The 72,089-nt window shown below is 38.0% G+C and overlaps 6 protein-coding genes and 1 long non-coding RNA gene across 12 annotated transcripts in view; 3 read left to right on the top strand and 4 right to left on the bottom strand.

The window, feature by feature from the left end:
- Positions 1 to 937: 937 nt before the first annotated feature.
- LOC148801119 (uncharacterized) lies at positions 938 to 6,711 on the bottom strand. The gene is made up of 3 exons (XR_016084345.1): positions 6,473 to 6,711; positions 5,712 to 5,792; positions 938 to 4,473 (listed from the first exon to the last, which is right to left on the bottom strand). It is a non-coding gene; the product is annotated as an uncharacterized LOC148801119 (long non-coding RNA).
- A 3,090-nt stretch (positions 6,712 to 9,801) lies between these two features.
- TTG1 (Transducin/WD40 repeat-like superfamily protein) lies at positions 9,802 to 29,509 on the top strand. The gene is made up of 2 exons (XM_010253082.3): positions 9,802 to 11,189; positions 29,100 to 29,509. Exon 1 carries the CDS (start codon positions 10,169 to 10,171, stop codon positions 11,186 to 11,188), a length of 1,020 nt encoding a protein of 339 aa, XP_010251384.1. The 5' UTR covers positions 9,802 to 10,168; the 3' UTR covers position 11,189; positions 29,100 to 29,509.
- Positions 29,510 to 42,103: 12,594 nt separating this feature from the next.
- Positions 42,104 to 42,691, top strand: LOC104593333 (E3 ubiquitin-protein ligase ATL15-like). Its single transcript, XM_010253092.2, has one exon. The coding sequence runs from the start codon at positions 42,104 to 42,106 to the stop codon at positions 42,689 to 42,691; it is 588 nt and encodes a 195-aa protein (XP_010251394.2).
- A 5,384-nt stretch (positions 42,692 to 48,075) lies between these two features.
- Positions 48,076 to 53,835, top strand: LOC104593342 (RING-H2 zinc finger protein). Of its 3 annotated transcripts, none has more exons than XM_088899730.1 (2): positions 48,076 to 49,191; positions 53,689 to 53,835. In XM_088899730.1, the coding sequence occupies exon 1, from the start codon at positions 48,281 to 48,283 to the stop codon at positions 49,175 to 49,177; it is 897 nt and encodes a 298-aa protein (XP_088755856.1). In that variant the 5' UTR covers positions 48,076 to 48,280; the 3' UTR covers positions 49,178 to 49,191; positions 53,689 to 53,835. The 3 variants fall into 3 exon arrangements, with proteins under 3 accessions (XP_088755856.1, XP_010251405.1, XP_088755857.1); XM_010253103.3 differs by lacking the exon at positions 53,689 to 53,835 and adding an exon at positions 53,376 to 53,636; XM_088899731.1 differs by lacking the exon at positions 53,689 to 53,835 and adding an exon at positions 52,679 to 53,328.
- Positions 53,836 to 55,986: 2,151 nt separating this feature from the next.
- Positions 55,987 to 57,088, bottom strand: LOC104593351 (Late embryogenesis abundant (LEA) hydroxyproline-rich glycoprotein family). The gene has a single exon (XM_010253114.3). It carries the CDS (start codon positions 56,932 to 56,934, stop codon positions 56,158 to 56,160), a length of 777 nt encoding a protein of 258 aa, XP_010251416.1. The 5' UTR covers positions 56,935 to 57,088; the 3' UTR covers positions 55,987 to 56,157.
- Positions 57,089 to 65,490: 8,402 nt separating this feature from the next.
- LOC104593359 (Late embryogenesis abundant (LEA) hydroxyproline-rich glycoprotein family) lies at positions 65,491 to 66,684 on the bottom strand. Its single transcript, XM_010253128.3, has one exon. It carries the CDS (start codon positions 66,385 to 66,387, stop codon positions 65,764 to 65,766), a length of 624 nt encoding a protein of 207 aa, XP_010251430.1. The 5' UTR covers positions 66,388 to 66,684; the 3' UTR covers positions 65,491 to 65,763.
- A 2,364-nt stretch (positions 66,685 to 69,048) lies between these two features.
- Positions 69,049 to 72,089, bottom strand: part of PRR5 (two-component response regulator-like protein) — a 13,422-nt gene continuing 10,381 nt past the window's right edge. For all 4 annotated transcript variants that reach the window (XM_010253138.3, XM_088900933.1, XM_088900935.1 and 1 more), the window contains one exon: positions 69,049 to 69,614. In XM_010253138.3, coding sequence (XP_010251440.1) covers positions 69,519 to 69,614 — 96 coding nt within the window. In that variant the 3' untranslated portion in view covers positions 69,049 to 69,518. The remainder of the gene's footprint in view (positions 69,615 to 72,089) is intronic.

Below are 72,089 nucleotides of genomic sequence, written 5' to 3' on the forward strand. Positions count from 1 at the left end.
AATTAATTGGATTTAGATTTATCATGTTATTTGAGACAAGAGTATTCACTAAAGTTTTAAACATTTTGAAGGAACTCTAATTATCAAAATACATGATACGCATAAAGGTTATGCATATTTTATTGAAGGATAGTGTCTGCATTTTGATAATATGTAGATGAAGCCTTACAATAGTTTTCAAGGTGCCAAGGTGAGTCTAGGGGTAGAGGGGTCTTGTCACCTAGTTGCCTAGGCGATTTTTTTGAAGTAAAAACATATATCCTAGGGTAACTCCCTAGGTTCCATAACCATATTTCCTTAATAATTATCTATAATTTTTATAATAAAACTATGATCTCCATGTTAAAACATGGAAAACACAACAAGAAAAATCAGTTTTAGCAACAAACAAAACTGTTGTTAAAGGATATAATAATGGTTTTAACCGTTGCTAATAAAAAAATTTATTGCAACGGATTTATTTTGTACCATTGTTACAAATTGCTATAGCAACAATTTTATCTGTGGCTATGAAATATGGGCTATTGATGAATAAGTAGCAATAGCAATGGTTTCAAGTAAAATCGTTGTTAAAAGTATTAACCATTTGTTTATATTACCACAGTTTTTTACATTAACGGTTGCTATAAAATTTTTATAGCAACGGTTTTAGCAAACCGTTGTTGAAAGTTCATTTCTCATTCAATTTTTTGATAAGTGCCATTACAAAAAATAAATAAATAAATAATTTCACCTGTTCTTGTATGACAAAACCTGTACAAATTTATACAAAATATTCATAGTAGTCTTTTTTCAATACACTTCTAATATTTTTTTTCATCACCAAAAAAGAAAAGAGATTTAACAAAATTATCCTCGTTGCATCTGAACAGTTGATTATATGCACGTGCATCATACTCAAACCTTTGCTTTGGATCGTAAATTTCGGTCTGTCATGTTCAACAAAAATGAATAAATAAGGATTGATGTCAATAATTAGATAAGCATAATTGTTCACTCAAATATGAATCATTAAATGAAATGTAATTAAACTATGATTAGAGGAATCAAATTCAGAACTGAAGCAAATCTTAGCCCAGATCAATGTAATTAAACTATGACAAAGAGAAAATGTATTTAAGTGTAAAAAATATATATAGAGGGTGAACAACCCTCAAGCATGCAGAAAAAGTGTGTCTATATACATGCACAACACATTTAGCTGGAACTCCCATAAACACCCTTGAGGTGTTGGCTCTGCTATGTAACTAATTATGTAAACAAAACCAATTCATGTAAGGTATTTTACCAGAGTTCCCTTAAGAAAAGATAGCGAGGGAGGACTAGAAACAACATTTTATCTTGAAAAGATAGCGAAATGAAGCAACTTATTGAAGTTAAACAAACAAATTAAAGATTTCAAAACACACTAACAGCAGATGCTTTACCATTAAAGCATATTGGGAAGGAAGCCATCCTTTCACACAACTGACCTACTGTTTTACTTATTCAACACATAAGGCAATATCAGTCACCAAAGGAGTTTTCAAGAGACCAAACTTCAGCAACTTAGAAGGGTCCAAGGAGGCTACTTCCTATCCAGGTCTAAATTGATATGACTGTTTTTTATTTAGTACCCAACTCCCTTTTCCCTTCATTTTGCCCAAACTAAAAGCCAACATCTAAGAGTAAGGATCCACACTATTTCAGACCCAAAGAGTATTTATTTCAAACAGGGGAATTCAAAGTTTTACCATTACAATAAAGAAACCAGGACTGAAATTAAATATAGAGACCTAGCTAAGGCAATCCAGTCCCGAACCTAAATCTCTTTAGCCGTTAACTGTGCAGGTATTTTATCAATTAAACCTACGGCTGTCTCAATCTGAGAGGGGAATGAAGGGAGACTAGAATGGTGGTCCCAAATTCAAAGTTTCGGTCCTGTGACTTTACAGAGACTGCACAATAATGTCCAGAACTTGAGGTAACCTGGTATCAGCCTTCCTGAATGACTTCCAAATCCATAAACGCCCATCTTGTTTAGTATTCCCTAAGCCTAGTTCCTAGGATGAAGGCAACTGACTTCTGAGGAATAGGACAAGTGATAAACATAAAACAATGGTGAATCTACCCTTGGGATTATATTCACATCCAACCTAGACAAACCCAATCTGAAATCAACTTATAGACAAGGCTGAAACCGGACTTAAGAATGCCAGATATTTCTTTTCATCATGCCCCAAGTCTAAGTTTCCGATAGATATGCCTGATTTGTGTGCCAATTCTGAAGTCCAGCAATAGTGATTCCCTCAAATCAAGAAATGATTCAGGAAAACAATAACATGGACAGGTATGGTAGTTGGAAAAGTTGACAGGTATGGTAGTTGGAAAAGTTGCTAACACAGCTCTTGGAACACAGTTATCACAGTAAATTATCAACTTAGAATGTCAACAAGCTTGTGCAAACCTAAGGATACTGAGACAAGCCATTAGCAGGAAATTATTCCCCTAAGACCCAAAACTTATTCAAAACCTCAGAAATAAACTGACTAAAGGAACCTCTTACCGAAATCTTCCTTACTGATTTACATTAAGCAAGCCATTAACACAATAAACAACAAAACTACTCATCTAGATATCATTGTTCTCCTCAAGGAAACTCCATTATATATATATATATATATTCCAGCTGCAGAAAGAAGAGAAAAACAGGTCAAAGATTCCAAGAGACCTCAAATCTCAGCTACCTAAAAACAGAATTTACAAACTGCCATTGGGAACTTAGAGGAAACAAACAGAACTGCTTTGTACTTTACTCCTTTTTTTTTGCAGAACACAATAAAAAGAAGCCACTAAGGGCTTAAAACTTACAAATACCAGAATGTTGTTTAAGTCAACACCGATTGGCCAAAAGGGGAACCGGCGTGAGAAATGGTATTCACACTATTCTCAGAACTCCCCAGTGGAGTTCTATGTTATAAAAATATGTTTTACAATACTAATACTGTGAATTGCACCTTGGGCTGTAAATGTTGCACTCAACTTACAAATAGCACAGCATTATCACTTGTAAACACAGGGGTGGAACATTACAAGGTTGTGACTTGTGAGTGAAAAAGTTACAGCCCAAGGTTCATTTCATGGTACTCGTGATATCATAAAGCATAATCTTGTATTATAGAATTGAATGTTTTGCTTTGTTTTGTTTTTGTTTCCCCATTTTTCGTACAAAGCATAAAATTGCATTTAACGCTAGAATTTTAATTACTAGGGCTCCACAGTCCTCACAGAGTGTGCCATGGCATGTGATTTAATCTATGTGCATAGCTATTTCAATAGTCATGCCTCTTCTCTTTTGCTAATCAAGAATAAATTTGACTTGGGGTAGATTGCCTTTTACAATGAAGACAACTATGTGATGCTTTGCTTGGTAATAAACAGGAGAGCTGAGTTTGCAATAACTTTTTAGTTGCCTCCTCTGAAACTCTGCAACATGTATCAGTGCAGTGATCCCATAAATAGGTTCTGGCCTCTCAAAGGTAGATTAGAAACCTTCTATTAAGGGAGAGGGAGTATCATGGGTTTAGGATCATGTGACCTTTGAAACAGTCTCAGCCATGACTGGTTCAGAGCCATGGCCTAAAGGGTACTACTACCCAACTCAACTCAACAAAGCTTGTTGCAATTATATGAGGTCGGCCAACTGTATCCTGTTCTGTCATTTCATTTCACTCTTTTAAGTTCATAATAGATAGTTAAAATGAAAAAGAAATATCAGTTACTGAACAAGCTGCTGAACTAAATGCATTCAAAGCAGATTAATGGAGGATCTTGTCCTCTTGATTTGATATATCAGGGAGCATGCTTTTCAAATGGGTAAGCATCATCCCATAAGGATTGTCATGTTTCTAGGCTTCAATTTTTAGGTTTTGGACCCTCCACCACATGCCTGGACATGTGGATGTTGTTAAGGGAGCAACTGCCTTAAAGACATTAGGGACACCATACATGTCCCGGGACCCCAGAATTATGGAAGTGACTTAAGAGAAAGGGTCAAACAGTACAAATTTGTGCCTGCCTTAAAGACATTAGTCCAGCCCTGAAGGCAGCTGCATCAATTGGGTCCGGTCCCCTGCATCTGATCAGTACAAATTTGTGCCTAAAGATTGCTGCACTGCCACACCCATTGGGTGCAGGTTTTTGGACGTTTAACAACTGGCCCCAAGTCACACACCACTCTGTCAAAATAGTTGTTGTCTCATGGCAACTTTGTTCTGCCAACTTGGCAACAGTACTGTTCTCTTTCACTTATCCTGATCAGCAGAGATTAGCTAATTAAGGCCACCCACTTAATTAGCTAGAACAACAGTTGGCATGGATGACACGCTGGTAGAAGTTGCAGGTTGATTCTCATGGCCACTGCTGCTTGGCCTCATGCCACCTTCATTCCCTGATCTCCCATTTTCCCTTTCTCGATACCTCTCCCTAGGCCAGCTACACATGGAAACACCACAGATGTTAACATGTTTCTGTAAAATCACTAAAATGCAGCAAAGACTATGTGGTTCGTGGCCACCAAAACATTCTTTACAATAGACAAAGCAAATTCATAGGAACATGACTTTTTGGTCCAAAGAAAGCTCACAAATCAATTAACCATAATGTATTGGTTAGATAAATTAAATTCTCAATTTGGTATTTTGGGAGTTCAGTCTGAAAATCTTCAGCTGAAGCAAGCTGACAGTGAAATGTTGGGGAATTAGGATTCTCCAATTTGTATGACTTTTGGGCTATTATGACACAGTAAAGGGGTGGCCCATCATATCAAGACAACTCTCCTCTATGCCAGATTGTCAGCCTTGCATGAATGTGTGGTCCAAAGGACAAATCTTATAATAACAGGAAGAACAGATGTTATCATTGACAAACTTTTGGGATATTGAGCAATTTGTCTCAAGTTGCTTCAGCCTTTTAAGGATTACCATTGACAATGACAATCCAAAATGATCAGAGGACAATACCTCTCTAATGGTGTCATTTTCTCTATCATGACACTAACATTTACTTCACACTCCTATCGTACTTCAGTTACTTGTCCCACAAATTCTTAACAATCTCCATGCATGAATATATGCTGTAGCAGGCAGAGTACTAGTTGCATTATATTACACTGGCTGATGTAAATATTGTATAAAGATTATCAGCTTGCAAGGGAAACTCTATGTAAAACATATATTTACCAATATTGGACAAGATACTTGTATATACACCAACATCCATGGAGAGTCTTAAGGAACACACATACAGACTCATGGAAAATGATCCACAAATTTTCGGCATTAACCGGATGCTAAATAATGTGGTTGTCACTCATCAGGTCATTCTTCTAAAAGGTTGCCACATTAATTGAGTTGCCTGGGTCCATAAACCACCTAGATGGTATGTTATGATGGAAAGCTAAGCCCTTAGCAAGCATCCAGTATGACTCCTTAGTAAGGCATGTCCTATTCAGTCTGATGTGAGAGCCCTCATTGAAAGACCATTGTAGAAATAATTCAGAGTAGCTTAAGAGAATTTCTTACTAGGATTTAGTATGAGATAAATAAATTCGTTTTTTGATGAAATGTTGATAATTTCCAATATGAAGTAGTCACGAACAATTGCTTGTCTGGCCTACATGCTCTGGATCAAAAAATGTTGACCCATCTCAGAGGAAAGCATATGTAACATACCTACTGGTTGTGGAGGAAGAAAATTCCCGCCTTGAAGGTCGAATCCCAGACTGTCTGCTCTAGTTCTCGCTGAAGCTCTCTCTACAAGCAAATAGATTTAATTATTTTTGCAATTTTTTTCCATGAGTTCAATAACCAACATAATATAAAGCTAGTATGAGAAGTCCATTGAATTAACAAAACTACGCATGGTTACATGAATTTAGGAATATCAAACTATACAAAATATAAACAAAATACATCTAAGATTTTGACATCAACTATGGATCAAGGGTCACTTGTTTCATCAAGGATAATAACAATGTGCCGAACAACAAAATAGCTTGCATGGCTCTTGGTAAAGGCCATTACACAATGTTGGTCACTGCTACCTAGGTTCATGGGGAGGGTAGGCTGGATACAAACCTAACCTCGAGGTTTTAGCACCGGGTAACCATTCTTAGGCTCAAAGGTAACTGAGATAAGCCCCTTCCATCCAAAAAACCTAAGCCTGGAGTTCGCTTTAAAACTGCCGAATGCAGAGTTCTAATCTGGTCAAAGGAGCATAAAAAATGAATAGGACACAGAGAGAGAAAGAGAGAGAGAGGAGTACGACAGAGAGAGAGAGAGAAAGAGAGAGGAAGAAGAAGAAGAAGAGGGATAGAGTTCGCTTTAACACTGCTGAATGCAGAGTTCTAATCTGGTCAAAGTGAGCATAAAAAATGAATACGAGAGAGAGAGAGAGAGAGAGAGAGAAGAAGAAGAGGGATAGAGAAACTCACCATTGCTTGAAGAGAGATGCACCAGTAAAAGCCTGAGGGTTTTCGACTCACCGTCGCTTCACTCCTTGAACACCGATAACCTGAGAAGCACGAACAGAGGGAAAGAGTGTAGCAGAGAGAGATGGAAAGAATGAAGCAGGCACGGAGAGAGTGAAGTAGAGAGAGAGAGAGGGATAGAGAAAGACAAGCAAGAAGAAGGTATGCGCGGGCAATGCTTATTTTCAGATGATGAAAATTTGAGGAAAAACCCGCGCAAACATGCAGCTACGGTTTCATGAAAAGTAGAATACGTATTACAACGGTTAATTTTATAACCGTCTCAAAACTAAAGCATGTATTGCAACGGTTCATGAAACCGTGGCCAAGTTAAATACGAAATTGAACATATAGACACGGATAAAATAAACCATTGCCATATGTGATTTTTAGCAACCGTTTTTTTGTCCGTTGCTGGAAAAACCGTTGTTAAAGATCAGTTTTCTTGTAATGAAATCAATATATTCTTGAGAAGAAAAATAAGAAAAAAAAATTAAACAAAATATACGTGTTGAACCCCTTTTTTCGTTATAGGAAAAGAAGAAAATAAAAGGTAGAAGAAGAAGTATTGATTAGACCAAATTCTAAATTCTTCCTTACTTATTGGTTAAGGTTCTTAGGTCTTTGAGGGTGCAATACAGCGTTTAGTAATGTTTGTGTTGATTAAACCCTAACAAATAAAAAACTAGTAAAAATTTAGTATATAAGCACATAAAATGAATATTTTAATTTAATAAATCTATTTTATAACTATAATGTCAAAAAATTAAGAATATAGAATTATAGGCACCTCACTAGGTGTCACCTTGACAACTATGAGCTTTACATGATAATAAGCATGTGGTGTTGTCTTGTGCCTAACCTTGGTTAGGGGCATGATGGGGGATCCTTGAATTTCCTCCACACTACCCTTGGCATTTATAGCCATGGTTTCATTCATTCGTTTTGGATTGGCTTTCAACTACTTTTTTGATAAGTTGCCATATTTGAAACTTGACCAAGTTGTTTTTTAATTTTTATAAATTCTTCTAAAAATCCTAATATTATCTTTAAGTCTTAAACAATACGTGGTGATTTGGTTTGTCAAATAACTTTTGATATATCAATTTAATTGAGGCGGGTTTAGGGCTGGGCTTAGGGCAAGGTGGGCAAATACCACCCCACCTTGTCCCGATCACCTAAGTTTTGGGTTTCCTTGAAAACTTGCTCCAACCTTGATCAACAATTGGAAAAACCACCCCAACTAGGTCACTAATGAATTGGTTAATTCTAGACCAGATAAGATTGGACCAAAGTTGGCCAATTGAAACCCCTACTTACAGACCATTCATTATATAGGGGAGGATTTGAATTGAACATCTGGTTACTCAAGCTCAGCTCACCTAAAAACTATGAGGCTTGAGCTTGATCTCTATACAAGCTAGAGACTTGAACTCAAATTCAGCTCGATTTAAAAGTTCGTAAGTTTGATCTTGGCTTTGCTCGAGCTCGATTGTGAGCCAAACTTCCTATAAAAATAAAAAATTATACATATTATTTTTTTTTATTTTATATGTAAAAATTAAGAATTATAAAAATAGTAATTATTATGCATATAAAAAATAAAAATATTATATATGTATAATATTTTTATTATGTATATATTATTTGTTATATAAAATATTATATATATTATATGTATATAATATATACATGTATATATTATATAATTTTTTATATAAAGTCCCCTTGAATTTTGCTAAATAGCCACTTGATTGATTACCACTACTTGTGAATTGTGATATTGATTGGTTAAATTAAGATGATTAGGTGATTGCCTAACTTAAGTCCAAAGTATGTGGGGCAAACTTGGCTTGGACCGACCAAAGTTAGGATCACTCCAACCAACAACCCTTATGGCCCTATGCGAGTCCTTTTTTTTTGACAGAAACAAAAAAAGGGAAATTGTCTAAAACTCACTATGAGTTTTCAGCATTTCTCTTAAACTCACCACAACTTTTCAAAATGTCTAAAACTCACCATGTCACTAACTTGACATTAAACAGACTAATGGGTCTTAATAATATATTACCATTTTAATCGTAATGGGAAAATATACAATATATACAAAATAAATTAACGGGTGTTAATATTTAGACATGAAAAAAGGAAAAAGTTTAAAAAATATTTTCAAATATAAATTACATAAAAAACAAGAAAATTAAAAACTGAAAAAGACTATTTTTCCTCTAGCTCACCAATTCAAGGGTAATTTTGTCATGAAAATTGTTATTTATGCTGGCATAGACACCTCTGTTAAGAAGCATTAATGGTGCTCTAGCGAAAGGTGAATTTTGAAAAATAAAACTTACTGACATGATAAGTTTTAGACATTTTAAAAAGTTATGATGAATTTAAGAGAAATATCAAAAGCTCGTGATGAATTTTAGACAATTTCCAAAAACAAAAGTATTACAATTTGCCTCTGAATCGGAAGAATGCAATTGTGCAAAGAAGAGTTCTCAATTAATTCGGAGGGTCATTAATTGTTGATCTCCTACTTCCTACTTCTGATCGTTTATGCTTTTAATCAGTCCTATTATTAGCTACTTCATGGGCTGCACTATATTTTTTTCTAGAGAGTGGAGACAAATAAACGCAACTTGTAAGGTCTCGGACTTCTTCAAACATGCCCCGCTTATTCCACTTCACATAACATTTTCTTGACTCTAAGACCTGTACTATTATATGGCATGCTAAGCATTTGTACAAATTTGAACTTTCTTCAGGCCTAGTTCTTGAGCAAGATCAAGAACAAAAATTAGCTCATGGGTTGTCCGTCCGTCTAGGTCTTGCCCCACATTCATTGCATCATACTGCTGTCACAAATTCATATTAATACTAGATACAACAGTGAAGCCTGATGTAGTATGTTGTATAATATCGTGGTTGATCCAGAACCATTGATCGATGATATAATTTTGTTTCCTTTGATTTATCAAGAGTGTTCAAGTATGGTAATTGGCTTCACTGCTGCACACCTCTTGGTTTTTATATTATTTTGTGTGTATTTGTATAGTATATATTTGTATTTACATTCTTTCTAATCTGAAGTATAAATTTGTATTGATTTTATATTTTATATATAATATAAATATATACAAAATATAAGATTTTATACGTATTTATACGGAACCTAAACAAAGCTCAGCCGAATATCCATCGTATCGTAAGTGAGTCAATTCCATATTCCACGGCTATTATCGAACTTCCAGGAAAAAAGCATAAAGGTGAGTGCAGATCTGCTGATCAGTGATCACTGAAATTGCTGGTCACGTTCCAGCCGCACGTGTAAAATATTGGGGAAATTAAGAACAAGAGATGTTCCAACGTGCGGCTGGATGAAACGTTACCAGCAATGTGCTGTGAACTCATTCCCGTAGTCCCGTAGCCGTCGTTGTTTAATCTTCAACGGTCAAACTCTCTGTTCGCATTATTTTCTTCCGGTTTCAATACCCTTTTCGGTATCATAGAAATTGTCCCCACGCTTAATGGTCTTCCTCTTCCCCATTTCCAGGTGAATCCTTGGTAGTTTCTCTGTTTAAAACCCTAGTTTTATTTTAGTCAGCAGAGCCGTCACGATATTAGCGAAGAAGAAGAAAAAGAAGAAGAGATAAAGAAATGGATAATTCCACCCAAGAATCTCATCTGAGATCCGAGAATTTCTTTACTCATGACTCTCCATACCCAATTTACGCCATGGCGTTCAGTTCCTCTTCCGACCGAATCCACCGTATCGCTGTCGGTAGCTTCTTGGAGGAGTACAATAACAAGGTAGATATCATCTCTTTCGATGAGGAAACCCTGACTTTCAAAACCGATCCCAATCTCTCCTTCGATCACCCTTATCCACCAACCAAGCTTATGTTCCATCCCAACGGCGCCAAATCCCTTCGCAAATCCTCCAATCTCCTCGCCTCCTCCGGTGACTATCTCCGTCTCTGGGAGGTTCGCGAGAACTCCATCGAGCCCAGAGCGCTTCTCAACAACAGTAAGACCAGCGAGTTCTGCGCCCCCCTTACGTCCTTCGATTGGAACGATGCGGAGCCTCGGCGAATTGGTACTTCTAGCATCGATACAACCTGCACGATTTGGGACGTCGAGAGAGGGGTTGTGGATACGCAGCTCATTGCTCACGATAAGGAGGTTTACGACATTGCCTGGGGTGAGGTTGGTGTGTTTGCTTCTGTATCGGCTGATGGATCGGTTCGGATTTTTGATTTGAGAGATAAGGAGCACTCCACCATTGTATACGAGAGCCCGCAGCCTGACACCCCCTTGCTTAGGTTGTCTTGGAACAAGCAGGACTTGAGGTACATGGCAACCATTCTGATGGATAGCAATAAAGTTGTTATTTTGGATATTAGATCACCGGGTTTGCCAGTCGCGGAGCTGGAGAGACATCGGGCGTGCATCAATGCCATTGCATGGGCCCCACAGAGTTGCCGCCATATCTGTTCAGCAGGAGATGATGCGCAGGCCTTGATTTGGGAGTTGCCCACGGTCGCAGGTCCAAACGGGATCGATCCCATTCTGGCATACACGGCAGGGTCGGAAATTAATCAGCTGCAGTGGTCAGCTCTTCAGCCTGACTGGATTGCGATTGCATTTGCCAACAAAATGCAGCTTCTGAAGGTTTGAGGTGTGTGGAGATTGATCTTTTTTAAACTATTTTATATATCTCTTTATTGAATTTTTGTACACTTTGAGCAAGTTGTTACCAATTCCATGCCTGCTATACATAAATTGGTTAGTTTCAGTAAGAACAACTGCATTAATCAGTTATCTCATCAGAGTTCAATTTCTACAATGTGTGGGCAGATACTCCTTATATTTATATTTATGCAAATCATGGCTGCGTGGGTTGCTAATTTTAAATGAATTTTACCTACACAATTTAGCTAGTGATTCGGGTAGCTCTTGTGGTAATGAAATCTATTGTTGCAGTCGAGGGGGGTATAGACATGTTAGAAATAGTCCTTATTTTGAAACTAGGGGCAATCATTTCTAGCCAGACCCGGGCCTGGCCTGACCCATGATCACTCGTATTTTGAAACCATGGAAGAACGTGACCACATAACCAGCCACAACACTACCATGGAGGGGTGGGGGAAGTGACTTCTGAGCCACTCATACTATTTCAACCAAATGCATCTCGGATTAGTAGATATTGGTTATAAGCCTGTCATAATTCCCAGATATAGATACCAATATGGGCATACCACTTTCCATTTCCCAAGATCCTGGATACATATATGGGTGCAACCCCATTTAATATTCTTATATCATGATTTTATATCCAGCAATATATACATTTTTTATAGTATGATTTGTTAATATATACCGGTTTATATTTTGAAAATATTGAGTATTGACACTATAAAGTACAAATCCTGCAGTATTTGAGTATTGAAACTATAAAATACACATCAGTCATTGGTATTCTTAGCTGTACCAATGACTATACGTGGACTTAAAGAGTGGAGCTTTGATAGGAAACAGTGAGGCACTTGCAAATCAATGCAGCTCCAAAATGTTCCCACCTTCTTGCTTCCATGTACCCTTGGCCACAAAGAGATTTCATCTTGATTATAAAGACGAGAAACCAATCAAAAAATTATTAGGATGAGAAACCTGCAATGTAGAATTACTCTTACCTCAGCTATGATATAAAGATAAAATTGAAGAAATACAAGTCTGAAAGTACTAAAAAGACCAAGAGGCAGCCTATTCACTGTCTGTCAGGGAACAATTGCCAGGATGAGAAACCTGCAATGTAGAATTACTCTTACCTCAGCTATGATATAAAGATAAAATTGAAGAAATACAAGTCTGAAAGCACTAAAAAGACCAAGAGGCAGCCTATTCACTGTCTGTCAGGGAACAATTGCCAAGCCAAAGAACCAGCTGCATGACTCCATGGCTCCAATGGAGCAGCATTGAGGCTTTGCTTCTCTGTTCATGCTAAAAAAGCAGCATTAACTCCAGTACTGATAGCTGCTGTAATGTGGCAACGTGCCAACTGACAACATTGCCTCAGTATTTGCGGATGCTGTACTGCAGCATGGCATGTGTGTCCAAGGAATAAAGTTGCTTCTGATCCCAACATTGAGAACCTAGAAATGAGAGGAGAAAGAAAGAACTTACATTACCTTTTCTCAGCCTGTTTGAAAGTTTTTCCCATTTCTCTTTCCCAAACTCTGCAACTTCATAGTGATAAAAAAGGAACTCTGCAACATCACCACATTGAGAGTTTCTTTGAAATTTCCTTCCAGATTCTTTTTTTGTTTTTTTTTTTTATCAATAGTTGTGAAAATCATTAATAAAAATGTAAACAATGGCAAGGTGCCAACCAGCTGGTTGGTAAGGTCTGGCTGGTCGTAGTGGAGACTTGGGATCGAGTCTCGCCTGCACCTGGGTTAGGGGGGTTATGGGCTGGGGGATGGGCTACCCCCATTGTGTAGCCCTTCCAAAAGAAATAAAAAAGAATAAAAAAATGTAAATAATGAATATAATATAAAAATTCAGTCAGTGGGAGGTAAACCCTCTTATCTGTCCCCAAAGAACTTTTCCTTGTTTTTACAATTGTGCCCAAAAAAGCTGATCCCTTCCCACTCCTTGTTTAGATAGAGCATTGGCTAGGGAGTTAGCACTTCATTTAACCCGTCGTAGCCTCACTTCCATTTTTTGTGTCAGTCATTTTGAATTTCTTCCTTTCATTGTTGTAGCTTCACAATTTTGCCTCCTCAATTTGCAACCAACCCACAACCAACTTTGAGTTTCATTCAATGGTTAGTTTCCTAATATTCTGATTCTTTGCCCTCTGTACTCCTTTAAGCATTGCCATAACCTTAGCCCTTAGAGAATCCCCTAAACCAATAACGCCTGAATATAAGGCACTTATTTTTGCCCTCTTCATCCTCAAGTACCCCTTTGATTCTTGGGATTCCTGGATTTCCAAGGTTGCTTCCATCAAAGTTTAGTTTAATGAACCCACTTTCCGGTGGAGACCAAAGTGATTGATGACATTCTTTTTAAGTCAACCACTTCTTTCCAACTGACAACATTGCCTCAGTATTTGCGGATGCTGTACTGCAGCATGGCATGTGTGTCCAAGGAATAAAGTTGCTTCTGATCCCAACATTGAGAACCTAGAAATGAGAGGAGAAAGAAAGAACTTACATTACCTTTTCTCAGCCTGTTTGAAAGTTTTTCCCATTTCTCTTTCCCAAACTCTGCAACTTCATAGTGATAAAAAAGGAACTCTGCAACATCACCACATTGAGAGTTTCTTTGAAATTTCCTTCCAGATTCTTTTTTTGTTTTTTTTTTTTTATCAATAGTTGTGAAAATCATTAATAAAAATGTAAACAATGGCAAGGTGCCAACCAGCTGGTTGGTAAGGTCTGGCTGGTCGTAGTGGAGACTTGGGATCGAGTCTCGCCTGCACCTGGGTTAGGGGGGTTATGGGCTGGGGGATGGGCTACCCCCATTGTGTAGCCCTTCCAAAAGAAATAAAAAAGAATAAAAAAATGTAAATAATGAATATAATATAAAAATTCAGTCAGTGGGAGGTAAACCCTCTTATCTGTCCCCAAAGAACTTTTCCTTGTTTTTACAATTGTGCCCAAAAAAGCTGATCCCTTCCCACTCCTTGTTTAGATAGAGCATTGGCTAGGGAGTTAGCACTTCATTTAACCCGTCGTAGCCTCACTTCCATTTTTTGTGTCAGTCATTTTGAATTTCTTCCTTTCATTGTTGTAGCTTCACAATTTTGCCTCCTCAATTTGCAACCAACCCACAACCAACTTTGAGTTTCATTCAATGGTTAGTTTCCTAATATTCTGATTCTTTGCCCTCTGTACTCCTTTAAGCATTGCCATAACCTTAGCCCTTAGAGAATCCCCTAAACCAATAACGCCTGAATATAAGGCACTTATTTTTGCCCTCTTCATCCTCAAGTACCCCTTTGATTCTTGGGATTCCTGGATTTCCAAGGTTGCTTCCATCAAAGTTTAGTTTAATGAACCCACTTTCCGGTGGAGACCAAAGTGATTGATGACATTCTTTTTAAGTCAACCACTTCTTTCCAATTTCTAAGGATGCCATCTACTATAATGTCATAGAAGGTTTCCAAAGATTTCAACCAATGAGCCACTCTAATCATAATATTTTCAAGAATAGCTTATTTTCTTCTCTCCTTTTCTAAGAAATTTCCTTAGTTTCTTTGTTCTTATATAGCCTAGCTTATTGCAGCCCTTTGTACATCTCCACATGATTCTTCCCTTTTTCTTTGGCTAAATGAAAATTATTAGTCATTCATAAAAAAAATGAAAATTATTAGTCTTTGCACATCTGTTGGGGGATTCGATCTACACCCAAACAAAGAGAAAAACCTTTTCCAAATACATACAACAAAAGGATAAGAGATTAATAAGTGATAGCAAGTCACACCATTGGCTTTACATAGGACACACCATTGAGGGGATAAGCACCACTTAGGTCTTTTTCTTTGGAGTAGGTCACAAGTATTAATTCTTTCATAGAAAACTTCCTAACAAAAAGCTCCAACCTAGGAAAAGATTGCAAAGAGCTGAAAGTAGGTTGAGTTAAAAGCCTTGAAAAAGGAAGCACAAGAGAAGGAGCTAGAAGGAGAGAGGTGTAAAGTGCGCCGTAATCTTTCATGTGCAAGTAGAGGTGTAAAGTGGGCCATGGAGGGCTGGCACGGCACGCCCTGCGAGCAGTCTGTGCAAAGTGCGGGCCGTGCCACCCTCCTCGGTGAAAAATTTAGGGGTCGGCCCGACACGGCCCACGGCCTAGGCCCGTATGGGCTTGTTCCGGGCTGTAGGCTGGGCCATGGGCTTCGGCCGTGCCAAGCTGGGCCACAGGGTGGGCCTTGGGCCTGGGTCGAACTGGGCTAGACTGATTTTTTGACTTTTGTTGTTTTTTTATTTTGAAAATTTTGATTTCTTTTCTAAGTAAAGGTGTAAAACTAAAATATTTAACTTTCCTTTGAGCTTTGGGAACTATTTGAAAAATTAAGAAATGAGAAATGAGAAATCTAACACATAAATGAAACAAATACTTAACAAAATAAGAATGATGGAATAACAAATTGGAAGAAAAATAGGAATTTTATTTCATTTAAATTTGAATGATACAAATTACAAAACATACAATGGTTGGATACTTGGATGGATGAAATATGAAAGTGGAATAAATCATAGTTGTCAAACGCCATATGTTTTGCGCACTAGGCGCCCGCCTAGAGACTTAGGCGGGCGCCTAGGCGCTTGGACGAACGCCTACATACAAGGAGGGCGCCTAATGTATCTAAAATAATTATTTTTTTAAATTTATTAGTTTGATATTTCATTGGTTGTTGTATTCCTTTAAAATAAACCTGTTACACTGTATCAGTTTAGTATTAAGACAACTATAGAATAGTGTATACAACTAAACTAAGACAAGGGTATACAACTAAACTAGCCTCGCCAAGGCGCCTTGAAAACTATGGAATAAATTAATAAAATATAAAAAATACAATATAATTACAAATTGAAAATACAAAATTATTCAAAAATAGCAAATAAGTTAAATAAAATTAAAACAAAATTTACAATAATTTGAAAAAAAATAAAAAATTCTATTCATCTATTCAACTTTTGTTCATGAATCATGACTTTCATCATCTGCTTCAGGTGAAATATCTTGTGTAGTGTCATGCCCTCATTTGTCTTGTAATCTATCTTCTACATCTAGCCAATCCTTAAAGTAGATGCATATTTCTATACTTTCATCGTTCATGCAATTTCTTTTGTCGTCCAACACCTTGGTAGCTGCACTAAAACAAGACTCCGATGGAACTGTAGACACCGGAGGGGTTAGTAGATCACGTGCCATTGCGGCGAGAATTGGATAATTTTTTGAATGTTCACTCCACTAGGATAAAATATCAAAATTATTTGTTCCCTCACCTAAACTAGAAAAATTTGCTTGTAAATAAAAATTAAGTTCAGTAAATGAACTTGTTGTAGAAGTAGCAAATTTCTGCCTTCTATTTATTAAATAAAAAAGTTTTTCTCTTCTACTATTGGGCTCAAGATTAGAAGTAGAAGATGCTTATAAGTTGTAGGATTATTTCCTACTGCTTCAAATTTATATAAACTGTATATTTCAAATAATAAATTATTAATTTCTTTTTTTTTATTTCTAATTTCAACATTCATATTTTCATATCATGTTTTAAGTAAAATATCTAAACCATCTTTCCTAATCCTAGGATCTAATATTGTAGCTAAGCAATAAAGGGGAGACCGGAGAAATGTTCTCCCAATATTTTTTAAATTTATTTTCCACTATTTCAACAATACATTTAAACTGTGGATTATTTCTATATTTTGCAAAACAATCACTAATTACTATTAATTGATAAGGTAAACTACAACTAGTTGGATAATAAATACCTGATAATTCATTTGTTGCATCATAAAAATGTTTAAAAAAATCTCTTATACAAACTGCAATTTTCTAGTCTTCCTCAAATATAATATCAATAGGCTTTTTTGCATTATAAAAATCAGTAAAAATTTGTTTATGAGAAATACAATTTTCTAACATAGTATAGGTAGAATTCCATCTATGTTTAACACCTAATATAAAATGTTTATATTTTAAATCATAATTTTGATATAAATATTTAAATTCTTGTTTTCTTGCCCTTGAACTTTTAATATATTTAATACAATTTTAATTTTAGAAATATGAGTAGAAATTATTAACAGTTGAACAAAGGAGAAGAGAGGTAGGAGAAGAGAAGAGAGGAGAGAAGAGAAGAGGAAGAGAGGAGAGAAGAGAAGAGAAGAGGAAGAGAGGAGAGAAGAGAAGAGAGAGATTTGGAGTCTGCTATAGTGTTGTTATAGTACTGGCGGCGCCAGCTTATATATATATATACCATAATTAGAAGAGAAAGGACCCTTGTGCCCCTACTTAAGTTACAACATAAAAAACAAAAGAAAAAACTGTTTTAATTTGTCCAAACGGATCCTAACACAACAGAATACAAACATAATAAATAAAGTTAACATTCCAACACTCCCCCTCAAGTTGGGACATGGATGTCAATCATGCCCATGTCACACAAATTATTATGCCGCACGTGTTGAAGGCCCTTGGTGAAGATGTTCCTCTGGACTAACATAAGGAGTGCACACTTCTTCGCTCACAAGTTTTTCTCTAATAAAATGCTTGTCTACTTCAATATGTTTTGTTTTATCATGGAGGACTGGGTTAGCAGCAATGTTGATGGCAGCCTTGTTGTCATAGTAGAGTGACATAGGTTTGTTAACTGCAAAACCCAACTCTCCTAACAAATTTTTTATCCACATCATTTCAGCAACTCTATGAGACATGGCTCTGCATTCTGTCTCAGCACTGGATTTAGCCACCACACTTTGCTTCTTACTTTTCCAGGTGACTAGGTTTCCTCTCACAAAGGTACAATACCCACTGGTAGATTTTCTATCAAATGCCCATGTTTCTGGAAAAGCAAACCAACTCCTGGGAACTTCTTGAGGTATCTAAGGATTCTTTCTACAGCTTCAAAGCGAGTTGTTTTAGGATTATGCATGAACTGAATAAGAACACCCACTGCATAGGCAATATCAGGTCTGGTCATAGACAAATATCAGAGTCTCCCTACAAGTCTTTGGAACTTCTTTACATCTTTCAAACACTCCCCCTGACTGTCTCCTAGCTGATGGTTGGGTTCAATGGGTGAATCAATTGGTTTCACTCCCAACTTGCCTGTATCCTCTAATAGATCTAATACATATTTTCTTTGGGAAATAAAGATGCCCCTTTTTGAGCGAGCAACTTCAATTCCAAGGAAATAACATAAGGGGCCTAGATCTTTCACCTCAAATTGAGTGGCTAAGAATTTCTTCAGCTTTTGTATTTCAGTCTTCCAGTCTCATGTGATTACTATGTTATCAACATAGACAATCAAAGTTGCAATTTTCCCTTCACATTTTTTCACAAATAAAGTATAATCTGACTGGCATTGTTTGAATCCCATCTGTTGCACTGCTAAATAAAACCTACTAAACTAGGCCCGAGGTGATTGTTTCAATCCATATAAAGATTTTTTTTTTTTTTAATTTGCACACATTCTGCTCACTACCTTTGGCACAAAAACCTAGAGGTTGAGTCATGTAAACCTCTTCCTCTAGGTCACCATTCAAGAATGCATTCTTGATATTTAACTGATGAAGTTCCCAATCAAGGTTAGCTGCCAGTGAGAGGAGGATTCTGATTGAATTCATCTTGGCTATTGGAGCAAAGGTCTCTGCATAGTCTACTCCATACACTTGTGTAAACCCTTTGTCCACCAATCTAGCTTTGTATTTTTCTGCTGAACCATCAACTCTATGCTTTACTGTGAATACCCACTTTCAACCCACTAGTTCCTTCCCTTCAGGAAGATCCCCTAACTCCCAGGTGCCATTTTTGTGTAAGGCATTGATTTCTTCCTTCATTGCATCTATCCATTCAAGTTTGGATAAAGCTTCTACCACATTCTTAGGAACAGAGACACTGCCAATAGAGAAAACGAATGCGCAGCATGAAGGTGAAATATGATCATAGGACACAAAGTGAGAGATAGGATGATTAGTAGTACAAGACCTAACACATTTTCTCTTAGCAATAGGAACATCAAGATCATTAACAACAGGAGGATCAATGTTAAGAGATTTAGGCATATCAATGGGAACAAGTGTACCTGGCTGATGAGGTGGATCTACCTTTGGAGAGTCTGATGATATTGGTTGCATAGTTTCAGGTTCCACTGCTCTTGAACTCTGCTGGCTCTTATGGCGGCGAAGAAAGACCCAAAATGGAGAAGGGTCGGGAAGAGGAGGTAGTTGAACCTGAGTGTGTTTCTCCTCAACCCTATTCTCCCCCTGAGGAGAAACCGAGAAGAAGGGTTGACTCTCAAAGAATGATACATCCATGGAGACATAGTACTTGCATGAAGCAGGATCATAGTAGCGGTAACCTTTTTGAGATAACGAATAACCAAGAAAAACACAAGGAGTGGCACAGAATCGAGTTTACTTGCGAGTAGGAGACAAGTCATGAACAAAGCAATGACACCCAAAGACACGCATTGGAATGGGGGACAACGGAGCTATAGGAAACAAGAGTTGATGTGGGGCTTTATACTCTAGTAACCGAGATGGCATTCAATTGATGATATATGCAGCACACATAACAACATCCATCCAAAAATGTTTCGAAACATTCATATGAAGTAATAAACTACGAGCTACCTCAAGTAGATGATGATTTTTCCTTTCAGCAACACCGTTTTGTTGAGGTGTCCTGGCACAAGAGCTTCGATGAAGAGATCCACACGAAGCAAAGAACTCCGTGAGATTATTATGGAAGTACTCTTTTGCATTCTCTGATTGGAAAATGTGAATTTTAGTTTGAAATTGAGTGAAAACCATTCGTTGAAAGTTTTTCACAATCTTTGGCACTTCATCTCTAGATCGCATAGGATACACCCAAGTATATCTAGAGTAGTCATCGATCAAAGTAATGAAATATTTATATCTAATCTCAGTAGGTAGAGAAATAGGGCCCCAAACATCAGAATAGACAATATGAAAAGGAAATTCAGATCTTTTATTTCTTAAAGGAAAGGAATTTCTACAATGTTTGCTCAATTGGCATGTATGACACTGCAATTTACTAACTAACAAAGACAAACAACTCAAGAAACATAAGTTTTAAAGATTCAAACGAAAGGTGACCAAGCGATTATGCCACAAGTAGGCATGACTCTCACTAGAAGAACTTAAAGACTCTGTAGCCACAAGACCAACTTTATTCTCCAACACGTAGAGGCCATCCACCATACTTCCTCTACCAATTGTCTTCTTCGAGGTTAAATCTTGAAATACACACGAAAAAGGAAAAAAGGTCACTGAACAATTCAATGAATGAGTAATACTGCTAATGGAAAGTAAATTGATAGGTAATTTAGGAACATGCAACACATTAGAGAGGGTAAGACCAAGAGGAAGGGAAATGGTTCCTTGACTGGCTATGGTGGAATAAGACCCATAAGCTAGTCTCACCTTATCTCTCACAGAGAGGAGGTTATATGCTTGAAATAAATTTGACTTATCAGTCATGTGGTTTGAGGCTCCAGAGTCAATTATCCAAGGGGAATCAGATGTATGAGATGACACATGGAAGGCAGTTGTAGTGTTACCTAATGTAGACGCAAAGGAGGTAGAAGGAGTAGGGCCAGAATCCATCTGGCGAAATGTCCTACCATATAATTCCAAGTGGTCACGAAAGGAGTTGATGATCTCTTCCATGGGGTCAGAACCAGAGTGCCGTTCTTGGGGTACCATGGGACTAGTCTCTTGAGATACCACATTTGCTGAGTTATTTCTTCTAACTGTGTTGGGTTGGCTTATTACTCGGATCAGGCTTCTTACTCAATTTCTGAGCCCATTTTGGCTTGCCATGAAGATCCCAACATGTGTCTCTAGCGTGCCTGGACTTTTGACAGTGAGTGCACCAAAGTTTGTCTTTGTCATCCACTCTCTTCTGTGAATCTCCCTTTTTAAAAGAACCTCCAACATTTGAACTTATACCCCCTCAGACAGCTAGTGCAATCAGTTCCCCTTCTGTACAATTCATCACACTTCTTCTGCTCTCTTCAGACTAAACTAGGGCATAAACTTCTTCGATTGAAGGTAGGTTCTTACTTCCTAAGATTTGTACTCTCATGGATTCATATGTAGGATTCAACCCCAAAAGAAAGGCAAATACCCAACATCCTCATCGCACTTCCAATTCACATTTTGATAATGATCCAATTCCTCCCAAATTGATGTCAAGTCTGAATAGTACACCGAGATACTCCTCTCCCCTTGCTTGCAAATGGAGGATTCTGCTTGTAATTGATATATCTTTGCATAGTGTCTGTTCTGAATAGGTAGATTTTGCTTGTTCCCATATTTCACAAGCTGTTTCAGCCCACATAAAGGTCTTCCTTGTGGCAGCATGGAAACCAAGAGTCATGACATCACCATGCTATTTTCTTGGTCCCATCTATCATGTTCAATACTACCAATCTTTGGTTCTTTGATTTTACCATTAATATACCCAAATTTTCCTCTAGCAGTAATGTAAAGTTTAATTCCCCTAGACCATTCAAGATAGTTCAGTCCATCTAAGGGGATTACAGCCATGGGGAAACTCATATCCATCCCCCCACTCATTCCATTTTGACCTCTTGAAATTCCTAAAGTTGCAGAATTCTCAGAGGACATGATTCAAACACCTTTCAGACCTTACACACACCTTATAATCCCTCTTATCACCAAACAAACAATCCTAGAAACACCAAGGATGAAGCCCACATGCACACACTGCAATCTGGACACAATTTGACCACAAACCAGCCTAGATTGTCCAAAAAAGGCAAGATTTTAGGGTGATCTCAGAGCTGATCTGACCTAGCAGTCACTCCACCAACTTCCAGACACCCCAAACACATTGACTGCTAGGAGGGGTCATAAACCAGTATGGTTACATCACAAGGGTAAAAGATTAGGTCATCCACGACCTACAGATCTGAATTCTCAGACATGGGATTTCGAACCTCACAGCTTCTCAGAAAACATTCAGCAGTCTGGAGTCATATAGTTTCTTCTTGGTACACGACCAAGGAAAAGGAAAAAAACACTAAAAAAAATCTGTACCAGTCGTAGGTCTACACTTTTTTTATCTCAGTTGAAGAAGGCAATAGGTTGAAGCTTGTTCGATCTGCTCACAAGCCTAGCAGAACTGCTTTGATACCATATTAACAGCCGAACAAAGGAGAAGAGAGGTGGGAGATGATAAGAGGAAGAAAGGAGAGAAGATAGAAGAGAGGAGAGAAGAGAAGAGAGAGATTTGGAGTCTGCTACAGTGCCGCTACAGTGCTGGCGGCGCCAGTTTATATTAATATATATAGGGTGACCATAATTAGAAGGGAAAGGACCCTTATGCCCCTGCTTAAGTTATAGCATAAAAAACAAAAGAAAAAACTGCTTTAATTTGTCCAAACGGACCCTAACTCAGCAGAATACAAACATAATAAATAAAGTTAACACTCCAATAGAAATAATATTTAAAGAATCTTGAATACATAAATTCAAGATGTGACATGCACATCTGATATGAAATAATTTACCATTTAAACATGGTTTTAATTGAGATTTTAAAATACTTACTGTAGAATCGTTATTGCTGGCATTATCAAAACTAATAGAAAATTATTTATTCTTAATTCCATAAGCATGTAAAGTATTTAAAATGCTTGCAGCAATAGCTGGGCCAATATGTGGCCATTCAAGCCTAGTAAAACTTAAAGTTCTTTTATTTAGAAGCCAATTTTCATCAATAAAATGGCTGGTAACACAAATATAACTTATGTTAAATTTAGAAGTCCAAACATCAGATGTAATTGCAACTTTAGAATTAAGATTTGATAACAAATAAATTAAATTTTGTTTATATGAATAAAAAGTTTTTTAAGCATATGATTTAATAGTATTCCTAGAAACTTTTTTATATTGTGGATTTACAAAATTACGTAACCATTTTTCAAGTTTAGTATCTTTAGCTAACAAAAATGGTTGTTCTGCATGTACAATGTATTTTGCTAATTCTTCTCATTTTTCTTGTGAATATTTAAATATACCAAAACACCCCCTCCTAATTTTTGTTTGTGTTGTTTCTCTCTCTCTCTTCTTCTTCTTCTTCTTCTTCTTCTTCTTCTTCTTCCTTCTCATGTGTGAGCAAATGTCTGCTCAAAAGGCCAGCACCACCGTTGCTACAATAGCTAAAGTCTTTTCTACATTTTTGGCAAACTGCTCTTTTTCCCTTCCCCTCAACATCTTCTACTTTAAATATTTTCCAAACCGGGCTACTCAACTTAGAGGCCCTCTTTCTTTCCCCTAATATTAGTACCAGGGGTGAAAGTTCCGCTTCCATCAATATCAATAGCATCAGTGCTAACACTATCATGATGCGACTAAATATCGTCAACAGTGAACATGTTGGAGAATTGGTTTTGGGAAGAGCCAACCATTTTTTTAATTCTAAAAAAATAAAAATTAATTTAATTGGACTTACCCGGATTTCCGGTTCAGAATCCCAACTTGATTTCAACGGTTAAAGCCTTTAAACGTCCAAGCCTCCCAAATTGCTAACTTGAGATACTTAAGTTGGTTGAGCAAGCATTCTTCTTGTCGAAACTTTAATAAAATTGAGAATTGGAGAATTAGACAATCAGGCAATCAGACTATCAGAGTTCACTCAGATTGTAGAGAATGTATGAGAGAGAGAGAAGAGATTAAGAGAATTGTTGAACTGGTGTGATGAGAATGGTGGAGGATAGGGCTATTTATAGGAATTGAAAATAATTGAATTGCCCAAAATACCCTAAAAACTAGTTGTTTTTTAGTTGTTGGGAGGGGTATTTTGGTCATTGTAAAGTTATTTATCTTTACCCAAAAAACCCCCTAAACTAGTTGTTATATAGCTGGTGGGGGGATTTGTGTCATTTTTTCTCCCCCATAAGCAAAATACATAAATACCCCCCTATATTGTTAGGGGGTACTTATGTAAAAAAAACCCAAAAAAGCTGAAACTAGCCGTTGGGGTGGGGGTCCCCAATGGCTGGTTTTCGGACGGGCCGAGCGTAGCTCACTATGGGCCTTGCGGGCCGTGCTGCGGGCTGGACCGTGCCGGCTTGTGGATTACGAACCCTTGGCCCAGCATGGCACGGACCATCGTGCCGGGCCTGGCACAGCCCGCGGGCTGTATCGCTGCTGTCTTCTGAAAGTGTTTGTCAAAGTGGGTGAACTGAGTTGTCTGTACTTTCCTTCTACAAAAAGTATTTCGGTATTGGAAACCTTATTTGTATCCCTTTCCACTTTCTGTTCTCCCTCGATACTGGCAATATTAGAGGCTTCATCATTTGAATCAGTTTCATCTCCATATGAAAGTGCTATAGCTCTTGTCTTTGCCTTGGAATCCACTATGGAGACACTTGCACCTCTCTGGATGCCCTTGGGGATGATGATAGATGGTTTCTATTATCCCTAGTTGAGGCCTTTGACCCTCAACTTACATAATTTCAAGATGCATATTTTGTGAAACTTTATAAATTTTAAGTACTAAAATTAATTATTCTATTATTAATATTTTTATTTGTATAAATTTCTTGAGAGTAAAAATCTTTTTTAATATATAAATGTGGATTTGATAGGTTATTTATTCCATTAATGTTTATAAAATACTAATTTTGAATATTATTCTTTTTAATTTTCAGTTGGAATTGTTGAACGTGAACATTTGGTATTTGTTTGGATTGCATGTCGATATAAAAGTTAATAGAAGTTATTTTATTTCATTTATTATTACAAGTTGTAAGATGGCTTAGTGGCTTAAGGTTGTGTTTAAGAAAAGACGCCAAGCAACCATCAGATCTGGGTTCAAATCATGCAAACTACAATGTTTTAAGAGAAGGCACGTACCGGCTTTTATATCATATCAGTGCTCATCAGTGCATATTGGCCAATACAACGCCGTGTGACTCGATAGTCGATACAAAGGCGTGTGATGTATCATGTTGCATGACTCAGTGGATGCATTGTAAGCCATAGCGTATCCTGTATCGGTGTGGCCTGATATCAATACGATATGCCTCATATTGGGCATATTGAGTCGATATTTAAATCCTTGCCTCCACGTGCTACCCAACTTGCTGCCTCACATCGTCACTTCCACTTTTGACGCTACCCACACCTTACTCATCTGAGAGAAGATCAATGGTTTAGGAAATAGCTTCTGGCCTTGCTCCTGATGTCCTCAATCTTGCAGCATGCAAATCAAGGGCGTTAAAAGCTTCAAGAACACCTCCTATGGCTACTGCAACCCTGTTGAATATCTGTTCCTCCCATAGATTGAATGGCAGTTCCAGTTACTTTATTGTGAAGCTTCCTTCACTCGCCTTCTTCATGTTGCAAAATGTTTACCATCATTCTAATATTTCCAAACCTACTTGAGTTTCAACTGTAACAAACTCTACATTCTCCTCTACCTCATCAAGAATAGCTTTCCTAGAATCAAAAGGCATAAGAATAGCTATAATTTTGATTCTAAGTTTCTCTGTTACAGCATGTAGAATTTCTCTCCAGTTTGTCACATCTTCCTTGGTTGTTAACACCACTCTCTGCTCCCAATTCCCTTTTTCTTATTCAACACCATTGTCTGCATTGTGGATGAGCAGGCCAGTGAAATACTTGGTTGTTCCTCTTTTTTACTCTCTTCCTTCACCTCCTGTATGGGGGTTGGGTTTAACATAGTTCCTCTTTACATCCAAAAATTCTTTTTCATTTCTGTTCTCTCTCTGCTGTTTCAATCCATTCCCTTCAGACTTAAAGATGAATTCCTGTATTTTTTTCTGAGAACATTACCCACCTACTTCTCTGTATCCTCTGGTATATACACCATCTGCTTCTTGCTGTTTTTGAAATGCTCTATTAGTGATAGAAACTGACCTTTCACATTTCTTCTCATCTCTACCACATATCTTAACAGAATTTTCCGCACCATCCATGAATCCTTTAAGCCAATGTATTGAATCTCCAATCAAGTATACAGTGGCTCATTTTTCTTCTCTGATTTTCAGCATTACTTTGCGTTTTCCTTGAGCAACAGCTTCTTTGCTTCGATTGCCATTTTCCTTCATCTCATAGCAGGTTCGAAGTATCTCTCCACTCTCCATCTCCTCTCTCTCTCTCTCTCTCTCTCAAGTCACTAGATTTTCCTTCCAGATTCTTCAGGAAGTCATCCACACATAGGTAGCCCAACTTCACCCCTTTGTTCTAGAGTCTAACACTTGTTCTGATATTCTCCTTTGCCATTGGTTATACCCCTTTTTCTCTCTTTACCCTTGATAGAAAGTAGTATACCTAAGGTTCAAGATATTGCAACGTATCAGGATGTATTGGGCGTATCATGTCATCCACACATTTTTGTTATTTTCAAGGGTAGGGCTTGCTAAGACTGAGCCCCTATAAACTTTTGAAAAAATACTAAAAAAATATGGAGTGTGTGATCAAAACACCCAATACACATTTGTGTGCATCAGGGGTGTATTGATACTTTGAACCTTGAGTATACGACAGCAAGAGTACAAGACAGAAAACATATAGACTTGTCCCTGGGTCATCTTGTGTCTCAACGGCTCAAGCCAGTCATGCAGTTGTACACAAAGGCATGCCCTTTTTGATAGACCTGATTCAGGCTAGGTGCACTATGCAACAACCACCTTCACCATGTGGCTAGGCACATCCCCATGGCTCACCTTTTTAACACTGTTCTAATTTCTATATTACCTACTAAAATAAATCCCATAAATACCCTAGCTTTAAAAGCTAGAAATAGAAAATTCCATTGCAAACCTGTCAATTATTTGTAAATAGGCCATAATTCCCTCAATTGATTTCTAAATTATGGATTCTGAGTCTGTTGGATAGGTAATTGAATAACTGATACAATGAATACTAAAATCAAGCAAAATGGGTAAATTCTTAGCCTTCATATTTAGGTGATAAATTGATCAATGGACTGAGACAAATTTCTTTCTGGGTTTGGGTTGAGGGCCTGAGGCTCAAATTGCCCTCAGATTATGAATTAGGAGTTAGTATCAACCTCAAAGGGGATCATGAACCATGCATTATATTATACAATATGTTACATAATATGAAAAAGTATATCCTAGGAGAGAGAATCAGCTTCATATTCCATGGTTCTATTATTGCTAAGTATATTTTAGGTTACACCTTGACTAGGGCAGATCCAAAATACTCGGACACCATCTTGTTGCCATCACTGCAGTGGTAATTAAAGAACTTTAAATAAGTCTCCCATTTTCATACATGGCATTCTTTAAATGTAATTCATGAATGCAATGACATGATTAGAAAGGGTTGTTTGTGTGATATGTACACAATCAACTTTGCATTATTTGTTTGGTGATGAGATTTTTTAATTCTTTCTCATTCAAGATGGTCTGAGGAATCTTTTTTTTCCTTTGCAAGTTCTAGAACAAATCTTTTTTTAGTCTATACTGAAGTCAGTTTTAGGAATTTACTGTATTCAGTAAATTTCATGTTTGCTATCTGTAGTAATTCTTTCACTTGCTATTTATAATGGATCGGATTTTTTTTTGTAAAATTTGGATTTGAAATCAGATGTATTTAGGGGTCTTTTAATTTTACAATTGTGGGAAAGGTGTCAAATGTCTTGTCCTAGTTTTTACTTGAATAGGAGTATGTTCTTTCAATATTTTTTATAGTTAAAAAACATAGGCAAAATCTATGGTACATCCACTCAAAGGTTGTCTTTCTATTCTATTCTCTATGGCTCCTCTCTAATACAATCTCTTATTCCCCTACTCTCGTTCTATCCCTGCACATCTTATCACCCAAAAACTGAGATGGAAAGAAGTGACAAATAGGAAAATAGGACATTGAACTACAATCTGGTGAATTAGTATCTGATGCTTTCCCAAGTTGAATTTATCTACAGTGTTCTGGTTTTTCAAACTATGGTTCTGCTTTACAATTTGGTGACTAGAACTTTATTGAAGGACTGTGGTTGAGGAATTTGATAGAGTTTTCTTAATCATCAATAGGAAGTTGCTCACATTACTCAAGTGGCCAGAGTCTGAGCCACTTCAAGTGCTTTATTCTTTGTTTTTTATTATACTGTAATTGTTTTTTAAAACATATTTTATGGTTTATTCTACATTAAATGTGCGACCCCTAGAAGTGTGCATTTGGTATGTTGAGCATTGAATCCTAATACCCCCTAGATTTGTGCAAGCAATTTAGGATTGTATATTGAATCTTGAATCCTAATACCCCCTAGATTTGTGCAAGCAATTTAGGATTGTATATTGAATCTTGAATCCTAATACCCTCTACATTTGTGCAAGAGAGATTCACATCAACTTAGATGCATTGTGTAGAGTCCAGATCTTGTACCCACAGGAACCCTACCCAGAGGACACCACAGCCACACATTGGGACCATCTCCCCATGAATGAATGACTAGTACGGGAGATGTTCCTGATATGCCTGATGTGTGGCTATAGTGTCTTGTGGATAGGAGATCCGAATGCCTGTGTATGGTGTTGGGCTCAAGCATGTTGTTGTCTAAGAGAGTCAATCTCTCCCCACCTTTTTAGCAAACTAGATTGAACAGCATAAATCAATTTGATGCTTAAGGACATGATGTCGCTGGCTCTTTGCGGTCTTGTTATTACTGTTCAAGACATGTATATAATGTGGGATTACTGATATTATTGCTCTGCTTTTTTCATTTCTAGTGGTCTGGTCACAAGTCATAAGATAGTCCGTTCTCTTCCATTTCTTGTGTTCAAATGGTTAAAATTGTCTTTGACTCGCAGATCCGCAAAGGTGGTGCCATTGCCCATTGGTGGGGATCCTGAATTTGAAAAGAGCAGTTGCTTGTTTGATACATGCTGTTGCGATATGTCTTGAGTGTTGGCAGTTTTATTGCAGAATTGTCTCTCGTATAGGCTATAGCAGCTAAATTATGACATGCCTGCATATGCACATGAGCTGGATAAGCACGCAATATTGGTCACATAATTCAATAAACGCCGTGCCGTCCTCCCTCCTCCCTATTGTATTGTATTGTATTGTAGTATGGGTTAATTGTATTCTCATGTACTGCCAGATTCCACGAGAACATCTATCGTACCTTGCTGTGACAGACAATCGGCAAGTTTACTATTGTAGTATCAACATGTGATTGCTTTTGCCATCTTGCTAAGAAATGCTACTGTTCTTCAAACCATTTCCTGTCAGTCACACTGACACATTGATTTTTGGCCTTCCTAATCTTCTAAGTTCTAAATAGAGAGCCTGACAGTGGGTTGTGATGCTTCTGCCTTGGAACACTTACAAAGTTATGGGGGGCCTTTAAGCCTTGTGCCCCAGCCCCAGCTTCGAGCTTTTCCTTAGTTATATCAACCAACTTACAAATTTGAATGCCCTACTTAACTTGAAAAACCCAATAGAAGGTTGGCACGGGGCTGATATAAACCTGAGGATTGAACACCTGACTAATCCAGAGCATCTGTCATGTTATCTCTTCATATTACAGAAATAGGTACAAGTAAAGAAAGCTCCTTGATCTAGACTTTGATAATTGCTGCTTTCTGTCATACACATCCATCGGTTGCCCAAACGACTATGGGTAGAGTTCGTCAATTGTAAAAAAAAAACCTAGGGTATTTTAAGTGATTTGCAAATAAAAAGGGTGTATAAAAAAAATCCATTTCGGGGTAATTTACATTCCCCTCCCCCCCTTTATATTTCTCAATTCTTAAAAATGTTGACATGGTCAAAATTGGGACCAGATATAGTAGGCACAACATAAAATGCATGTTCAATGAGCACTTGATAAATATTCTGACAATTGTCAAATGCTGTTTTTAATCTTTTCTGTCAAAAAATTTTTGAAGTGCTCATTGAACGTGTTTATAATGGTGTGCCTACCTGATCAGGACTGGTCAAATTGCTCTATTTACATGTGCCATTACATGTGTTCTAACAGCCATCTTAGGAATTTGCTTTGATTGGTATTTTGAGGTAGGTGTTAGAAAATTTATTAAGTTCTTAATCACTAGTGTGCTATCTTGAATTGTCATTATCCTCGTCTTATAGCTAACTTTGAAAAATATGTTTTCATTCCCTTGTATATATATTTTTAAATTTCTTAAATGAATCAAATGGTTGAACCAAACAGTAACCGTTCCCCAAATAACCCAACCCCCAAAATAATTTTCTATCTGGTCACTATTCGAAAATATTGATCATTACACAGTCAGGGCCCATTACTTTAAGAGACTAGATTTTCTAAAAGCAAAAAACCGTGCAAACACTTTGAAAACACAATATCTGACCATGCATGAGGAACATCTCTCCATGGATTTAACATATAAATATGAAAAGTATTCCTAATGCTGTATTATCAGAGAATTCACATGGCTTTTGCTTTCATGAGATCCAGTTCGGGCTCTTGTCTTAATGCTACCTTAGCATAAACAGGGCACCATTATTATTATTTTTTCGGGTAAATCCCTTAAAAGTTAAAACTTACCATGGGTTTTCCTGAAAGGTATTAAACCTCTCCTCAACTTTGACCAGCCCGTAAACCTCTCTTGACCTTTGGGGATAAAAGGGACTTGTACACCGGTTCAGTTACTTTATGGTTAGAAATATAATACCAATTTTGCCTTTATGGAAAATCATCAAATGTTTGATGATTTACCCCAAAACAGATTTGTTTATGTCGTAAAAAAATGAAATACTAAGGGGATGTTCTTTTTTTGGATTTTGAGAGGAGAGAAAATTGGTCAATGGGATTTTGGTTCCCATTGACCAAGAATCCTATGTTCTTTTTTTTAGCTTTATGTGGGGATCAGGGAAAGTTTATTTTCCTGGGCATCATCACTTACCTGGGTAAGTGATACTCATTTCCTAAGTGGGTAAATAACTTTCCCACCTAGGGGGAAATTGCCAACACTTGAATATGGAACAAAATTGTCCCTTTTAATAATGGATTTTTATGGTTAAAATGGTCATTACCTTATTTAAATGAGAAATTAAAGAACATGGATAAATGCATTTACCCAGGTAAATGTTTCACAGGAAAAACTTACCCATATAACTAACTGCATTTACCTGAGTAAGTAACTACCTGAAAAGCAAACAGGGCCTAAAACATATGTACTAGTATTAACAGTTGGAGAGTCAAGTTTGAATTAGGAAAACTCTACTAACTTGGTAGGATGAATTAGTGTGGGCATAATAACATTTAAACCATGCTGACTAGCTTGATACCAAAGAAAGTCACCAGCAAATTAGAACAATTAGAGAGAAACTTTTGGTGGAAGGGGGATAGAAAGAAAGAATATGGGCGCAACTTAGCTTGGCAAAAAAATTGTAACATGAACAATTTGGGAATTGGGAGGATTAGGCTTGGGGCGAAGGCTATTTTCTCTAACAAATTTGGAAGCTGTTAAATGGGAAAGATGAACCCTGGGTAAGAATGCTGTGTTTGGTTGTAGTGTAAATAAATTTGCACTGATGCAAAACTATGGTAGTGCAAATGATTTGGGTGGAAATTTTGGTTTATTTTTGTTTCAAAATTTACCTTATTTTATTTTATTGCCGTACAAATGAAGTAAAATAAGACCTGAAACAGAATGAAGAGAAACCCAGAACAAAATTAAACCAGAATTTGCATTATTTTCATTTGCACTCTCATGCATTTGTATTGATGCAAATAAGATTGCACTGCAACCAAATACAACCTAAGGCTCAATTTGGAAAGAGTACAAATGCAAATATGTACAATACAAATACTTAAAAAATCATACAAAATACAAGATTTTACACTACATATTTGTATTTGTACTCCTTCCAAATGGAGCCTAATAAACAAATATTTTAAAAATGCAAGTTTTTTTTCAGTTGCAAATCCAAAGCTTCGGATTCCTAGTGGTGGAAGAATGTTTTAATACTGAGAAAAGATCTCGCAGGCTCTCTGTGCTGGAAAATAGGTGCAGGAGATCATCATATTCTTGCATTGCATGATTCTTGGATACTGTTAGATAGTTTTGTATGCCCTTAGCTTCAATCAGAATGATATACATTATGAGTTTATTGTAAATGAATAAAAGTACATATTTGATTAATGTTCCCTTGGTATGTTTCTGTGTAATACCCTTAAACTGGACACTTAATGAGACTCGTGCTAGTTTAGAATGTTCACAGCCAATGGGTCGGTCTGGGGAGACCTATCCTGATAAGGCTGACACTGTTGTGCCACAAAGTCGGTTGGTGTGGCCTGTCTCAACTGCCAGGGTGAGACCCTAGGCGCATACAGTATAGGATTAATTGAATCTTTGAACTGGACCAGATTTCCAGTATTGCCCTGGACCTTGGAGATTGATGGGCAAAACTGGAAAGTTACACCCGACCCCTAGACTCGATTATGATACTGCACTAGGTGTCGGATTGGGCTGTCTTTGATGTACCAATCAGTGAGATCCTTAGCGGGGGTCAAAACCTGGGTATGTTGCGACAGTCTGAGAATTCATCTGAGTGGGTGATCATAGTGACAGGATCAGCCCCTTTGTCGGACAAAGGTAATGATCGGGGATGCACTCTCACTAATGGAAACCAAGACTACCGGTAGCCGATTTCAACCGTTTAGATTTGTTTTGCAAAGCATTTTTTATATGAGATATAAAAGTATATATATATTATGGTTTCTAAAAGGTTTGCAAAAAAGTTTTAATTCCCGGGATCAATATAAGTAGAGAGTGCAACACTGTTCCTTGCAACCGAGGGAGAGGTCATCTCTTGTCGGGCAGTGTATGATCATTATGGGCTGAGAGATTAAGTGTGAGGCCATTGAGGATAATACCTGATGGGCTAATCTTGCATCTGCCCACAGTCCCTGGGTGTTACAAGGTGGCTTGGCTCAGGAACCACTTAGGGTAAGTGTTGGGCCCATAGAGCCCATTTGATGGGTTTCAGGGGGTGCACTGTCCATAATAGTGTATTCGGCCAGTCCTTGTAACAAAGGCTAGGCCGAACCCATGTGGCTGATGTGTAGATCAATGCTTGGGTCCCACGCCATACAAGGAAGCCCAATTGGGCAGCAGTTAGGAAGGTTAAGTGAGCACATAAGCTTAATGGGCCTAAAGCCCATTTCGAACTGGGCTATTTAATTAGTTAAATATGGGGCGAATTCTGAGATGGATTAGTAGATAGGATAGGGTCTTGACCCTATCCACTCAGAGAGTCCAGATCTGAATGTGATTCAGATCTAGAAACCTCCTAATTAGATTAGGAGAAAGTTAATCTAATCTGCAGATAAGATAGGGGTTAATCCTTATCACCTAAAGAGATATTTTGATCCAAATAAGATTTGGATCAGCAACTCCTAATTGGATTAGGAGCTGATCCTTTGGGGTTAAAACAAATAAGGAGGGGGCGACAACTTTAAGAAAAAAAAAAGACATACTCACATTCTCTTGAGTGCTGAAAAACACAGAAGAATGAATTAAGCAACCCTGCAGAATTCTTTCTTGCCGCCTCCTTGTTCTTGCCGCCCTGTTTGCCAGTTCAATCTCCAATTGTGGGAGAAGTCAAGATTCAATCTTGACACCAATTCTTTGAGAAAGAATAGATAGGAAGTTGTGCTCACGTGCCATCCTGTTGTTTCTTGCGAATGACAGAATTCTTGGAGAAGAATACTGCTGATTCTGCTCTATCCTGCACTGCGCCATCTTTAGTGGGAGCAGTCTTTGGATCCTTCCTTGGGCGTGAACACCTTCGTTGGGAGATATTACTTCTCCGTATCAGGTACAATCTTCTCCTACTACTTTTGGTTCAGATCTGGTTCAGTTTATGGTTCAAGATTGATCCTTGAAAATATGATTTTCTAAATAGGGAATGCGATTCCTAGTTGAAAGGGAGAGAAAAATTTTTGAAATTCGCCCCTTTATTCCGCAAGATTTGGGCGTCCATACAATGGATCTCTCATCCCTTCAGTGGTATCAGAGCCATGGTTCAAATCTTGAACCAATTTGTTTCAGATCTGAACCTGCGCAAATGGGCAGAAGGCGTTCTACCCGATTTGCGCAGATATGGGTTATTTTGTTACATTTGGTCTGTAAAATAATTTTTTTTTTTAGATTGAATGTATAGGTATTCGATCTGTTGTAATTATTAATAGAAATTAGGATTTCTATTTATTTTATTTTGGATCGAAGATGGCGGCGCAGAAAAGGAGAACTCGCAGAGGAAGAGATTTCGCAGATGGGAGAATTGCTATCTGCGATTTGCAGTTTGTGAAACTGCAACCTGTGATCTAACCTCTGTTTTGCAGGAAGGATTGTGCAAACAGCCCTATTTGACTGATTATTGTTTTTCTTTTATCAGTATTTAATTTCAGATTATTTTCTTGAATTAAAGATTTAATTAATGATCAAACCCTAGACCCATTCGAACCAAGATTGGTTCAAATTGTTTGGACCGAATCTAGGGTTTAATCAAGGCTGAAAGTCAGCCCTAATTTTCCCACCAATGAGCTTGAGGATTGATGTTTAATTAAATGGTTAATTCGACCCAACCTGTAAAGGCCCAATTTTAAATAGTTAAAACTGCTAAAAGCCCACTTAACTCTTAAAGCTATATGGGCCGAACCATTCAACCCTAATTCGGCCCATATACCTAGATAATATTAATGGTTAATATTATGGATTTAAAATGGGTTTCAAATGGGCTTTACAGATAATTAATTGATTGGATCAATTTATTCTTGCATGAGATGTTTGGATGTGTGATGTGCTACGTACATGGGCCATAAGTGTTTGGCCCATGCTCAATCGACAGTGGCTCTTGCGCACACCATGGCTGAATGCGCATCATTGCCATGGTGTCCCTTTTGGTCATTGGATGACCTCCCTCCGTGGTGGGCCCCACACCTCATGGAGAGGTTACGTGTAGAACCCTAGTCGATTTAGGCCCACCGAAATCTGACTTTATGAAAGTCAGCGGGAGCCACTTGGGTTTGACCTAGATCAAATTAGGGCGTAAAACTGTTCCCTCCAACTAATATGAGTGCATGAGATAGGGAGATTCATATGATGAACTCTCTAAAGGCCTTCCATCATTAGCATGAAGATGGGTCCTTCAGTAATGAGGAAACGCACCAGAAAATGGGCTATCCATTTGTTGTTGGGCTTGTCTGAATGTTTCATAAGATGATAAGGGCGTCATAGACCGATGTGGGAGGGCTTCACCAGAAAATGGGAACTCTCTCACGGTACCTTGGCGTTCACGAACATGATGGGTAAGCACTCACTAGACAGAAAGGTTTACCTGAAAATGGCTCTGAACCTTGTTTGACAGAGGCCAAAGGGAAAGCTCATGTGATGAGTGGATATGATCCTTCACAGAAAGGTGGTGGGGTTATGCAGCTGAAACAGTTGGCTCCATGCACCCTATGTGATTTCCCACATTTCTAGAGACAACTCGCAGTCTCCATCACTGAGAAATGAGGGAAATCTCAGAGATGAATAAATGGAAATGGAACGTAGGTTAAAATCCATATCTATGTAATGAACATGAATCAAATTAGGTTGTGGACTGATGTTTGCTCTTTTATCAGAAAATGGCAAATGAACAATTTGCAAAGTTGCTTGATGACAACAAGCTGAAGGGCTCAAACTATGCCGACTGGTACATGAATCTTATGCTGGTCCTAACTTCTGAAAAGTTAGACAAAGTGGCAAAGAATCCTGCCCCGGAGCGTCCGAGTGATAGGGCTTCTGAGGCCCGAATGAGAGACTATTAGGAATGGGAGGAGAAAAACTCCCTTGCCCAGTGTTACATCATTGCCTCCTTAGACAACCCGATACAGAGGTAGTTCGATCAGATCGAACTTGCCAAGGATATATTGGACAGTCTCAGGACGATGTATGAAGAGCAGAATCGTTCTACTCGACAGAAGGTCTTGAAACAGTTCATGACCGCACAAATGTCCAAGGGCCAACAAGTTCACGACCACTGTCTTCGGATGATGGGATACATCAGCGAACTAGAGGCTCTTGGATCCGGGCTGGACCTTGCGACTCAGATAGATGCTATCCTTAATTCTTTGCCTCCTTCCTTTAATCCGTTCATCATGAACTATAACATGAACAAGCTGAATGTCAGCTTGCAAGAGCTCAACAATATGTTGCAAAGAGCTGAAGAACTGATTAAAAAGGATGAGCCTATAGCTATGCTTGTTGAAGCTAGCAAGACAGGCAAGAGAAAGATGAAGGCAAAGAAGCCTCAGAAGAAAGCCACTAAGGGCAAGAAGTAGAAGAAAGACAAAGCATCAGATGCCTGTCACTTCTGCAAGAAGACCGACCATTGGAAAAGGACTTGTCCTGCCTACCTGGAATTGAAGAAAGGTAATTTCGAAACTTGTGTTTCGAAGCTACCTGGAATTGGTAGCTTCTGCGTCCTGGTGTATTGACTCCGGGGCTTCAACTCATGCGTGTAACTCACTGCAGGGGTTCAAGGTAAGCAGAAGGCTGAGTGAAGGAGAAGTCACGCTCTACTTGGGGACTACTGCAACTGTTGCATCCGCGGCCATAGCAACCGTGGAGTTATTTTTTAGAGAATGAACAATTGTACTGAAAGATTGTCTTTATGTACAAAATTTAAGGAGAAATTTGATTTCTGTCTCAAAACTGTGTGCAGATGGTTATTCTGGCTTCTTTAGTAATACGATTACTATTAAAAGAAATAACTGATTCATCGCATATGGGGAACTGGAGAACGGTCTCTATATTTTACATTCTTCTCTAGAAACTAACATAACCGAAACTACGTCAGCTGAAATCCCCAAGAAGAGAGCCCGCGATACAGTTAATCCCACGTGTCTGTGGCATTACCGACTTGGCCACATCGGTGTTGACCGAATCACAAGGCTAGTAAAGGATGGTCCTTTGGATTTTCTAACTGTAGAAGATCTTCCCACTTGTGAGCCTTGCCTGCAAGGCAAGATGACAAAACGGCCATTTAACGGTAAGCCTGAAAGATGTACAAGCACACTTGACCTTATACATACTGATGTATGTGGTCCCCTGAGTGTTAGGACATGGAATCAACACGTGTACTTCATCACCTTCACCGATGATTTTTCACGATATGGTTATGTGTACCTAATGAGACACAAGTCTAAATCATTTGAAAAGTTCAAAGAGTTCAGACAAGAGGTCGAGAAACAGTTAGGGAGAGAAATTAAAGCCCTTCGATCAGATCGAGGTGGTGAGTATCTCTCTGACGAATTCAGGGACTACTTGAAGGACAATGGGATAGTATCACAGTTAGTTCCTCCTGCTATACCACAACTTAGCGATGTTTCAGAGAGGAGGAATAGGACCTTATTGGATATAGTCCGGTCACTTCTCATACACTCAGAGTTACCCACATCCTTTTGGGGTTACACATTAGAGACTGCGATTTACGTGCTGAATCAGGTTCCAACCAAATCGGTTCCGAACACTCCATATGAACTTTGGACCGGAAAGAAACCAAGTGTCAGACACTTGAAGATTTGGGGTTGTCCAACACATGTTAAAAGAACAAGTGCAGACAAGTTGGAATCCAAAACCAGTCGTTGCCTATTTGTAGGCTACCCAAAAGGCTCTGTGGGTTACATATTCTATGAACCAAGTGAGCAGAAGGTGTTCTGCAGCCGAAATGCACAGTTCTTGGAAACCGATTATATCTCGGACACCCATCGTCAGGAAATAGTTCTTGATGAGGAGGGCTCAGGAGCAGTGGGAGATGTCCCACAAGTTCCAGGTAGTGACCAACCTAGAAAATCCACTCGAGCATCTAGGCCACCAGTCCGTTATGGTTATGACCAGGATAGTTACCTGGTGGAAACCTTGACTAGTGAGGAGGATCCCGTGATTTACACGGAAGACATGTTGGACATAGATTCCCAGAAGTGGGTGGAGGCCATGAGAGCAGAGATGGTTTCAATGGAGACCAATGGAGTCTAGACTCTGGTAGATCCGCCCTCCGGGGTAAAAGCAATCGGTTGCAAATGGATTTACAAGAGGAAGAAGGGCCCCGATGGTAGGGTTGAGACCTTCAAAGCTCGTCTAGTGGTGAAAGGGTACACTCAGAAAGAGGGCATCGACTATGAGGAAACATTTTCGCCTGTGGCCATGCTTAAATCCATTAGGATCCTGCTAGTTGTAGCAGCATACCATGATTATGAGATTTGGCAGATGGATGTCAAAACTGCATTCCTGAATGGAGATCTTACTGAAGATATCTATATGCAGCAGCCACAAGGCTTCATTGCTGCAGGTCAGGAAAACATGGTATGTAAACTTAATAGATCCATTTATGGACTTAAGCAAGCTTCTAGAAGTTGGAACATCCGTTTTGACTCTGCTGTCAAATCGTTTGACTTCGAGTAGAATCCGGATGAACCCTGTGTATACAGGAAGTACAGTGGAGATAAGGTTACCTTCTTGGTTCTGTATGTAGATGATATTCTACTCATTGGGAATGATGTAGAGAGAGAAAAATTTTTGAAATTCGCCCCTTTATTCCGCAAGATTTGAGCGTCCATACGATGAATCTTTCATCCCTTCACTATAGACTTTTGACAACAAACCAAAGCTGAGGGCAGGAATTCAATCAACTGAAAACATGTCAAAGGCTCAAAGCTGCAGGTGAAAGATCTTATTTCAGAAGAAAGAAGCTGGAACCAAGTTCTTTTATCTAAATTTTTTGATGCAGACACGGTACAAGCAATTAATAAACAACATTCCTCTGTCATACCGTCTCGGTGAAGACAAGATTATGTGGAAGAATACAGCAAATGGACTCCACTCTGTCCGGTCAGCTTATAGGATCTTTAACCAACCAGCTGCTAGTTCTTATTCCACTCCAGTTAAATGGTCGAAACTCTGGTTCCTGAAGATTCTCTATAGATGTCAACTTCCTTGGCATGGTAAAAATAAAGCAAGCTCTTTGTACCTTTTGTACTTCATCCATTGAAACTCAAGAACACCTTTTTCTTTGACTGCAGCTTCTCAAAAGCAGTCTGGTTTCAAGTTCAAGTGAAATTCAATCCTAATCTCTATTGTGCTTCACATTCAATTGACATTTTGGAATGGTGGGAGCAAAATAATTCTGGCAGTAGTTTTCTTAAACAGGTTTATAAAGGAAGAATCCCAGCTATACTTAGAAGTATCTAGGATGAAATTAGGAACACTGTTCTTTTCTCAAAAAAGAAGCCGACCCACTGGATGTTGGCAAAAGACCAGATTTTTATCACCCTCTTGTGATTGCAAAGTTCAAGATCTCCTGGATTAATTCAAGTTTGATTGATGATGAGTCAGTGTTTCATTGGTTTTATAACGACTCCCAACCTTTTGTCATGGTTAATGGTTCTTAGAACACCGGCACAGACCGCCTCCATTGGCCATTTTTTGGCGTCTCATCTGACCAATGCTTAATTTCATTGCAAAAGGACAGCTTTGTTTGGCATTCTCGGCAATTGAAGCTGAGCTCTGGGCAATTATACGATTCTTAAGGAAATTGCTATCCCACGGAATCCTTAGAGCTTATCTCTTCTAAGATGCTAAGGAAGCTTTATCCAAAAAAATGAAAGGAACCTGAGGAAACATCAGCTGGGGAGAACAGCCTCTTTATCATCATGTCTGGCATCTTCTATCCTTTTTTGATCTCTCTTTAATCTATGTGCATAGATATGATACGATTACTGCTCATACTATGCCTCAGAAAACCAAAACTATGAAATCTTTTGTTTCTTTTTCACCTCTCTCCTCCTTCCCTATATAAGAATTAAATCTGTTTACCTTGTAGGCTTGTGGGAGAGGGGGTTAATCATGTGCGCCTGATATCTTTTGTGCTTCTTTAGTTATTTTCCATTTTGTCAAAAAAAAAAAAATCATTTACTTTTGCTTAAGGGATCTGTAAATTCAGTTATTACTTATTAGGGAGGTTTAAGTCCTTTTCAGAAAACCCAGGGATGTTTAAGGGATTTACTCTTTTTTATGACAATTGTGGCCTATTACTTTTGCTTCTAGAAGTGACGACATGGCAATGTGTTCTCCTGTTTATAGTCTTTTGTTTTCTTCCTTAGGCTTTCTTCAAAACATCCACTCTCTCTCTTTCTCCCTCATTGTATACGTTGTATTGTAGAAGGTAGGATAATTGGAACAATTACTTTGATTGATAATGCATGTATTAGGTTAGATGCATGGTGCAGAGATAAATTAAAAAATAAATATAATAAACTATTATATTGCTCTTTTGTCTTTGGTTGATAAAGAAATCCCACGACTTCCAAGTACCCTCTTTTGACTCTGTCAAAAGATATTTTGTTCCCAATCGAATAAAAGTTATTGTATTATGATTATGATCCTCCTGATAATACAAGAGGATTTTAATGATATGCTTGTTATTTAATTATTAATTACGAATAATATAATAAAGGAATCTACAGCACCCTAGGTTACAGAGATGAAATGAATTGATATATATATTTGAGTAAATTACATATTATTATTATTATTCTATACTTATACTTTGGAGTAGTGGAAATTATTTTCAACAAAACCCCCTTTTATTAGCATTCCGTGAATTCATTTTAGAAAAAGCTTCTCATTCTAATGTGACTGTTTTAAATTTTTTCTAATTCTTCAAATTATCTTTTTTCTAACAATTTTAACATTTTTCGATTTCCACTTGTTACTAGTTTAGTTGATATTAATTGCATGTCGTGGTTGTTGCAATTCCAGGTTTTTATTGTTGTAATTTCCATTTTTAATTTATAGAAGTTTGTCAAGTTAATATTTCCATAAATTAAGTTGGTCCATCACTCAACTTAAGGAGGGTTTTTGTTGAAATCTAAAAGTTTATAGGTCTTTATTACAAATGAAAGTTTAGGAGTAATTGCCATTACTCCTTAAAATAAGGAATTAATTTGCAATTTACCCTATATATTTTCTTTTATATATCTCCACATGTGGATACAAGTCTTCTACATTATACAATAATTTATATAAAGATAGAAACTAAGTACCTAACCTAAGCAGAAAAAAAGAAATATATAAACTCTTCTGCTGTCAATTGTCATTCTTTTATTCAAAATCGCATAATAGACGGCAAAAAGCAAGCGGATGCATCCATGCAAGTGAAATTATATTGTTGTAAGCAAATTTCACCAATTTATTACTTGTCTTCCTTCTATCCGACCCAGTCTTGTTTCTTGAGAAGTGCCTTGAATGAATGAAAATGATGAGATGAGAAAAATAGTCTAATCCATATGTCTTTGTCACCGAGTAGTAAGTACTGAGTAGGTCATCTATCCTGTTACTATACTCTCCCAAATTATGTTTTATGGTATCTCTGGTCTAAGCTGTAAAGAAAAACTTTGATAGAAAAGTCGAATGGAGAGAGAGGGAACCACATGTCATGTTCCAACTTCTAATTAGGCTGTAAATTTTTTAAGTCTTACGGCAGTGAAGCTAGCAAATTAGCGATTGTGTACGTAAGCTAGAAAGAAATTAAAGAAAAAGGGGAGACCCCAGTCTGTGTCTCCAAATTCTCTTCCTTCTTCATAAATATATATGGACCCCTTTCTGATGCTCTTTTCTCCTCTCCCCCTTCTCCCTTCTCTCACCATTTCTTCTCCTTTCCCATCTCTCTTTTCTTCTCTTTTCTCAAAGAAAATCTTGTTTCTCCTTTATTGAGTTGAGCTTCTGCTATCCTTATTTTTTTTATCTTCTAGATTCCGGTCTGTCGGTCGGTGTTAATGATGGGCTTCTCTTGTTGTATTGGCATTAAGATGCCAAAGCTCGTATCAGACCTACTAAGCCTGGTGGAGTACGTCAAATTGCTGATGGTGGCGGCCCTCTTCCATCTGGGTCTGTTGACTCTGTTCCGTCCCTCACACCTGAGGGATGCTCATGGTGCCGATCATGTTCAGGAGTCTGGAGGGTATCTCCCATCCCTGACTTCCCCAGTTGTCCCGGCCACAGTCTTGACTCCCACAAGGTTAGAGGCAATCAAGAAGAGGCTTCCAGCGGTTGAATTCGGGGATTTTCTTGAGAGATCGGGAGGCAATAGAGAAGAAATGGAGCATCAGTCAGTATGCATGATATGCTTGTGCAGCCTGGAGAAGAGGCATGAGATCAGAGAACTACCGAATTGTTGTCATGTGTTTCATAGGGAGTGCCTGGACAAGTGGGTGGATGGGAGCCAACTGACATGCCCTTTGTGTAGGTCCAAGCTGTTGCCCTGTCGTGGTGGAGGGGATCATTCAAAGGCAGCAGCAGGAGGAGGAGGAGGAGATCCATGGATGTTGGAAAGGTTTTCTTACCTCTTCGGTGAGGAAATCTTTTGATGTAATATGATGGATTTGTCGAGTTTGAAATATTAAAGCAGGAGGAGGGCATTCATTAATTACATTTTGTGTGAAGTAATGAATACTGATCTCTCTCTTTATCTATCTCTGCCTTGCCATTTAATTAACAACTATATATCTTGCTCCTGTTAGTTATCATCTTAGAAATGTGATTTTTCAGTTATGGGGTGTTGTTTAATTGATCAATAATTAATTCAACAGAAAGAGTAAGCAATCCCTCCGCCTCCAGAACTGGTTCCGATCTGGTCTGATAAAACGATTCCATGTATGCATGTAGTGCTTAACTCAAGCAGTCGAACTTTGTTTCTGTTGAAAGGGGGAGGAACCCGTCCCTTCCAACAAGTTCAAGCCTTGACCGATTGGGTTTCTTTTTTTTTTCCTTCTCTCCCTCTCTCAGAAGTCAGACCCTCACCATCTGCTCCTCCGGTCGGTGCTCGCAGCTCTCTCAGCCGGAACCGCCTCTTCATTCCAGTCGGTGCGGTGGGGGTTCTTCTTTGCTTGGGAAACGGGGAAGTGAATAACTGGATATGTGGCCCCGCGTGATTGGGTGGAGTCACGTTTTAACATACTACTACAACTATTACAGTGAACACTCACAGGCACGCTAAACTAATCCCCCGAAGTCGTCTTATCTCTTAACAAAACATTTAGGGGTGCAAAATGGACCGGATCATCCGATCGATTTGGTCGAATTTGGATCACCATATTCGGATCTTCGGATTGGATTCGGATCGCTCATATCCGATCTGAGAAGATCCGAATATACTATATATTTATAAATATAAGTATACATATAATATATATGTTATTTATTTACTTATAAATATATTTTTTATATTATATTTTTATAAATTTGTTATATTATTTTTTTTTATAAAAATATGTATATATATGATGAAAATAGTTAAAAAATACTTGTATTTTTTCTTTTACTTTAATTTTCTTTTAATATTTTATTAATTTTTAAAGATAACATATCGGATCGGATCAAATCCGAAGATCCGACTTACCGATAGGATTCAAATTCAAATCAAGTCCTATTAGATCTGATTGGTTCTTAAGATCGGATTCGAATATACTCTGATTTGAATCCAATCCAATCCGTTTGCATCCCTACAAAACAATAAACAAATGAGAAAATTCCACTTTATTACCCTGAGCTTTAAGGGTCGAGTCAAGTTAGTAATTGAATGGTGCTGTAGAAAACAATAACATGTTTGGAACCGTTTTTTCATAACAAACGGTGTTCCAAACCACCTCTTGGAAATCGAGAAGGCATGGTCTGGTGACGTGGACTTCCTATAATGGGTACTAGTGCTGAAAACATATATGGAGCACTAGTACCAAACAAAAGGTGTTGTTGTTGCCCCAAGAATCATCCTACTTGGCAACAACATTTCCAAAAAAAAAAGACATTGTTTTCTTAGAAAACGGTGCTGTATATGCACCATTGATGCCAAACATATACTAAAGTTTTCTAAAGGGGTACGACTTTCGAAAAATGCGACAAGTTCAACATTTAGAGATCTAGTGGATCTCTCTCCCTTTTTTTGACATGCAAGAAAATCCCTCATTGGGGTGGTAGTGACGAGTTGAGATCTTCTGCCAATAAAACGTGTTCCATCCCTTTACCAATTTTATCTAACACCGCATATCTCACCACCAGCCACCAGACTGGAACCCACCACAAAAATGGGACCCGCCATGTATGAGATGTGCGATGTGAGACCGTGTTGGTAGAGAGTTGGAATCTGTTTTGTTGGCAAATGATCTAGACTACTGAGTGGTGAACGGTGAAGTGAAGATAGAGTCAAAATTAGAAAATGATTGAATAGAATATTAGGCCTTGTTTGGCAACATTCTGCAAGAGTGTTTTTTTTTTTGGTTCAAAAACAAATGCGAGAAACAAGTCATTCCCAAGTGACAATAGTGCCCAAAAAACGTGTTCTTTGGGAGTGATAAATCGACACTCCCGAAGAACACGTTCTCAAGGAACATGCGGTTCCCACATCATCCCAATTTATTTATGAACACGAATGCAGTGTTCCCACTTGAGAGAAGGGGCAACACCGTCATTTTGCATTGATGACATAAACTCCACCCCTCCAAGCCCTAGTCATCGAGCAATCTTCTTCATTTGTTCCTGATGCTCCCGCTACAAACCTAGTGAGTTGCATCAAGGACCAACAACAAATGACGAGTTTATCATGTGTCATGATCATTTTCCAATCAGAATCTCATACACATGTAAGGTTTTCTTCATTGTTGGCATTTCTAATTTTGTATGCTTTGTTTTTTCGTCCTAAAACTTTTTCCATGATCTGTTTTTTCTTCCTAAATGCATCTTCTCTTTTGTTGTTATCTTCACAAACTCAAGCTATTGATAAAAAACCTAAGTCCCCATCATCACTAAGTCCTAGTTTATTTTAGTAAGTACAAATGCACCTCCGAAGTCTCACTCAAAACCAGATTAGAGAGTGGCTGGTTTTGCTCAAGTCCAAATGCACCAATTTGGTGAAACATTTCCTAATACTGCACAGATGTGAGGATGATAGTTGGAGTGCCGATTTAGATCCCCGGGTATCCAGCCCGCCCCCGGTCCTCTAAATAATAAGAAAAGAAATTAAACAAATGCTAACGGATTGTATGATTATAGGTCTTCAATGGCTGTCGATTAGTCAGGTTGATTTTCTAACCATGACGATTTGCTCAGTATTATGTGAAAATTAGGACCATCAAGTGGTTTAGCTATTTACATCCTGACACACGATAGGGAAACAACCAGATGTCTCGTTTAACAAAACAAGATAAAAGGGTAAGAAACAGACCTGATTACATCAAGTGCCTAAGAATTGTTTGGCCTTGAAAGCTTGACAAAACAGCACGAAACAAAATGAACACCAGTAGGATTGATCTGTAACAGTCCGGAAAAGTCCTTTTGGTTCGTCATAAAACCATCCAAGTTATGTACACCAGATTGGCTAGGTAAGCAGTTTCATAAAGGCTGAATGGCTTATTGTTGTGTTTTTAGTGGATATAATAGTTATATAAATAAAATGTTAAGGGTTTTAGTAATCAGCGCAACATGCCATGCAGCCACTATTTGCCCCTCATTTTTTAAAGCATGAGTTCGCATTGTTCAGAAACATAGATTCAAGGTTTGTTTTTACAATTAGAGCACTGATTTGATTTTACCCACCATTCTTAAAAGCATCTACTCAAAATTGATAATCAATTGAAGTGTTGAGTATGCATTTTCCAAACTGGTTTAATATGTGTATATATTATGCGTATGTGGTTTTGATATTTTCTTTTACATTTGTGTATGTATGATGGGAAGACTCTATAAATAATTCACGTGTTTTTTTGGGAAGCACTAACTAGACTCGGTGTCAATTTTCCCCTCCCACCGCAATGTAATTTCTTGAATTTCCGACAAATGTGATAAATATTTAGCTGTGTGTTTTGGTATAATAGCAAAATATTACGTGATGATTCGGGGTTCCTTAGCTAAATTGGTTTTCTTGTGCCATTTCTAGAAGAGAGATGCCATTTGTCGACCAAGGGGTGCAAAAGAGGAGTTTAATTACAGGCATTCAAGCTTGCATAACTGCATAGAGCGGTGTTTTGGTGTGTTAAAATCAAGATTTACAATCTTAAAACTCATGCCATCATTTTCTTTGAGAACACAGTGCAAGATAGTGGTAGCTGCATATGTATTCACGACTTTGTTCGAGATGAAATTAAGAGAGATAAGGTTGATGATGATCTTTTTAATGAATATGGGAATGGGAATCTTGAAGTGGAAGATGATCTAGATGGTGGACATCAACCGGTCAATAATGAAGTGAATGCAAATAATGTGTCGGAAATGGCAAAACATCAATGAGAAATTGCAAATCAAATAGCTATGGTTTGTTAAATGGGTAGTGTAAGGCAATGACTAGTAGAATTTCACACTTTGGTTATGAATGGGTTGTGTAAGATGATAGTTTGCTAAATACATTTGATAACCTTTACATGTAATGTGCCTGTCTTTTATTTTACTTTTTTAATGAAGTATGCAAGTCAAGAATCAACATAGAATTTGTGCTTGTGGACATAGCCGAATGCATCTGTTTATTTAAAAAATAGAGAGAAATTATGGACACTGATTCTATTGATGCCCTATTGAAGTGGTACATCTCTTATCAGATATATGTTTTTTGTTATGAAATATTTTGGATTTTAATAATAGAGTTTCTTCTTTTTTTTATAAGCAAGCACCTGAAAATGATTTCACATGGGGAGACCAATTCATACCTTGTAATTGTGGTAAACATGTTGAAGTGCAAGAACAACCAATTGCACGAAATAGGGACCAATTTGTAGTCATTACTACTTGCAGGTGTTGTTGCATCATGGCATGTTAGACTTTTGTTTTATTCGTTGTATGTTTTGTTTTGATCCTCAAACAATCAAGGATTAAATGGTGATAACATGGAAACATCGTTATGACATGACACATGTTTTGTATGATTAATTTTATGTTTAATGTAAATGGATTTGCAAAATTGGTGTTAAGGAATAGTTTGGTTATTCAAACTTTATTTCTGTTTTTATATAACAAAAAATCCATTCTCAAAAAATAATTTTCCAAAAGCCTCTATTGTTCCCGAGGAACAAGAAATAAGATTTTGGGTAAATTATAAAGACCCCCTTGTACTATGGGGTCAATGACACAATCCCCCTTGTACTTTTTTTTTGTGACAAAGACCCCTTGAACTTTAGTCGTTAGACAAGGACCCCCTTTCGTTAATGTTCTGTTAGTTAACTTCGAAAAAATTTTCATCCGATTGTTTAAAGTTTTTTAAATGTCCAAACTACCCTTTTTATACTATTCATTGTCTTCTCCATTAAAGTTAGGTGAAATGGCTACAATAAAAACAACGGTTTTGAAACATTCAATGGAGACCATTAACAAAATAAAGGGACCCCTTTTATGATGAAGATGGGAAAAAGGATGAATTAGAAGGGCAAGAAAAAGAAAGTAGAAAATGTTTAATGGGGTATTTAGGGCAAGAAAAAGAAAATAGAAAAAAATTAATAGGGTATTTTTGATATTTAATGCTTTCTGTCATTTGACTTAACGGCCAAGGGGGTCTTTGTCTAATGACTAAAGTTCAGGAAGGTCTTTGTTGCAAAAAAAAAATACATGAGAGACTTTGTCACTAACCCCATAGTACAAGAGGTCTTTGTAATTTACCCTAAAATTTTTGTTCTATACAGAAATTTCTAAAATAACAGAAACAAAGTGATAACATTGCCAAACAGGACCTTATTGTAGAGTGGCTACGGAGGATTGAGAAACAAGCAAATCGCGTAATAGTATTATCAATTTTATCATCGAACCGAAAGAAGAGAATAAAAAGGAAAAATCATAGGTCAATCTTTTTTTTCTTCCTCGCGTTCGTGGTTCGATCTAAATCCAATGGAGCCGTCAGAGTACGTCGTCAAGAGGAGGAGAGAAATAACGATAACAACAGAAGCAGAAGCAGAAGCAGCAGCAGCACCACCACCACTGGATTGATGTCTCCTCCAATCAGGAGCAGCAGCAACAACAACAGCATCCCTAATAAACCCCATCATCATCACAGACCCGCCTTACTCCCTGATCTCTTCTTAACGGCTCTCTCCCTTCTCTTCATCTTCTCTTCCACTTCCCCTAAACTTCACCATCTCATCCTTAAAATCCCTCCTTTCTCTCTACCTCCCGTCCCACGTCGCCTCTTCCTCAAAAGCCCTATTACCATTATGTCTCAAACCAAGCCAAAGGACCCCAACCTCAACCACTTCTCCACCCCACAATCCCTCTCCGATTGGCTCAAGCCGCGTTTGCCTTCCGACTCTTTCTCCTCTTGGGGGGTCAAGCCCGGCACCAAGAACGTCCACAATCTCTGGCTCGAGCTCTCCCAGGGCGAGACCTCTCTTCTCGATTCCACCCCTCCCCTCCGCACCGTTCACGTCGCCACAGTCCGAATTCTCGACTCCCATGGTAGGGTTCTCCTTGAATCCCACCAAGAACTGTCGGACGGCACCGTCCGAGAACGATGCCGACCCTTATCTGAAAAAATGAAGCCTGGTGAGAGCATTGAAGATGCGGTCGCGAGGGCCGTAAGCGAGGAGCTTGGTTCCATAATTCGGGCTTCCTATGGCAACGTCGATGTCAGTGGCCTCGTCAGGATCGTGCCTGGTTCATACCAGACAAAGGTGGAGGAGCGGGTTTCGGCGTCGTATCCGGGTTTGCCTGCTCGATATGTTTTGCATTCGGTGGATGCGTGGGTCGAGGGGTTGCCCAAAGGGGACTTCTGTACAGAGGAGGAGGAGGAGTACGGGGATTCTTGTGACACTAAGATTGCAGAGAAGGCCGTCTTTGTAAAGAGGCATTTTTGGAAATGGATTGGCCCTGATTCTTCTGTTTGTTGATGTTACCGTAGAAGGTTAGTTGTTGTCTGGTGAATTTGAGCTTATCTTCTCATCATTTTTGTTTGCCTTTTCTTTTCTTTTCTTTTCTTTTCTTTTTGCCCATGTTTCATCTACTATTATTCATTTTCTGAGTTTGTACAAGTGCAATGATACTTACAACTATCACATCTGTTTTATCTCTCCAATAATCTCTGTTACAATTGAAACATAAAGCTTATCGAATGAAACAATACATGTACGTTCTTTATCAATCTTTTCTGTCCCTCCTCATATTTGAACTGGTGGTGAAAAACTTATCTATTTAGAATTTGTGTATGCATGGGGATGCGGTTTGCTAGTCCGTTGGCAAAAAGAAAATCTTTTTCCTCTTCATTGTCAACCAATACCGGTACTTCAATTAATTCAAACAACCGGAGCTAACAATAGAATAAGCAACCTTGGTTGCACTATCATCCTTTTAGGATATAATCCATTGGAATAATAGAGTATGGGAATATTCATCAAAAAAATAACAGAGTATGGGAATGCCTCTAGAAGCATGTTATGTAATATAATGCCTTAGTGCCTTACCTTTTGTGCATAAAGATGGAGTACGGGAATGCCTCTAGAAGTATATGTTGTTTGACATCTCACTGAGGCATCTGCTAAGCTCTACTCATAGTTGTCAAGGCGATGCCTAGGTGACAAGGCACCCTTGGAGGCTTGCCTCGCCTAATCACCAAGCAGTTTTCTATAGCGTGTTAGAAAAAACTTTTCTTAATTTTTTGAGGTTATAATTTTAAAATAGACATTTTAAACTAAAATATTCATTTTGTGTTTATATACTAATTTCTTTTTATTATTTTCTTATTTGTTAGGGTTTAATCAACATAAACATTGCTAAATGCTGTATTGAACCCTGAAAGACTTCAAAACCTGAATCAATAAGGGAGAACTTAAAATGTTGTCTAATCAACACATTTACTTCTTTTTCTTTACTAATTTTGTGTGTCTATATACCAATTTTCTTCTTCCACTTTTTCTTTTCTTTAGTTATTTTCCTATAACAGAAATGGGGGTTCAGCCCCCATATTTTTTGAAATTTCATTTCTTTCTTCTTCTTTTTTTTCTCATGAATATGTTGATTTTCTATACTTTAACATGAAGTTTATACTTTTCTTATGAAAATTATGGATAATTATAAAGGAAATATGATTATGGAACCTAGGGATCTACCCTAGGATACACATTTTTACTTGGAAAATAATCCATCGCCTAGACACCTAGGCAACTAGGTTACAAGGCGCCCCCTGTCACCTAGCCTCACCTTGGCGCCCTGAAAACTATGGCTCTACTAAAAATAAAATAAAATAAAATCCTCTCATCTACCATCAGTTTAATACTCTTTCCTGCATGGTTAAGAATCCTTGCAATATCACTCTTTGATTCCATCCCGTGCTAGTAACAAACGAAGCATTTGAATCTGTTTAAATAATTATGAGTACAGCTCCCATACCCGTATCACCTTGACATGCTTGAACTTGCAATTCTAACAAATCTGGTTTTCTTTAAGAGAGAAATACTCCCCAAAAGATGAATGAAGAGACAATTCTCCCTGAAACTTTAACGACACAATAATACATCTGCTCTCTCTCTCTCTCTCTCTCTCTCTCTCTCTCTCTCTCTCCCTTCCTCCCCTGTAATATTTTTAAGTGTATATTGAGCATTTAGTTCCATGATTTTTAACTGGTTGTTCGGCACCTTAACCCTGAACTTGGGGTTAATTTGTAGTTCTCTTAGAAAAGGTAAATATAATAATAGAGAAACTCACACAAGCAGTAAGTGGATACTAGTTGCTCTCCTCTGATCAGTTTAAAAAAGGCTTCAGTTATGCTGACATTCCTCCCATGTTGACAGTCTGCCCAGTCATTCTCTCACTGCCAGACCGGAGCTAGGTTTCTTCATGATGTTTGATGGCAATTGTAGATCAATCTCAAATTTGCCTCTTGTGGCTGGCATCGGGGGTCTTATTCTAAATAGAGAGGGCAATGTGATTTGGGCTTTCAGTGGACCGGTTGGATCCATTGATGCCTATGAAGCTGAAGTTAGGGTGTTGGTGACTGGCCTGAGAATTGTTAAATCACTTCAGCTTAACTCTGTTTTCATTGAGGGGGACTCTAGGAATGTTATTGGTTGGACTACCCGCTACCCATTTGGTTAGGGCCCATAGAAACTGGGTCGTTTCCTCAATGAGATTAGTGAGATTTCCTCTTCTCTGATCTTTTGGCCAAATCTGGGGTGGATAGAATTTTTTTATATAGTGCAAACACTTTGCCTTTGTAATTTGGGTGGTTCTTATGCGATGCCTATGAAGCTGAAATTTTTGAATATAATAGTTACCTTTTTCAAAAAAGAAAACAGTGAGAAAGGTTGCCTTCATCATCTTGTTATCTTGTTATCAATTGTTTAGAAAGGAGAAAGAAGCTGAGCAATCTTCAGAAGATAGTGTTATCTTAATAAGATGGTGCACAAGATCATGACTAGTCTCCTCTATTTAGTTGAATATGTTTAGGTGGAAGTTGCTAGAATTTATTTGGCAAGAATAGTATGGAGTATGTGGTGAATATTTAGAATGTTTAATTGAGGCAGAAAGGTTTCTGATTGAAATTTTGTTCTGGACTCAGAACTCTTGCTTCTAGTATTAGAAAGAGGGTTTTCATGTTGAAAACTTACTGATAAAATTTTGACATCTCACCTTTTATATAGAGAAACATTTGTTTATTTATGTTGGACAGGATAGCTGGGTAATATATTGGCTAATGGTTTATTCCATGTCTCAGATTTTACCAACTGACCCAGCTTTGGTCACTTTTAATGAATTTTTAAGTCTCAGTTTGGAAGGAGTACAACTACAAATATGTAGAGTACAAAACCTTGTATTTTTGCATTATTTTGTATGTATTTGTGCTGTACATATTTGTATTTGTACTCTTTTCAAACTGAGCCTGAGGTACAGACTGACAGACCTGTGCATGTGCATGAGTAGAAAAAAAACGTCCAATAATAAATGGTGGGGCTAACCCCTAAAAAGATTTTATTGATAGGGGAGAGAATTTCTGTAAAAGGAAAGAAGTTTTGGGATAGAGAAAGAGAACGTGAGGGATGTATTAGGAATTAAGAGCAGCTTGGTTATACGGGATTTTAAGGAAGGGCAACTATGGTATGATAGATTTGAAGGGGAGAGAGGGAGGGAGCCAAAGGCTGAAGTGTCTCTCAATGTTGAATCAGCGATCAGAGCACCTGCCACATTAAAGAGACTCCTTGGAAGGAAATAACTGAACACATTAACCAGTGTCAATTTTTTTTGGATGAAAATCCATAACAGATGTTATCGTTGGTCTGATTTTTGAGAAATTTTAGCCGGTTTGGTAAAAACCAATTGTCCCAATTATCAGTCTTCAATGTTCTGATTTGGTTGGTGTTTCCCATATTGTCAATTTTAACATGAATGACAATTGACAGCTCTTTATAATAGTCGGTGCTGATTAGGCATTGAAGATATTCAAGGAGCTTGGTAGTAGAACAGGTTGAAGGATTGCCTCAAAAGTCAAAATGGTGACCAAATGTAATTGAACCTGATAAGATTACTTATAGCTCTGAATATCCTGCTTGTCTAAAGATTGAATGGTAGAACATGGATGGAGAGATGGGGTTGTTGAGGGCATGTAAGGTAGTGTTATCTTACCCACAAAGTTACCAGCTGCAATACCGTTCTCCTGGATTACTCAGGGTCGGTATTGACAACACCATTGATGTATTAGCAGAGTAATGGTAGAGAAACAGTGTCAGCCAGAAGGAATCATTCACCTCCTACAGGTTGAAGCCTTGAAGGTATAGACAGGATGGAAAGCTGATGATATGGGGATATGATCACTATGAATTGGTTTCTGGGGATAATGTGAGAAGGTTGAACAAGACAAATCCCATGCTCAACATGTATTTGGTTCTCACATAGAAGGAACAAAAAGGACATGTCTGTATTGGTAAATTCCACCTTTTCTTCTTTTGAGTATCTTTGCCAATTTGCTGATTTGTAATTCCATCAGCTCTTATTATTCCTGTATAAATGCCAGGATGTGTCAATATATATACACTACCATCAATGAGATGTAGATATCTAACTTAGATCTTACCTGACTGAAAACTGATCTTATTGGAGGGTGTGAAATTAGGGGTGCAACTTGGATCAGGTTGGGTTGGGAAATTGTTAAATTTTCAAAGGGATCAAACCCTAACCCAAGCCCCATATAATTGATAATTTTCAAATCGGGCAACCCGACTCCGACTTGCAGCCCTATGTGAAATATTGTGGCTACTTGTGTCAGTCGGTTATGGGTAGCTTTGGGACAATACTGTTTTCTCACCTCTTTCTGTAAAGGTGGTTCCTCAGTTGCAGACATTTTTTTTTGGGTAGTATGTAACATGATGAAAACCTTCATTTTTAAATCATATCTTGCTGCCTTATTTTGTAGAGACTACCATCTGAACATGTCTCCTCGGCCCCAAACTATTCTGAGTGCTGACATGTAAGCTGCTCCATGCTAATAATAGATGTATCTTGAAAATGTTTGGACATGGTTCACCATGTCCATGCTTGTGGATATTCTTATATTCTTTGGTTGGCCATTGTATTCTTTGATGGCAAGGAAGCTGTTTGAGTGTTTGTCAGGGGTAGTGGGGTACCTAGTCAGATGCTTTTCGTTTCAGTCGATCATTATATGTCATCGGCTCTTTAACTACATATGACAGAAGATTAACTTAAAAAGTATTTAGACACGTTTAGAAATATAAATATAATTTTTATTCTAGCAAGGGTTTTAAAACAATAGCACATTGAATAAATTCAATTACATTTTACATATAATAAAACATGTAAAAAATTGAAGGATTGCCACCATTAACCAGGTCCTAACAAGACCAATAGCTATTTAAAAAGTCAGCCTAATCGGACGAGTTTTAAGTTTTAATGATGAAATCTACTTTTTTTTTATTATTATTTTTTGATCATTTATTAAGGGCTGTTTAGTGCCATTGCCGTTTATTTAAAAAATGTTTTGTATGACAGTTAAATGGTTTTTGACAAGTAAATGGCATTAGACATCACATTTGGCGCTCTCCCAACACATCTGGTGGGGTTATTTTTGATGTTTTCCTCAACACATTTGAAAAAAAAAATGTGTTGAGGAAAACATCAAAAATAACCCCACCAGATGGTTTTCATACAAACCGAGACAAATGTTTCTTTAATAAATTGTTTAATATAACAATGTTTCAAGCTCCCTTGAGGGAAATGCCCATTTGGCGCTCAGTTGGCACCATTTCAGATAAGTGGATTTAAAACCCTCTCGCCCACGAGATCACATTCGTGCCCTCTCCCACGTGTACATCTCATCATGCATTGGGAACATCTCTTGTGCTTGTCATGGGGAGATGTTCTCAATGCATGCAGAGATGTGCATGTGGGTGCATGAGGCGCTGATATAATCTCACTTGTCATGGGGAGATGTTCCCGGTACATGGGTGGGAGGTGCTTGTGTAGCGCCCTCTGTGGGACCCTAATCTGATTTCCTTGCCCACGGTTTCAAGTACTAAAGCCCCTATAGTTTGCTTTACACTACTATTAGTCTGCAACCGCTTGTTTCCAATACACGGGTGGGAGGTGCTGTGGGGGTGCTTGTAGGGCGCCCTCTATGACGCACTGATCTGATCTTCTCGCCCACGGTTTCAAGTACTAAAGCCTTGACTATAGTTTGATTTACACTACTACTAGTCTGAAACCGCTTGTTGCTGGTACCCATGCGCATAAAACTGGGCCTAGTTTTCCGAAGTCCGAACTGTTCGGCCAAATTTCCTTCTGGGTCTGAAACCCATGTTTTGGTAGACTTGTTGAGAGCCCATCCTATTCCTACCGGCTAAAGGGCCCAATCGACCACTAACAAGTATCAACTCGGTGATTTAGAAATAGCGATGCCAAGCACAAACAAATCCCAAGGGTGCTAATTCGTAATGCTAATCCAAATTGCTTAAAGCTTTGTGTATTCATTCAACTTGTAATGAAATGACCATTCTAAGCTTGTAAAATGGTCATTTTCAGAACAATGAAAATTGAGAAGTTGAATTCTAGGTGGGTTTATCCATCCAGTTGCTCTCCTTCCAATCAGACTGAAGAACTTAAAATATTGTATAATGCATGAAAAAAGTTTTCAACTAAAAATTAATTGTGAACACTATCTAAACGAAATTCATCATGAGCTTAATCTTTCTTTTTAGACGAGTTAGACCCTAATATATACATTAATATATGATCATCTGAAAGCAAAACAAGGCAGAAAGAAAATTACGTACGAAATTCCAAAGCAGAAATGAACCCAATGGCCAATTTTTTGTGTCTACCTGGTCAGATCGGTACCATTAAAGAGGAGAAGTGACATGGAAATTAAAGATTCTTTGGCCAAGAAAAGTGACCGATTTCCAGCCCTTTATATATTTTATTTATTCTTTCTTGGAATCTCATCATCACAAAGGCCAGTTATTATCCCATCTCCTTTTACACATAGGATGCCAATTACCAAAGTAGAATGTAACAATATCTTCAGTCTGATTCTTCATTAGAGTTTGGTAAAAGTTATCTTTACCCAACTAACTGGGATTAAGGCTAAGTTGAATAGAGTTCAGTCTGTACCTTGTTTCTCATAAGCCCCAACCGGCCAGCCCCATAAACTACACAAGTTAAAATGACAAGAAAAAACGTAGCAGTCCAGATACCACTATGCACGCTTCCAAGTTTCAATCTTATGTTTCATTAATATTAATATTATTATTATACAAGGCTTTGTTAGCATTAATAAATAACAAACTATACCTGCTGCAGAATGCAAATCAACGAAAACTTCATAGAACTTGCTTCGAAAATCAATCTGAAGCTTGTTGGTGGTTGTTATTCAAACACTGGTAGAACACTGAGTCCCTTGTTTGGAACTCAGTGGACTGGACACAGCGTTTGGTTCAAAGGCCATGATGGCAACACACTCAACATTGAAACGATACCGCCCGGAGACCCACGTCCCTACCTTCCACCGGAGCCGTCCGTTCACTTTCAGACTTAGTATCAGTTTACCCGTCGTCTGGTCACGACCCACTTCATAACCGAAGGACGGAGCCACTGGAAGCCCGATTCCGACTAAAGACGCAGTTAAGAGGTTTCTATCCTCGTGTCCCTGGTAAAAAGGAGGGAGAGAAGTGTCGAGAGTAATTTGTTGGCCCTTGTAAGATGCATAAACTTGGAGCTGGTCGTAGTAAACGCCGACCTTCTGATTTGGGTTCTTGGAGACTAAAGTGATCTGTATGGAAGTGTTGAGAAGGTGAGGACCTGAGAGATTGAGCTGGTAAATATCAGCCTCTTTGAGGTGGAATTCAGGCTTGGAAGGGCGAAGGATGAGCCAGACAAGGAAGACTACGGAGAGAACAGAGATGAGAAAGGTGGAGAAGGCGTAAAAGAGTCTCTTGTAGAGCTTGTCTACGTTCAGTCCGTGCTTGGCGCAGTGTTTAGGAGATTTTATTGGGAGTTGAGACATTTGCAAGAGATCGAAGCTAAAAGGAATTACAAGGCTAGAAGCCAGAGAAGCAAAGCTTAGAATGCCAAGAGACGAAGTAGGGTGAAGTGGGGAGGTGTTAATAATAGAGAGGAGTGCACAAGCACAACAGAAAGCAGCAATCATTTCGTTCTACCGCTAGCTTTTGACTGGTAGATAGCAACTTAGTGATCGCCGCTTTTCCTCCACCTCTTCTTCTTCTTCTCTTCATTCATGTATCATGTGTGTGTGAGAGAGAGAGATATTACGTCCTCTGGCCTCTCTGGAAGCTCCTAAAATTCTGAAACATATATTGAATTAAAGTAATTAAGCTTAATATACCATCTATACTCTATAGATGGATATATAATGGACGGACCCGCCATACATGCATCTCATCCGTTCACTAAGTTGGCCGCCTTACGTGATTAAGGGACGTACGTGATACATAAGACATAACATAAAGCATATAAGTATTTGTATTGTATCCATCGGAATCATCATACCTCGTATATTCTGTGCATCTCTAGCTTTGACGGGTAGAAATGGATGGATATATAACCCACTTGATGGTGCACATACGATACGACATGGGCACATGGCACGCACCATGCACATGAGGGATATCCATACATGACGGGTCCCAAAGTCCCAATAGCATCTTATCTGCCGAATATACATGCGCCCTAGAGAGAGGGAGAGAGAGTCTCCCTTGGCTAAAAGCTCTAGGATTGGAATCTCTGGTGGTCTGATCCAGAATTTAAAGGTTTCAATCCAATGTTGTATTCGCTTAGAGGAATCCAACACGATATGGTGCTTTTACTCACCATGTATGTATATACTTGGAACCAACCAGAGTCAGATAGAGTCACTTTTAGAATAATTGAGAAGAAAGTGAAGCACTATATTAAAGGAGCAAGTGCCTATCAAAATGATTAATTTAAAGGAGCAAGAGATAGAGTCATAGAGAGAGAATAGCCAATAAGGAACAAAGTAAATAGCCTTTTTCATAGATTGAAGGCACACAATTGAGTAATGCATTCACTTTCTCTGCAGCTCTGCTCATCTCACCCGCCCTACATATGTGATTAAATATAAAAAAAAAAGCGACGGTTCATGCTTGATAAAAGTACCATGCACCAAAGATTTTTGATTAATATTGGAAAGTGGGTTTGTTCTAGCCCTCTTTGGTCTAACATGGTTTTAATTAATATACAGTTGCAGTATAGACTCTAGCTAGAACCCCACAAGTAGCATATTTAGATTTTAGAGGACTTCATAATCCCCACCACCACTACATAATACATATATATATATATATATATATATATATATATATATCTACTTAATGGGGTCTCCATTTCCATAGTTCCATACCATGAGAGTTAGTTACCTTCTCCAAGCAAGAATCAATGGTTGATCTTGATCCTCAGACTTCAGAGCTTTGCTTTATTTATTTAATTTATGTGGAAAATGCATCTACAAAAGTGCAAACGAAGGACAATTTGGTCAATAGAAGTTCCTGATATTTTTGTCCCTTCTTTCAGCTGTATCCCTTGATTGCCGAAGCAAAACATGTAAAGAAGAGAAGCTGAGTTTGTGGAAGCCCATTGAAATCAGCTTACTACTTGAGGTGATAGAGATAATCTCTGGCCGCAGCAGTTGCTTTTAGGTTAAGGAAAGAAAAGGGAGGGCTCACTGAAGAAAGTGGGTTTTGTGGAGCTCTACCCATGTTTGACATCGGGAGCGAGGGGACTTTACTTTATATTGCCTTTTCTTTCCTTTCTTTTTTTAATTATTGATGAGTGGCTTCTCACCTTCAATCATGACAGCGTTTGTCCTCATCAATGACCATGCCCTGACCCTGATACAATTACTATCAATCCCTGGGGCCGGAGGGAATCGTCTCATTATTGCCTTTTCTCTCTTCCATTCAATTGCTTTGGTCCCACTCCCTAGTCCCTCCCTACTGGTACAGTGGTACGTCATGTAAACATGAAAAAAAGATGCTTTTGACCCGACCGGTTATTGTTAATCGGGTTCAAACCATGGTTTTAAAACCGATTCAGTAACAGAACTGTATTGACCACCGGGTCCAGGGTCAAATGGTCCCATCATTTGGTTCAAATCCTGATCAAACAGTTTTTTATATCTAAAACTGGATTTAAAACCATGATTAATTCCTGGATCAAACCGTCTGACCATCTGATCTAGTCTGATTTTCAAAATTATGGTTTAAACTAATAAAGTAAACTCTTTTCAACCTAAAAGCTTAAACTGTTACATGAGGTTTTTGAATAATTTTTTATTCTCTAACACGTCTTTTCACATGAAAGTTCATTAGACTTAAAGCATGAACAAATATAGGTTCACCCATATCTTATACTGAAACTTAATTAATTATAATGGAGGCAATGAGAATAGAACATTAGACCACTTGATCAAAGTAAATGTAATACCATCCTATCGGGTTTGGATCAAATTTGTTTTGGGGTTGATCCAAAACCGTGTCAAACACAACCGCTTGATATCCTAATTTGGAAGTAGGGTTGGGTCGGTGGAGCATATTGAATTACACTGCAACCCACGTACAGTATAGACGATCATCTCTTGATTTACTAGTTTATGAAACCTGGATCTTAATGGCCTTAGGCCATGAATACTATTACCGACTAATTCCCCTGACTGTTGTTGGAGATTAAGTCCCATGAAAGAAGGCAGGAATCATCCGATAATTTATACAAATGGATCATCCAATTAATTGTACTACTACAGTGAGCTTTATAGTGTTTTTTTATTTAAATAATGTTTATTCAGACGGTTCAACCAAATAATCAGATTAGTTAACAAGAGTTTTGACTGCTGTATAGTGGGCTGTGGAACTAATGATAACCAATATTATGTGGGCTCATATGTTTTATGACTTATGTAGGCAGTTAGAACTGCTGGTTCAACAGACAGCTAAACAGTTATTGCATTCAATTAATCCTTTAACTCATTACCCACAATGCTCTCCACGAGTCTACTTATAAGACACTATAACCTCAAATGGGTTGATCCAAGTGAAAAAAAGAAAGCCAAGTGGGCCAAGTCCATCACTCTTACTTGTGGCCCAAGGAGTACGGACTAATTGCTTGGCTTGCTGGAATTAATTATTTAAAATTATCGGAACTTGATTTAGAGCTTTTACACTAATCTTGTTAAGAGTAAAGAAGCCAATTTCTATAAAAAAAAGGGAAATTATCTAAAACTTACCATGAATTTTCAGCATTTCTCTTAAACTCAACTTTTCAAAATGTCTAAAACTCACCATGTCACTAATTTGATGTTAAACAGACTAACTGGTGTTAATATATTACCATTTTAATATTCAGACATGAAAAGAGAAAAAAATTCAAAAAAATATTTTCAAATATAAAATATATAAAAACATAGAAATTACAAAAAAATATAAAAAATCATAGAAATTTAAAATGAAATAAAAATTTATTTTCAAATTATAGAAACTATAGAAATTGATAAACAAAATCAGAAAATAAAAGTTGTAGAAAAAACACCAAAAATTATAGAAAAACACAAATTGTAAACAAATAACAAAAATACAAGAAAATTTATAGATTGTAGAAAATAGAAAAATGTAAAAAAAACAAAAATTATAAAAAACATTGGAAATTATAACAAAACACTAAAAATGCAAAAAAAAAGAAATTTGAAAACTGAAAAATACTATTTTTCCTCTAACTCACCATTCAAGGGTAATTTAGTCATGAAAATTGTTATTTATGTTGACATGGACACCTCTCTTAAGAAGCATTAGCGGTGCACCAATGGAAGGTGAGTTTTGGAAAATAAAATTTACTGATATGGTGAGTTTTAGACATTTTGAAAAGTTGATTGCTACTGGCTAGTTCCTATAAAGTTCACAAAGCCTCTCATGCTGATACATACGAGTCCAGGTTAGTTGGGTTAATAACAAGTTCATACCAACAGACAATTGGAGTTACACTAATCTCACCTTTTGAGGAACTGTTCAAAAGAAAAGCCATTATTATCCACCCAGATATCTTGCATTACCAAAATTGAGGGTCTGTTTTGGTTCATAGCCGGAATTGAAATGGTATATTTTCATTGTCTGTTTAGTTCAGATAGGAATTGAAATCAAATGGAATAGAATTTCATTCCCAAGAGAGGGGAAGGAAATAATCATTCCCTTGAACGGGGGAATGTCATTCTACTAGGAATGAGAATGGGATTTTAATTCTGCCAAACCAAACGGATCCTAAGTTGCGAATACCATATGACCACCATTGGAATATCAATCTTTAGTCTTTATTTCAGGCTATAGAAATTTAGGGTTCGAATTTCATCTCTCAGCTTTGCTCATATATCCAGACTTGCAAGCAAGTAACGAAAACAGAATTCAAAATTGGCTACGATTTACCAAGTACCAACTCAAACGTTTGATTTGAAAATCACCGTTCAATTAAATGTTTGACCGGTTAATTCAACTCCTGCTACGCAGCAAAACCTACCTATGCCAACACAAGTGAAGAGTACGTTCCGCAAATTGCACCCATATGTTCTGAAGCCAGTTGCACTTGCAAGACGATCAAATTCAATCACAGACAACCATCAAATCTATATATGGGTCCTACTGCTACAAAGATCAGAACTTGGGGCTACCCAAAATCCTGAAATGAGCATAGTTCACATCAAACTTCTGTTTCGTTTGATTACCAAAAATAAAAATAAAACAACAACAAAGTTTAAGGTTAAACCAGGCCCAAGCCCGACCAGAGCTGGAGTCAAGCCCAAGGGTCAATCCCAATCTATCCAATCCAATCCACTCTAAATTAAAATTTTACACTCAGGCTGGTCTTAGATTGGTCAGTTGGGCTCAGACAGTACTCAGGAACTGCTATCCACAAATTGTTCCCACATACTTATCCACAGAGCACCACCACCATGGATTCGGAACATCTTCTCATGAATGACAAGGGAGATATTCCGAATATGCAACTGTAATGTTACGTGGGTAGAGATTGGAACAACTTGTGGGTAGCACATCCGAGCCCCTCAGGCAGGCTTATTGAGCCCAAGGTATTCAAAACCTTCCATGATTTCATTGTTTATTTTCAATATTTGTATATATGTAAACAAGATTCAAAGTATCGATACACCTATGTGTATCAGCAAAGGTGTAGGGGTACTAAAAACCATGCACTTTTATATATTTTTTAGTTTTTTTTTAAATATTTTTTATAATTTTATATATATTAAAAAAAAGATTCTCGAAACACTTGTAAATAGGTATTTTGGAACCTAAAAGATACGATATGATATATCTGGTACAGAGTGTATCATATCGAAATTTTGATCTTTATATCTAAAGTCGGGCCAATTTGGGTTGGGCCATGGTTAGACAAAAAACAAGTTAGATTAGGTCTAGGTTTGAGCTATTCTAAGTTAAGCCTAGCCCAAAAAATTAGAATAATCAAGCCCAATCCGAAGACAAAAATTCCAAGCCCAACCAAGATTTCAATTGATCTTGAAAATTCAAATAATGCACAAAAAATTCTAAAACAATCCATGCCAATCCAAATGATGTTAACACCATCAAAATTAATTGTCACCTTGGATATACTTTGTTTTATTCTAAGATCTTAGAGTTCTTATTGTAAACCAAGGTTCAAAGTATCAATACAGGCTGATACGTTGGTCAGCCTGTATCGATACTTTTTTTATGTTTTATTTTTTTTTAAAACCGATTCAGAGGGGTCGGTTTAAGTCCTGGCTACCCTCTGAATCATGGTCTGACCCGATACAACCCCTGTAGGGGTGTATCGGGAAGCCATCGGCACAATAAGTATCAGTCAATACGGGTCGATATGTGTTGATACTTTGAATTTTATTGTAAACTGCATGCATATAAGCTCAAGTATAATAAAACAAAGCAAGAGGCGGGGAGCTAGTATTATTTCAGGCTTTTTTTCCCTAATCCTAGTAAAGTTAAATGAAAATATGAGTGTGGTGTCAATTTAGGCATTTTATCTTTAGGCTAATTTAATTGACTTTTACACTGCATATATAAAAAATTCGTTGGAGAGGGTTTCTGCAGTGATTGAACTGCATAGAGCTGCTTCCGATAAGTTATGAACTACAATAGCTTCATTGGTAAATTGACTTTTGGGCCCATGTAAGCCCATTTTCGACTTTTTGGATTTTATTGAGGGAGTCATGACTTTGTGGGTTTTAGAAGTCATTGCATGAAAGCCCTCCTAAATGAACACAAAGCCACAAAGGCCTCTCCGAACCACAATTAGGATAGTTGTGATAAAAAATAAATAAAAAAAAAACAATTGACATTTACGAAGTCTTTAGGTTATTGTAGGACCCACTAGAAAAAATTCCTGAACAAAGCACAAAATTCATCCAAACGTGAATACTTATTCTTCTTATTACATCTCGACAAAGTATCTTTTAACCTCTACCATGTCAAGTAGTGTACTACAATTGGGCCTGATTAATCCAAACCAAATACATTAGGTCGGTTTGGTTTGGTTTGGTTGGACTGTGTTGAATTGGGTTGATGATTAAGTTAGGGTTAGGGTTGACTTTTACCAACCTGACTTGATCACTTCGGATTGGATCACATATTATGATAGTCCATTTGTCTTTACTCTTTAGCCCTAAACCTAAACCTGATGGCAATTTGTTATTAGTGATTTTTATTTCATAATTTTATGTTCTATTATTGCTGATTTTATGATTTTAGATTTTCAGTAGAAGATTTATCAATTCTGATCATTGGAAACATTCTTTATTTCATTTTTGTACTAAAATAACTGATAAAAAAAATTAAAAACATCAAACAAGCAAATACAATAAAAATGTTATCAATATATGGTCATAGAAGTTTAGTTTAAATCTTCTAGCTAACCAAAGACAAACAATTTGAGAGATTCTATGAGAGGTTGGGTGGGGTTGGATTGAGTTAAGGTGGTGGGAATTTGGGCTCGGTTGATTAGGGTGGGTTAAGGTTAGGATTGGGGGGGTTTGGAACCTCGGGTTGGGTCAAGGTTGAGTTCAACCCGATCAAAATGGGTCCAACTTGCATCCCTATCTTCAAGAACATAAAACCAAAATGGAGACAGCTTCATCAAGATGAATCAAGCAAGCTCAGCCCCATTGAGTCAGTTTCTTATAAAAATGGAGACAGCCAGAAGATGTGAATACCTATCTAATTCTCTTTTTTTTCCCTCAGGGGACCCAGGATAATTGTTTAGCAGAGGGTGAGGTCAAAAGAGAAAGTAGCTAGATGATGAGGAAGTGAATATTAATGAATGGGGTGGATACGTACACCATGTCAAATTCGTTTACCCTATAATAATTAATGTCTATCTTCTAGTTTATTAGGGCGCGGCATTGATCAACGCCTCAATGGAGCGAAGCGAAATAATGTGTAATTATTTCGCCAAAGCCAAAGGAAACAAGGAGTGGGGCAGTGACTTATGTACTTTAGATCTTCTTTCTTTACTTAATTCGTTCCACACTTTCCTTTTCCTTAGATAAATTAGAATAAGCATCCACTACATACAAGATAAGGACTTCAGCGAGCGAGAAAGAGAGAACTTTAATTTGAGTGTAGAGTAGAGAAGTAGAGCGCCTAATATAATATTCTGATTTCTGAGGCATCTGCATGACTGCATCATATACCGATACCGATAGGAGGTAGCTAGGAAAGCAACTACCAAAAAATACCGAGTCGAATCAGATACCCAACCCAACCCCCCGTCAATCACATTCCAGAACCTCAAGTTTCGTTTCGATGAGATTTGATTCTACGGTCGGGTCTTCAATCTTCTTCATTCATTGCCTTTATAAATATTATTTAATTAATTCACTAACCATGCAATTGAAGCGAAGTTTCAAATTTGCCGGTGAGAAATCAAGCATGAAGCATCCTCCTTTTCCTTTTCTAGTTCCTTATATATGAAGGAATAAGGTCGGTATTGTAACTTACTAACTTTCAATTTCAATTGGGGAAGTTGGTAATTAATTTGGTATTGGTTACTTCCATCGTCGTGAACCTCAAGGTCAAGGTGAAGAAGACAAGCTGGCATTGCACTCAGCATCTCGACTTTGTCTTACATTGAGACCTTGACACGTGTACGACTCAGATCAGTTGAACTTTCCCGCACATGTAGTTAGACACCTGCCAGTGGCCCAGTGCCACACCTAAATGGGAAGTGTAGGATAACTACAAGAACAAGGACAAAAAAAAAAGTGTAATAGATTTCATTTCAGGCAAACGACGCTACCGAGCCAAGCGTACCCAATACGCCGGAGGGGGATAGGGCCGTGGGGGCAATTTTCGTTCGTAATAAGATCCGATCCGAGCCAAGCCTCTACAGTCTACTGAATAGCGAATACTCATGAAGTGACGAGGTAGTAAATTAAGAGAAAAACCCAAAAATCAGTACTTGTTGGCGAAGTAACCACAATAAAATACTGCTAACTTGTTCCACGAATTTAATCACTCCTAAATGAAGCGTGAGATAAAAAAAAAAAAGCTAGAATCGAGACGGACTAGAGTTAGCAGCAATGACCACTCACTATCAAGAGTGTCGGTGCTAGTGGTGGTGTTGCCACTCAGAATATATATATATCTTCTTTTTCTTGCTGGTAATTTACGACTCAAAATAACAAGTAAATAGATTATTTCCTTTATTCATTATATCCTCCTTACTCGAGGAATGAGGATAGCTCAACCACACAATAACTCATCTCCTACTCTCTAAGAAGAAGACCACCGTCGCCGTCGCCGTCGGTGTGGCAAGTGATGAGACACCATTGTACATGCAAAGTAAAAAACAGACAAACAGAAAGAAAATAAAAGAAAAAAGAAAAAGCTAATTAACCAATTAAAAAAAAAAGAAGAAAAGGAAAGATGAAGAAGAAGAAGTGTCTAGTTAGTTATATATCAACATTACAATCTGGGGATCCAAGCAAAGGCGCCTGGCCTACAAAACCCTTCTTCAAGCCCACCAACATGTCACATTTAACGTATATCCCATAGTGACCACTCTTAAATGCTCCAGCTTTCCATCTCAACCTCCCCAACACCACCAGCCTTAAGGGAACCACCCCGTACGCCTCGTCCATCACCAACCCATTCGCAACCTCCATTGATACCGGCACCACTGGACCTCCCATCATCGGCGACAAGGCCACCGTGCTGCGCGTCTCTTGGAACAGCGGTGGCAACATGGCCGGCGGTGTTATTGCCTGGTTCCGGTACGACACGTACGCCGAGAGCCGGTCATAGTATATGGAAACTCGCTTGTTTGGATTCCGAGTCACGATCGTGAACTGCATGGTGGTGGACATGATCGTCGAGGACGTCATGTTAAGATCGTATATTGCGGCGCCTACGACCGTGAAATGAGGCTTGTGAGGACGATATACAAGCCATACTATAAGAGCGGTTACACCGGCTAAAATTAAAAATACGACTATGAACGTGCAGGCAAAGCGACGGGCGTCGCTGGGTGCGTAACGAGAAACCATTCCCCCGCCTTTAGACCCACCTTCGGTCATCTTACCGGCCGGGGTCTCTTTTTCCGGTTTCTTCTCTTCAGCTACGTTGGGAGACTCCAAAGGTTTATATAGCTAGCGCGCACCTGCCACCTGCCAGAGATCGACATGGGAGTAAAAAGGTGGTTCGTGGGAAAAAGAAAACTTAGAAGAGTGGATCTGTGGATGGTGATCGTGGCGAATGAGCGAGGAAAAGTTGAAGCCTTAAAAGGAATCTCATTGACAGTTGGAATAAAAGTGGAGTGGGAGAATTGGGTCGTCTTCTTCTGCGGATGCTAGCTGCTGCCCGCTGCTGCTGCTGCTTCAAATCTTCTACCACTAAAGTGCTTTTCTTTTTGTGAATTTGTATAATATAATTATTTTGTACGAAATATTGAATCAATGGACGATGGACCTTCTTTTTTTTTTATCTTTTGTGTTTTCTCTTTTTTCTTTTTCTTATATGTCTTGTCTGATACTCTGATTTGTTGCCTTTCTTTTTGAGTTTTTGGTGCGTCCCATATCCTATTAGATTTAGGTATAGAAGCGACCTTCCATGCATTTATTACTACAGATACACCGTATATATTACAATTGTGTCATTTCATATGGGTGGGCCCCAAATAGCTGTCAGTACATGTAGCTGTAGGTGGGTCCATGAAGAATTCCAAACCAGTGGTGTACGTTGGATTTCCATTGTGTGTCTGCTTTTGTTTAGCCTTTTTTATTAACCTAATATTAAAGATGCTATATTCTCACGCACTCGGCACTGATAGATTGGTTCCTCACCAGTCACCACTGAATGGAAGCATGGAACCGGACGGGTGGGGGGTGTGAAGACTGGATTCACTCACTACTACACAATTACAAATAGCTCTTCCTCTCCTTTCAAATCTTATTAATGCACTGCACGGCAGCACGTGTATCATGTAGATGTAGTGTTACAACTTACTTAGCAGGAGTAGAAGTGAACGATGAAATAGTCCACGCGTCTATCTAATCAACGAATTTAAGGTTGTCACCATTGACGCTGACACAGAGAGATCAGACTTTTTTTTAACTTATTACAGATCGTGGTGCATGGAGATGATGAACTACCACCACGTATCACGGCGGGAGGCCCAGCACCTAGGTGGATCTCCGACTCCGAGGCTTTGCTGTGCGCCTGGGGGCTGTGTCTGTGTGGCATTTATTAAGAGAGAGACTCACAGTCTTCGGTACATGAGCGTTCAAAACTTGGAATAAACAATATGGATCTAGAATCCAAGTGGGCCCCCAGTGGCTTAAAAAAAAATCGGAAAAATAATTGGTCTTTCAAGTTTCAACAACAAGTCATTAAGATGCTGCTTAGTACATATAATAAATCCTACTACATTAATTAAATAACAAAATTAGAGTAAACGATTGCGGGACGTTGGAGCAAAATTACACATCGAAATTCGAGAGGTGCGGGGGTGGGTCTCAAACATCTTCAACTCTAAAATTAAAAACGTAGAGTTGGGACCTTTTATATCTTGCTTCTGATTGCTAAGGGTAAGGCTACAAAAGTACAAATGGATTGAGCTTAAAATCATTCTTATTTGCATCCACGTAAAATATTCTACCAAAACCAGCGATGAAGTAAAATCCGATCTGTCACGGTTAAATTCCTTTCTCGGATTTTTGGATATCATTTGCACCAAAAGTAAGTCCAATTGAAAATAAAATAAATATATGACAGCATCTTTGTTGGAATGGTCAACAAACTCGTGCCTGCCCAATCAAGCCAAGTGAAACGAACTTGAGTTGAGTAGGCCACTCGACTCTCGTTCGTGACTACATGGAAAGACTACCGGGCCGCCCCCTATTTTTCAATAAACACGGTTTATGATTGATGGTTGATGGATCTTGGACTTGATGAGAAGAAAAATAAAAACCAGAAAGCCATAAAACTTCAAAAAATATAATGAAAAGAATGGAAGGTTGGGCTGGGATGGGCTTTTCTTTCTTTTTTTTTTTTTAATCGGAGGGGAAAGGAAAGGAAAAGAGAATGGAAAAAGCAATACCTTTCACCGACATATGGATAAATGAGGTTGACCGTCAGAGTTGGCATGAAAGATTTATAGTCGACTTTCCACACCTTTTACACATGGTGGGTTGTAATTGAGTAAATCCACGCAATCACCCCGTTGGATGTTTACTCATAACAGGAACTCAAGGGAAAAGCTTTGGAATATCCTTTGCTTCACTTGGACTGCAAATTGTCAACATCCATCTCAAGTTGATTCTCAATACTTGCACCCTTCAAAGAACCCTTTTAGGCCCCATTTGCTTTTCGAGAAGTTACTTCACTTACCCAACATGTGTTTCCGGGGAAATGACACTTACCCATTTCTTTTATTTTTCAAATAAATAAAATTATTTATTAAAAGAGGCAATTTTGTCCCATCCAAGACAACTTTCCCTTAGATGAAAAAGTTAATTACTCACCCGAGAAATAAGTATCACTTACCCAGATAAGTGATTCTCAGGAATCCATAGACCCCACATAAATATGAAAAATGAACACGGGTATCTTGATCGATGGAAACCAAAATCCCATTGACCAACATCCACCCTCTCAAAATCCAACAAACTAATGCCCCCTTGCAGAGCTCTGAAATCAGTTGAATAGTTGTTCTTGAAAAAACATAAAGCCTCTTTCTAGCACCAATCTGTAATGTGGAAGCATGAATTCATGAATACAACAATCCCTATCCAAGCATCAATACATTTACAAGAATGCAAGTTGCAAGCCTAGGAGTCGAATTATCCACCGATATACACATAATACTACAAGAACTGACCTACAAGAAAAAATATGGGAAAAAAAACACTAGAGACAGAGAAAAGCACCTGTGAGCTGTGACTAGTTACAATACTATTTACAGTCTATAAAATAAAAGACTGCATTCCAAACAAGATATTCACAGGCATCTTCACAACTCCTATCCTCACCATCTTTCTACTTGCACAACTGTCAACAAAACAAAAGGTGCATATAATTTAAACTACATAATCTGAGAAATTCCGCAACAGTGGTCCATCCACATCACATTCAGGGATGGCTCCAACCCCCCCGATGGGGTGGAAAGATCTCGTCCACTCTCAAAAACGAATCAACTAAAGGAACAAAATCAGCAGATGGAAGGTTGCATGGGCATTTGGCGAACAAATTGTCCCTTCACTCGGGGACGCTGCTCCGCAAGTTTCTTCCTGCTCTGATACCGAACCTGTGTAGAAAAATCCATGATACACAAATTATGCAAACAAATTAGACCTAGATGAGCTGATGTTCCAAATAAGAAAACTAAGCAACCAGCTCTTATATAGTTAGTTTATTGCATACAGTGATACAGCACAGCCAATATAACAGGACCATTTGATTGATGCAATCCATTGTACAAGTTAACAAGATAGACAAATAGAAAAAGGTGAATACAGAATATGCAGTGATTCCAACGCCCTTTGAGATATCCCCATCCATTGTAGGCTGGAGACTAAATTTACCAATAGTCAAACCACATGAACAATGGTATACCATTGATGAAGGATCATGCAACAAATATCAATTATTGTTGTTGATAACAATGATGATGATCATTACACCATCACCAAAGGTTGGCTATGACCTTCACTGTCGGTTGATGTGGCAGGACAAAATCATAAACTGCATTCAATCACACGTGACCTTAATAATTAAAGAACCAAAAGTTCCCTTTCTCAACTTGAGCATGGGAAGTATGAGTGATCATGAGCCATGCCTGGCCGGGCATGGACCAGGCTTCCAGGCCTACAAAAATGACAAAGAAAATGCCAAAATCCCCATCACAGTATTTTAAAAGCACAAAGCACAAGAGCCTTCTAATACCTCTCAAGGAAAGGTTAGCACCTTTTTGAAGCAAGGTGCAGATTTTTGAAAAAAAAAATAAAGGAAATATAAAAAATAACAATAATTCATAAAAAAATAAACCTAAAATTTTCAAATAAATTAAATATTCTGAAAGACCTATTGGCTCAAAGTAAAATATACAAGGATAACATATAAAACATATTTGATATGAAAAATGAAAGTGAAAGCAAATATATTGATCAGACCAAAAGGATTCAAGCACTCAACAATTCAGACAAGTAAACTTTCAATATGTTTATTTATCTCCTAGTTACATTAGTTCAAGTTGCTAGGTGTAACATTAAACATCTTGCATTCCTAATCCTAGGGATCGAACCTCCCTCTGTAAAGACCCCTTCAAGGTAAACTCAAAAATGTCCATGTAGAGGTTTTGGGTTTTAGTCACAGCTCATTCTATTTTCAGCTTAGGGATTATACATTAGTTGTATTATTGTTGCTTCTTTAGTGGAACTTTTGCCATTTGAGATCCTATTTGCAAGAATTAAGGCTTTAGGTATTTAAAAGATATTTACTTTCGTTTGTTTTAAAAGTTAAAAAAAGCAAGCACCTAGGCTAAGGCACAAGGCACACCAACTGCACACCTAGGTGCATCAGGCACATGGCTTTTGAAAGGGGCTGTGCCTGGGTTCAGGCAATGTTCATGCCTTTACACCTAAGAAGTAAGCACACCTTTTAAAACATTGCTTGGTTCAGGTGAGGCGCAGGCATGCCTTTAAAACACTGCTGTCAACTTGCACAACAATAGTAATGGAAACAGAAGGATATTAAGTGGTGGACAGTTCCAGTCTCCCCAATCTCCCCAAAGATGACCAACACAGCTCAAAACTGTGATTTGATGAAAACTTTAATCCGCATTAAAGTGAACCTCGACAAAGCATGGAAAACTGAACCCATGGAGAATGGGAAGCTCAAGTTCATCACCACCTATATTCTGCCTATGTAACACCATGAACCAGGATTGTGATATGTTAGCCATCCAACAGTTTTCGAATCTCCTTCCACAATCAGATCAGTGTAGTTACAAGTTCTCCCTAATTTCAGTCCATATAATAATGCCATTAACTCTGCCTTTATTGAGTTTCCTTGGCATATAGAGCCTGAGTAAATGGTCAAAAGTGCTCCCTCATAGTTCCTGAAAATTCCCCTACACCTGATTGCCCTGCATCACCCATGCTATATCCATCAAAATTAAGTTTTAACCAATCTAAATCTAATGGCAGTGGAGACAAACAACATAGTGCACTGTTGCTTGAAGATGAGTCTGCAATCTGTTTCCATCCTCTAGTTATGTCATCATAGAGAAATGCTTCAACAGGGAAGTTACTTTGATTTATTTTTTGTCACTTGAATCATTATGTTTTCCACCAATGCTTCTTTTTTAGTGATTTTCCACCTTGAGAATTTGAGATTTCCTTTTTCTTCCCAAAATGACCATAGTACAGCCACTCTAGTCCACCTTCTTGTGATTGTAGAAAGTAGAAACTGTGTTTGAACAGACTCTCTGTATCCCTTGGAGAAAACCACCTATGTCCAAAAAGGTCAAGAAAAAAACTCCTCCTAAATGCCAAAAGTGAAAGGGTAGGAGATCAGTAGGTCGAAAGTAGTTTTACCACTTGCCATGCATAAGAAACAAATATCAGGAGACAAACATCAATTAGTATTCTCTTCCGTAGGATCACATGTATGTATGTTCTGATGGTAAACCTCCCAACAGAACATCCTGAACTTTTGTGGAGTAGAACCAAGCCAAATGGCTCTAACCAAGAAAGCCCTAGGGAGAGAGGCTGTAAGAAGC

This window comes from Nelumbo nucifera, chromosome 3 (genome assembly GCF_055504915.1).
Source record: "Nelumbo nucifera cultivar China Antique chromosome 3, China Antique-T2T, whole genome shotgun sequence".
NCBI lineage: Eukaryota > Viridiplantae > Streptophyta > Magnoliopsida > Proteales > Nelumbonaceae > Nelumbo > Nelumbo nucifera.

Excerpts from the sequence above, each read along its gene's own strand:
- TTG1 (XM_010253082.3), top strand. The coding sequence starts at position 10,169 with ATGGATAATTCCACCCAAGAATCTCATCTGAGATCCGAGAATTTCTTT.
- LOC104593333 (XM_010253092.2), top strand. The coding sequence starts at position 42,104 with ATGGGCTTCTCTTGTTGTATTGGCATTAAGATGCCAAAGCTCGTATCA.
- LOC104593342 (XM_088899730.1), top strand. The coding sequence starts at position 48,281 with ATGTCTCCTCCAATCAGGAGCAGCAGCAACAACAACAGCATCCCTAAT.
- LOC104593351 (XM_010253114.3), bottom strand. The coding sequence starts at position 56,934 with ATGATTGCTGCTTTCTGTTGTGCTTGTGCACTCCTCTCTATTATTAAC.
- LOC104593359 (XM_010253128.3), bottom strand. The coding sequence starts at position 66,387 with ATGACCGAAGGTGGGTCTAAAGGCGGGGGAATGGTTTCTCGTTACGCA.